The sequence below is a fragment of the Panthera leo genome, chromosome E3, assembly GCF_018350215.1.
Source record: "Panthera leo isolate Ple1 chromosome E3, P.leo_Ple1_pat1.1, whole genome shotgun sequence".
In the NCBI taxonomy this organism is placed as follows: domain Eukaryota; kingdom Metazoa; phylum Chordata; class Mammalia; order Carnivora; family Felidae; genus Panthera; species Panthera leo.
Genome location: NC_056694.1, coordinates 22,649,738 through 22,716,297, shown reverse-complemented (window position 1 = coordinate 22,716,297; position 66,560 = coordinate 22,649,738). Strand labels below are relative to the sequence as shown.

At 47.1% G+C, this 66,560-nt stretch overlaps 3 protein-coding genes across 6 annotated transcripts; 1 reads left to right on the top strand and 2 right to left on the bottom strand.

Annotated features, from left to right (window-relative positions):
- Nucleotides 1-10,005: 10,005 nt before the first annotated feature.
- On the bottom strand, nt 10,006-30,618 carry EARS2 (glutamyl-tRNA synthetase 2, mitochondrial). The gene is made up of 9 exons (XM_042921547.1): nt 30,439-30,618; nt 27,973-28,128; nt 24,633-24,822; nt 20,825-21,297; nt 19,327-19,435; nt 17,553-17,706; nt 17,328-17,458; nt 10,883-11,018; nt 10,006-10,423 (listed from the first exon to the last, which is right to left on the bottom strand). The coding sequence occupies exons 1-9, from the start codon at nt 30,575-30,577 to the stop codon at nt 10,340-10,342; spliced, it is 1,572 nt and encodes a 523-aa protein (XP_042777481.1). The 5' UTR covers nt 30,578-30,618; the 3' UTR covers nt 10,006-10,339.
- Nucleotides 30,619-30,709: 91 nt separating this feature from the next.
- Nucleotides 30,710-45,842, top strand: UBFD1 (ubiquitin family domain containing 1). Of its 4 annotated transcripts, none has more exons than XM_042921550.1 (8): nt 30,710-31,003; nt 31,186-31,518; nt 32,432-32,640; nt 35,425-35,490; nt 35,649-35,754; nt 37,026-37,096; nt 39,643-39,725; nt 44,393-45,842. In XM_042921550.1, exons 1-7 carry the CDS (start codon nt 30,979-30,981, stop codon nt 39,721-39,723), a joined length of 891 nt encoding a protein of 296 aa, XP_042777484.1. In that variant the 5' UTR covers nt 30,710-30,978; the 3' UTR covers nt 39,724-39,725; nt 44,393-45,842. The 4 variants fall into 4 exon arrangements, with proteins under 4 accessions (XP_042777484.1, XP_042777483.1, XP_042777485.1 ...); XM_042921549.1 differs by lacking the exon at nt 44,393-45,842 and adding an exon at nt 42,104-42,191 and having other exon boundaries at nt 30,711-31,003; XM_042921551.1 differs by lacking the exon at nt 37,026-37,096 and having other exon boundaries at nt 30,712-31,003.
- Nucleotides 45,843-52,011: 6,169 nt separating this feature from the next.
- Nucleotides 52,012-61,350, bottom strand: NDUFAB1 (NADH:ubiquinone oxidoreductase subunit AB1). The gene is made up of 5 exons (XM_042922475.1): nt 61,168-61,350; nt 55,278-55,394; nt 54,018-54,105; nt 52,964-53,063; nt 52,012-52,170 (listed from the first exon to the last, which is right to left on the bottom strand). Exons 1-4 carry the CDS (start codon nt 61,333-61,335, stop codon nt 52,972-52,974), a joined length of 465 nt encoding a protein of 154 aa, XP_042778409.1. The 5' UTR covers nt 61,336-61,350; the 3' UTR covers nt 52,012-52,170; nt 52,964-52,971.
- Nucleotides 61,351-66,560: the final 5,210 nt, after the last annotated feature.

Sequence of the window (66,560 nt, the reverse complement as noted above, 5' to 3'; positions counted from 1 at the left end):
TCTTGCGCCACACCACCTTCTCTGAAATGACACGCCCGCTCTCCTCTATACTCCCTTATTTTCTCCATCATACATTACACCATAGATATACTACAGGTTTGCTTATTTTGCTAAAGGATAATTTTTCCCGAAAAAGTCATGATTCTCACACATATTGAAATGAGCACGTATTAAATATTTTAACTAATTAGAAGGGCAGCAAGCAGATGCTATAATCCATTCAAAAGAGAAAAAAGGTTGGGGCGTCTGCTGGCTCAGTTGCTAAGGATGAGAGTCGGTTTTGTGGTTGATAAGTTCAAGCCCTACATTGGGTGTAGAGATTACTTAAAAATAAAATGTTAACCAAAAAAGCTTAAAAAGGTAAATTTATACAGAATAACGGAATGTTGGAACACATGGACAAAGGGACACAAAACCAGCTTTTCCATCAGCAGTGAGGGTTGTCTGTCCAGCCCGCTGAATAACTTGCATTACTATCATTCATCTATGAGTAACCGCCTTGTGAGATGTCTGTGCCACGAAGAAAGGCAATGCAGAATTTTCCTTCCAAGCACAAATTGTCGATACTCCATTGTCTGTTTCGCCCCACTAATAAAAGCAAAAACTTTGTATGCTTCTATAACCCCAGGTGCCAATAAATATTTGTTGAATGGCCAGATGAACCCTAGAAGCAGTAAGAGGTAGTTGTGGGGCTTTGTCCCCTCTCTGAAAGAGTACATCAACCTTTCTAATTTTGACCTCAAACTGTCTCATTGATCAAGCTCTTAACAGACAAAAAGCCTCAGTGAGGAAAGCATCCCGTGATGGGAAACAAAACTACCCCCTCAAGCAAGAAGGACCACCCTGAGCCAGCAAGACCCGTCCTGCCTGACCCTAAGACAATCGTGACCTGATCTTCAGTGCCCACTTGCACGTACCCACCGACCTTTGTCCCACATTTTCCTTACATAAACCTGGAAGTGCTTTTGGCACTTTGGAGACAGTCTTTGAGATGTTACATGGCTCCCTTCTCCATGTTGTTCTCACAGAAATAAATCCCTTTCTTGTTTCACTCTCCCCCTACCCCCCTTGGCTCTCTGCTTTTGGATTTTGTCAGCAGTGAATGGCCAGACCTGGTCTGTTTGGGACCTCCAGAGCTAGGTGCTTGCTCTTGGCACCCTTTCGGCCCAGTGATATCCCTACCCCAAATAAATACACAATCTAAGTGAGGTACAACCGTTGTGCTGTTTCAGAATAAGCCTAGCCACACACATCTCCTGCTGGCAGATTGCTGCCCATAGCACCCTTCTATATGGAAACTGTCACAAAAGGGCTCTGCAGGACAAAGAAATGACATGTTTACTGTATGCCTGCTTCTACGCTACCTTTTTTTTTCTTTAACGTTTATTTATTTTTGAGATAGAGAGAAACAGAGCGTGAGCAGGGGAAGGGCAGAGAAAGGGGGAGACACAGAATCTGAAGCAGGCTCCAGGCTCTGAGCTGTCAGCACAGAGCTCGATGCGGGGCTCAAACCCATGAACTGTGAGATCATGACCTGAGCCGAAGTCGGATGCTTAACCAAGTGAGCCACCCAGGTGCCCCTATGCTAAACCTTTTACCTGTCTTAGTAAACAAGTTGCTATAGCACAATATCCCAGACAGGGTGGCCTAAACACAGACATTTCTCACAGGTCTGGAGGCTGGGAAGTCCAAAGGTGCTGCAGATTGGGTCCCTGGTAAGGCCTCACTTCCTGGTCTGCAGAGGGCTGTCTTCATGCTGTGTGCTCACAAAGTGGGGGGGAGAGGAGGCAGCGGAGGGAGGTGGGAAGAGAGGGAAGAGGGAGAAAGCATGCCCGTGGTCTCGTTCTCTTATAAAGACACTAATCCCTTCATGAGCACCCCACCCTTGTGACCACATCTAAACCTAATTAACTCCCAAAGCCAACCCGGTCCAAATACCATCACATTGGGAGTTAGAGCTTCAACAAGAATTTTAGGAGACACCTTCCAACTAGAACATTATTCATATAGGAGACATTTTGTATTTCAATGAAAACTGCATTGTCTATAGCACATCCTTCTGTTATCTTTTTTCTGGTTCTTTGGGAATTATGTTACACCTCTGAAAGCTGTAGGTTAAATAAAAGCAATGAAAAGTTACTGTTTATAGGCATGCAAATGAATTCTGTCCCAGGAAGATACAACCCTCTCCATGTGGAAAAACCAGTTTGTCTCCATCTGCACGTTCATTTCGATATTCCTGAGCTATAAATGTGTCTGTACTTTGGATTCTCCTTTGAACTGGCTATAACATCTCATCAGTGTCTTCATTAAAGAGTCAAATAAGATCTTTTTTTTTTAATGCTTATTTATTTTTGAGAGAGGGAGAGACAGAGTGCAAGCTGGGGAGGGGCAGAGAAAGAGGGAGACACAGAATCCAAAGCAGGCTCCAGGCTCCGAGCTGTCTGCACAGAGCCCGACGTGGGGCTCGAACTCACGAACCATTGAGATCATGGCCTGAGCCGAAGTCGGACGCTCAACCGACTGAGCCACCCAGGCGCCCCTGGAGTCAAATAAAATCTTTAACACATGCCCATCTCTTAAAAATTCTAAACACCTGGCAACACTACAGCTGGGCTTCCTCACTGCAACAAATGTCTGGCGATGACTAGAGACTGGGCCCTGTAGAGGGGCAGGAGTTCGTATGCCAGGAACATCCATCACTTCCTAAATATTTCTTACACCCGGTTCCTGATTTTAAGCAACTCCACTCATTTAATATTTTGACATGTAGATCAGTAGTTTTCCAACTGGTATTTGCATCACTTGAAGGGCTTATTAAAACACATAACACAGGGCCTGACCCACACAGTTTCTAATTCAGTGGGTCTGGGGTGAGGCCCAAGAATCTTTCTAACTAGTCCCCAGGCGATGCTGATGCCGATCACTGGTCTAGGGACCACAACCGAAAGGTAAAAGGGTAAGTGGGCAGTAAGGAAGTGTATTGGGAGTTCAGAGTAGTGGTTGGGTTCATAGATCACTGAACTTCTGGCACTTTATAGATGCAAAATAATTATTGGCGGAGCCGGAATCCTCTGGCTCTCCCTAGCTAGCTCTCAGCACCAGATGGGGCTAATTGTACCTTGAGTCCTTTCTTTTGCTTGTCCTGTTCCCTCAGCCTGGAACAATCTCAACATCCTGTCAAACTACCTCAGCATTGGGCTGCCAGATTTAGCCAATAAAAATAGAGGAAGCCCAGCTAAATCTGAATTTCAGACAAACAATTTTTTAGCACGAGTATGTCCTAAACATTGCATGGGACTTACTTATACTAAAAAAAATTATTCATGGGGCACCTGGGTGGCTCAGTCAGTTGAGCATCCGACTTTGGCTCAGGTCATGATGTCACGGTTTGTGAGTTCGAGCACTGCGTCAGGCTCTGTGCTGACAGCTCAGAGCCTGGAGCCTGCTTCAGATTCTGTGTCTCCCTCTCTCTCTGCTCCTCCCCTGTTTGCACTCCCTCTCTCTCAAAAATAAATAAACATTAAAAAAAAATATTCACTATTTATCTGAAATCAAAATTAAAAGGCAAAAACCCAACTCCTTCTAAAGAAAGCGTTCCCCACTGGCTTCCTCCGCCTACCCCAGGATATCCATATCCCTCTACCACTTTGATGGCCTCTCCACCATCACCTCCACACTTACATTATCGTAATTGTTAGTCTCACATGAGACTCTCATCTCTTTGAGGTGGGGACCTTCTCTTTCGTTCTCTGTTCTTTTCAAACTTAACAAATAAATGTAAATACACACATACACATATAAGTATATAAATAATTGGGGGTAAGAAATACCTGTGGACTGAGCATCTGTAATTAATGAGCCCTTATTATTCCTCTCCACATTTCCAGGCCTAACAGGGCCTGGCACACAATAGGTATTCGTCAAGTGAATGAATAAAGACAGGATTAAATGGATTCAGTTTAGAGGGGTTCTCCAGGTAAAGAAGGCCTCCCTTCCTTGGCTGGGCTGTCCTACTGCAATCAGGATTGGGGGAGGGGTGGTAGTGGGCAGAGCTGAGGGGACTCCAGCCCAGAAGGAAAGGCCGTGGCCCTAACATTTGGCCCAGCTATGCAGGATAAGCTGGAGATCCCCAGGGCATCATAATAAGCATGAATGCCAAGACAAACTTGAACTGACTTCTAAATAAAAAAAAAAAAAAAAAAAAAAAAAAAAAAAAATTCATTTCCTGTGATTCACTAATGAAAATAGCAGCCACAAGTGATGTGAAGTTCCTGCACACTGCAAGTCAGTATTCTAACTAAACATAGTGACTTTGGCAACGCCAGCGCCTTTGCACTTGACTGCTCACCCTGACCATCCAACTTAATCAGAGGCAGATCTGGCCTTTTACTCAATGGTATCTACTAAGCACCCACCAGTGAACCAGTGCCATTCTCAGCACTAGGGGTACAATGGTGAAGACAGAAGAGGCCCCTGTTCTGGTGGACTCTCCGGTCTGACACTAACAAATAAGTGCAGAATTGCTTACATACACAATTAGTTACGCAATCGATTCCAATTGTGTGCTTTGGAAAAGAATAGGGTGCTGATGATTAATGACAACAGGAAGACCTTCTGGGAGGAAGTCAAAGGTCTCCCTGAGGTGATAGCCGGGCTGGGATCTGAAGGCTAAGAAAAAGGTGACCAGGCAAAGCCAGAGAAGAGCGGGTTGGACTCGCCTTCCAGTCACAGAGAACAGTAGTTAGCACGAAGGCAGGAAGGAGACATGCCTAGGGCCCTCGGGAGGGCATATGTGGCTGGAGGCCAGACAAGAGGGCACGTGAGGGGCAGTAACGGATGAGGCTGTGATAAGGATGCATGGCTTCATCATGACAACAGCTCTCCTCATGCCTCATTTTCTAATCCTCTCCCACCAGGTCTGGTTCTGCTCAAATCTCTGCAGCAAAGCTGCCAAAACGATCTTTCCAATAACCCACGGACCTGATCGTGTCCCTTCCCTGCTCAAAACATTTCAATGGCTCCTCACCTTCCACCTCCCAAAGACTTAATTCATGTCTTCACTAACTGAACCCCCACTTTGTTCAGGTGCCCACTGTTCCCCAACCCCGCCATGTACCTCAGGGAAGAGCTGGCCCTGCCCCCAGCTCTGGGTCTGACTGATCTATGAGGATGTCTCTCCTACTTCCCCAGAAGTTCAAGAATGGGGAAGTAGAGCCATGAGGGGTGCTTGGAGAAGTTCCCTTACTTTTAGAGAGAGAGTCACAGAAAGCCACTATTGCTGACAAGACATGAAGGAGGAAGTGCAGAGAGGCCCAACCACTTAAGCCAGCCAATTAATTGCAAGCAGAGGCAATCAACCAGAGGCTATTGGCTGAGGCCAATATAGTAGAGATGGAAAGACCCTGGGTCCTTACTGATGTCCTGAACGTTTAATTAACCAACCCTAGAGCCTGCCTTACCCCTGAACTTCCTGTCACGTGAAATACTAAATCTTGTTTTAAGCTGGTTTGAATCTGGGTTTTTTGGTTTTGTGTTTGTTTTTTTGCATCAGACGGCATACTGATACCCTTAACCTGGCAAAGAAGGGCCATTTGGAATTTCCCTCTACCTGTTTTCTCAGCCACTTTGAGGCCCCCTCAACTCCTACCCTTAGTTCCAATCATGCCCACCTTTGTGAAGTTCCCCTTTCCTCCTTCTGCTTGGAATACCCTTCCAACCCTCACAGACCTGGGAAACTCCTACACATCCCTTAGGACCCAGTTCAAAGGTCAGTTTATCTGTAATGCCTTCTGGCACCTCTGAACAGATTAAAAGCCTCTCTCTCTGGACCCTGCTATCACTCAGAGGTCCTCACTTTCTAAGTACTCATCGCTCTAGTCCCTGGGAAGGTAGGAATTATGTCATAAGACAAATATATTAACTGATGAATATACCACATCCAATTTTAGTTCCCACTGCACATCCTTCTGTATTGAACTATTCCATTTGTCCCCATCCTTTACTTTAGAGTCTGTGTCAAGTCTATGTCTCACAGAGGGGTGCCTGGCTGCCTCAGTCGGTGCAACATGTGACCCTGGACTCTGGGGTTGTGGGTTTGGGTCCCATGTTGGGTGTAGAGATTACTTAAAAATAACATTTCTCTTTTAAAAAGTTAAATATATATATATATATATATATATATATATATATATATATATATATATACATATATATATTTTAAATGTTTTTATTTATTTTTGAAGGAGAGAGAGGGAGACAGAGCATGAGTGGGGGAGGAGCAGAGAGAGAGGGAGACACAGAATTCAAAGCAGGCTCCAGGCTCTGAGCTCTCAGCAGAGCCCAATGAGGGGCCCAAACCCACAAACTGTGAGATCATGACCTAAGCTGAAGTCAGATGCTTAACCAACTGAGCCACACAGGTGCCCCCAAAATAAAATATTTTTTAAGTCTATGTATCATAGATAGATGGATTCAAAGCAAATTACAGGCAGTGGACCAGACTGTTAACTACAATTGCATATCTTGCAGGAGAGAAGCTTGCAATGAAAGCAATGCTGGGAAACTATTAGAATTTGGCAGAGTTGGACTAGCTGATGACTGTCACTTCTGAACACACTAGTCTGACGGATGGGGCTCTTATTTTCTTCACAAGATCGTCACTTGATTCCCTACTACATGTCAGGCAATAGGCCAGGTACCAGTTATAACCAAGAATGAGACAAACTTCCTGCCAGTTCTAATCTCAGGTTCTTTAGAGTAAGCCAGGCAGTAAACATGTATAAGTACACTAGATAATTTCATATAGTAAGCCGGCCTGCAGAGGAAAGACAAGGGGAGCAGACACATTAGAAACTGCAGTCTCAGACGGACAAGAGTGGGTTTGGTGGGTTTGCAGATAGATTCCAAGCTCTTGTAAGTTTCAGCTGGAAGCCCTCCCCTTTGGATCTATGACAGCCTACCTCTTTCAACAAATTCCTTTTGTGGCTTAAATTAGTCTGAGTGTGTTTCTAGGTTTTGCAACCAAGATCGCCATTTCTAAGAATGAAATTACCAGTGGTGGTGACAATGGTAATCGATAACATTTAAGTGCCAGGCAGTTTTAAGAACTTTACATACATCATCTATTTTAATCCTTACCACTCTGAGACACGAACAATTGTCATCCCCATTTTACAGATGAGGAAACTGAGATAAAGCAGATATGGTAAGTAGGCAGTAGAACTGGGTTTTGAGTCTAGACAGTTGGCCTCTGTGGCCTTTACCACTTCACCGTGCTCTCAAAAGTGCTGGGGGATGGACTTGAGGTTATTTCAAATGTGTGACATCCCTTCACACACACCCACGGTCTTGAGCAAAACCCCCAGTCTGAAAACCCAGGCTTCCTCCAACTGAGGACGTGGCAGCAGCTTTATCAACTCACGAGCCAGAGTTCCTTGTAACCATCCTGTGTGTCATAGAAACAGAAGCTCTGATGTATCACTCAGTAAGGAGTTGACCTTGGGCTCTGGGTTGTCATAAGCCTGAGTTTAAATCCTTGCTTTGCCTCATACTATAACCTCAGAACAGTTCATCAACACTTCTGTGCCTCAGTTTCCCTACCTGTAACACAGATATGAGACTACCTTCCTCATGTGGTTCTGGAAATTGAATAAGGATGGACTACAATGTTTACCAGCATAATATGAGGCACAGCAGTGGTCGAGGCTCACATATGTGCACGATAAACCCTAGGTATTAGTATTCTGCATCTCCTTCTGTGGGAAATACCTGTTGTTTCTTCATTACCCCTTCTTCTGGAAAAAGCTTCCTACTTTTCCTTGGGGATGACTCTTCCTGCATTGGATATAATTCTTGAGGGACTACCTATTCCTGGCTAACAAATGGCAACACAATCACAGTTAGTTCTAACCACTGGTGTCTAAAAAGACATTCTCTCTTTATTTTTTTTACTTTATTTTTATTTATTTTGAAAGAAAAAGAGAACAAGCAAGGGAGAGACAGAGAAAAAGGGAGACAGAATCCCAAGCAGGCTCCGTGCTGTCAGAGCAGAGCCTGATGCGGGGCTCGAACTCCCGAACCGTGAGATCATGACCTGAGCTGAAATCAAGAGTCAGAGGCTTAACCGACTGAGCCACCTAGGCTCCCAAAGACACTATCTTTTTAGAATCTAAATCTTTTAGAGGCAGCTGGGTGGCTCAGTTAGAAGAGCATGCAATTCTTGATCTCCAGGTTGTGAGTTTGAGCCCCACCTTGGGTGTAGAGATTACTTAAAATAAATAAAATTAAAAAAAAAAATCAAAATCTTTAGATGAGTCATCCAGAACTAAAAGAGAAAACACAGTAGGGAAACAAACCACAGCAACAAAAAAACTAGCCGAGATTCAGACATCCCCACTGAAGAACAAGACTGGCCATTAGCTCCTGCTGCCTCGATAACCAGAGCGCCCTCGATTCCTGTCTTTTCCAAGCCCTGATTCTTTGGCTTTCTCATAGATTCCTTGACTCTCCCACGGACTTAAACTCTCCATAAACCCATAGTCTCCAATCAACTTATGTTTGGCAGAGTTGGTTTCTATTACTTGCAACCAAAGAACTTCATCTGATGTATTTTTTGAAGCGAAGACTAGGACTGCGCAAAGCGTAACAAACCCTGAATCCCCTTTCCCTACTCTCCTGGGCAAAAGGCTATCTATTGCTGGGTGACAAACTATCCCTAAACCAAGTGACTTGAGGCCATAAACGTTTATTATCTTATAACCTGTGTGTGTCCAAAACTCAGGAGCAACTTTGCTGAGTGGTTCTGGCTCAGGATCTTTCATGGAGGATGGTGTCTGAACACCTGACCGGGGCTTGGAAGACCTGCTTCCAAGATGACTCACTCACATGGCTGCGGGCAGGAAGTCTCAGTTCCCTGTCCCATGGATGTCTCCAGAGGGCTGCCCGAGTGTCTTTGTGATGTGGAAGTTGGCTTCCCACAAAGCAAGGGATCCAAGAGGATAAGACAGAAGCCACGAGGCATCACAAGTCGGCCCTACTCAATGTGACTTCTAGGACAGCGGAATGACTGGGGGACATTTTGGAGGCTGGCCGCCACACAGGAAAAACTTAGGAGCCCCAGCAGGGTCTTTTTCAAATTTTTATTTTATTTTTCCAGTACAGCTTTTATAGGCATACATGATCCTCCTTTCTCTTTAGCTATTCCTATTCACCCCAATGAAAACACCTATTTCAGGGGCACCTGGCTGGCTCAGTCGGAAGAGCATGTGACTCTTGATCTCGGGGTTGTGGGTTCAAGCCCCATGGTGGGTGCAGAGATTACTTAAATAAATAAAAGTTAAAAAAAAAAAAAAAAAAAGAACATCTTATTTCAGAAACACGCAGACAATGACTTACAAGAATGGGCAGAAGGAGGAGGTAGGTATGAAGAAAAAGGTGTAAAACAGAGGGGATGAAGGTCTCCAGTCCGAGGACCAGGTCTAGAGAACTAGAAAAGAGGAAAAAGGGCCTTTAGAGAAGGAGACACAGGCGCCCGAATACAAGGACAAAGCAGAGTGTTTAAGAGTGGCATAAAGCGTAGTGCTCACCCTCGGCAGACGGTCACTTCTTTTACAAGCCCCAGAGAGTCTGCCATCCAGTTCGGCCCTGCTGGTGTCATTCATCTTTTACTGCTTCACCTACAAGCGGGGCCTGAACACTGCGACCCGTGAGTCCAGGGAGATGCCAAGCTGTTAGGGGCTGCACTGCATCCCCTCAACACTCCTGTGCCGAAGCCCTAACCCCCAGGACCTGAGAATGTGACTGTGTGTGGAGACAGGACTTCTAAAGAGGTAAGTTAAAATTGGGCCATGAGGGTAGGCCTTAATCCAATCTGACCCGTGTCCTCATAAGAAGAGATCTGAACACCCAGAGAGACACCAAGAGCACACACTGAGGAAAGACCATGTGAGGACACAGAGAGAAGGTGGCCAATGGCAAGCCAAGGAGAGAGGCCTCTGGGAAGCCACATCTGCTGACACCTTGAACTTGGGACTTCCAGACTCCAGAACTGTGAGGAAGTAACTTTCTCTTGTTTAAGCCATTACGGGAGCCTGAGCTGAATATGACACAAGCCCTCGTGAACCAGCTCCTAACCTGTGCTGTGTAATGTGGTGTCAGAACCAAGCACAAGGTGAGAGGAAGCCATAAACGCACTGGGTGCACCCAGAGACCGTTTCCACTCGGGATTCCTTCTGTGAGCTTCCTGATGGACCCCAGGCCCCTTCTGCTTTGCTCTGAAGGCAATTTCCATGCACGTCCAGGTTCCTAGGGCTGCCTCTTCCTCTGTCTTATCTTCTCTCTAGCTGGAAAGCACCTTCTGTATCCGTTCCCGTACTTCCTTCGCTCCCAAGGACACCATCATCTCAGCTACCGGAGGTCCTTGCTAAGAACAAAAAGAGAAACTGCCTTATTGCCTTATACTGCCTAAAGAACTAAAGCTCAGCCCCAGTCTGCAGGCGCTACACGCCAGGCCAACCCCAGTGCCGCTGCCTGCGTCTGAAGGGGCACAGTTAGCATTGCGTTGTCTTTACTTTCCGTGGCCAAGGATGGGTCCCAGGAGCCTGTTTTCCCGTGGTGATATGTCTATTGGCCCCCCATCAACCGCCAGCTCCAGGCAGGCAGGGAGAGTGCATGTTTCATTCACTACTGTGCCCACTGCACCCAGAACGGTGCTTCTGCATAGTAGGTGCTTCCATAAATACTATCTGCTGAGAGACTGAAGGGAGTGATCGTGTTTCATTTGTCTTTGTACCCCCAAACCAGAGCATGACTGCCATTGAATGTCAGCTGAACGGATAAATGAGGGGCTCCAGGGAACAGTCCAGCCCATCTGCCCACTTACCCGCTGTCCACTGAGGGCCACTCGGAGGACTTGCATCACGTTGCTGTGTTTGGTCCCCTCCAGACCTTCTGATACCTTCTTCAGTTCTCCACTCAGCACGTCCTGAGTTAAGCTCATATCGGGTCCTTCTAAAAGCCTAGAAAAGAGGGGCGCCTGGCTGGCTCAGTGGGAAGAGCATGCAACTCTTCATCTAGGGGTTGTGAGTTTGAGCCCCATGTCAGGTGCAGAGATTACTAAAAGAAGGTAAATAAACTTAAATAAATAAATAAAAGCCTAGAAAAGAGCCAGTCTATGAGGGCCTGCATGGGCCAGTGGCAAGTAGATAAGAGGGAGGATTTCTGAAGATTAACATTCACAACCAGTGTTCAAGTCTGCTTGGGGGAGAAGGGAAGGAAGAAGATCCCCATCTCTTTCCAATTTGAGAAAAAAAACAAAACAAAAAAAACAACTAAGGAAGCAAATACATAGATAATCCAAGCACAATACAGGAAAACGCAGATGGTACCACAGTAAGAGGATTTACTAATTTCTACCTCAAGGTCATGTGATCGCTATGCCTCAGTTTTCTCATCTATAAAGTGGGGATAATAATAGTGTCTGTAACTCACAGGGCTATGGTGGGGCTGAGTTCAAACTTGTTAGGCACTAAGTACGTGGCTTGAATAGACAGTAACACTAGAAACTAGTGTTTCAGACTAGTGTTTCTAGTCTGAAACACTAGATCTTGTATTTCATTTAGAAATTAAACATTAGCGGGGTGCCTGGGTGGCTCAGTCAGCTGAGTGTCTGACTTTGGCTCAGGTCATGATCTCACGATTCATGTGTTCGAGCCCCAAATCAGGCTCTGTGCTGACAGCTCGGAGCCTGAAGCCTGCTTTGGATTCTATGTCTCCCTCTCTCTCTGACCCTCCCCCACTCACATTCTGTCTCTCTCTCTCTCAAAAAAATCAACAAACATTAAAAAAAATTTTTTTTTAAAGAAATTAAACATTAGCTAATATTTATTATATCCAAGAGCTCAGAAACATTGCAAGAGAATCTAAAAACAAACCCAGAACAGGTTAGACATAGGATGGAAGAATGAAGCCCTCTGTGAACTTACTTGAAACACAGCTTTAGGATTGGCAGAGGGGAGACTCTTTGGGCAGGGGAGAGGGCTTGTAGCACAGAAGGGCAGAAAGAAAGAGACTTCGGGAGACCCCGGCTCCAGTAACAGTACTGCCGCCAACCTGCTACAATCATTCTTTTATCTTATTTTAATTTTTTTAAATGTTTCTCTATTTTTGAGAGACAGAGAGAGAGAGAGAGAGAGAGAGAGAGAGAGATTCCGAAACAGGCTCCAGGCTCCAAGCTGTCAGTACAGAGCCCAATGTGGGGCTCCAACTCACAAACCGTGAGATCATGACCTGAGCTGAAGTTGGATGCCTAACCAGTTGAGCCACCCAGGTGCCCCTACAATCATTCTTTAAAAAAAATTTTTAGGGCAACAACCATGATCTTGAACTCCCCACCTGCCTGTATTCTGGGACACGACAAAATTTAGGTCTATCAGATCTGCCACATCCATGCTGGCCTTTATGAACTCCCCAATAAAGTCACAGATGCCACCTTCCCAGATGGGAAAAGAGTGGCCAGGAACAGCACCTTGCACAGCTGCATGAAGAAGTAGGTGACCCCAGCCTGTGTGCACTTCCAGAAGGGCTTGCACTCTGATAGGCCACTGCACCTGTAGGTGACAAAGTCAGGGACGTTGGCCAGCATGAAGCAGTTCTCAAAGTGGAACAGGGTTATGGTGCCGGCTGCCTGGGCCCACCAGAGCACAGGCTGCTGCATCAGCCAGCCTGGCAACCACCTCTTGCTACAAACATTCTTTGCCCACAAGTTGAAGCACTTAAGGATCTAAAATCCAGTAGGCCAGGGGCACCTGGGTGGCTCACTCAGATGAGTGTCCAACTCTAAATTTTGGCTCAGGTCATGATCTCATGGTTTGTGAGTTTGAGCCCCACATCGGGCTCCATGCTGGCAGTGCGGAGTCTGCTTGGGATTCTCTCTTTCCCCCTCTCTCCCTACCTCTCCCCAGCTTGCACTCTCTCTCTCAAAACAAATAAACTTAAAAACTTTTTTAGTTAAAAAGTTAAAGAAAGTTAAAAAAAGCTTAATGAGTTAAAAAAAAGCATAAATGTTTAGAAAATAATAATAAAATCCAATAGGCCAACAATCGCCCTCTGCTTTGCTGGTAGCCAGCTGAGATCCTCTCTCACCAGTGTGTTTTGAGTTTCAAGAGAGATTCCCCATTCAGTTAGAGCTTGACTTGCCAAAAAAAAAAAAAAAAAGAAAGAAATAAAATAAAATAAAAAATTTCTGAGTTGGAGCGGCACCTGGTGGCTCAGTTGGTTGGGTGTCCAACTTTGGCTCAGGTCATGATCTCATGGTTCATGAGCTCAAGCCCCACGTCGGGCTCTGTACTGACAGCTCAGAGCCTGGAGCCTGCTTTGGATTCTGTGTCTCCCTTTCTTTCTAACCCTCCCCTGCTCTCTCTCTCTCTCAAAAATAAATAATAAACATTTAAAAAAATTGTTAATCTCTGAGCTAGAGCAATGGACGGGAGCAGGGTGGGTGGGCCTGTATTTTACAGCACCTTCTCAGTCCCCCTCAGCTATTACAGAGATTCCAAAGTGGAAATACTGCAGAGGGCCTGGACAGTTCCACTGGTGCGGATGGTCCACAATGCCAACTGGGGTACTGCCCGTGCTCAATGGGGTCCAGACAGTCCCCTGCCACTGATAGGCTTCACGTGGAGGGTGATTGGCTGGGGGACCCATGCTCATAAGTAATGGGAAGAAACTGCCTCTTGGTACCGACAGATTCCCTTACTAACTCTGGATTCTGAGCCACTGAGTTTCAACAGGAGGCAAAAATAACCATGCTTATTGCATCATTAACTCGGCCACATGCTTATTATTATTCCTATATCCAAAACATAAAATACAGAAAATATAAAATTTAACACGGAGGGGCCCCTGGCTGGCTCAGTCAGTTGAGCATCTGACTCTTAATCTCAGCTCAGCTCATGATCTCACAGTTTAAGGGTTTGAGCCCCACTCTGGGCTCCTGGCTGACAGTGCGGAGCCTGTTTGGGATTCTCTGTCTCCCTCTCCCTCTCTCTCTCTCTCCCTCCCCAGTTCATGCTCTTTCTCTCCCAAAATAAATAAATAAACTTAAGAAAAAAAAATTTTAATGTGGAAAATGGGGTGCCCGGCTGGCTTGGTCAGTAGAGCATGCGACCCAGTCTCAGGGTCATGAGTTTAAGATCCATGTTGGGCATGAAACCTACTTAAAAAAAAGTTGTTAAAATTTACCATGGGAAAACATAGGAACTCTCCTCTATGCCACTGTGGGGAAGCAGGCTGCTAAGGAGCTGGTAGAAGAGGGACAGGCCACAGGCAATGGCAGCTCAGGACACATTAGAGCTGGCCCAGAGCTTGGCGTGGGTACAGAAGGGACTTCTAAGAAATCTGGCAGCTTCAGAACACTTGGGTGTCAGTTTTCCTGTCCTGAGTGGGAGCCCCAGTGTGTCTCTGAAATCTAACCCCATGGCAGGGATGTGGAGTTAAGGCAATGGTCCTGGTGAATTAGCACTAAGAGCTCCTATTGTGGAATGCCCTAAATTAAAGGAGTATTGTAATAATGACTCTTGGGAATTTATCCTAGAGATATAAATGCAAAACCAATTAATGATGTCTATATGTGGCTATTCACTATAGCATTGTTTATAACAGCAAAATTTGGAAGCAATCCAAATGTCCATCAATAGGAAATGAGTTAAATAAATTATCGTAAAGTGGTACAATAATGGCCTAAGTGTAGCTGTAGAAAATAATGAGGATTCTAAGGACTGGGTAGATCTACAGATATGTTAGGTGAAACAAACAAATCAAAAGACACAGAACAGTGTTACCGTATTTTTGTGTAAAAAAGAAGGATCGTTTAGATATAATTAAAAAGGGTAGAAATGCGCAGACAGTTCTGGAACTGAACAGATGGGGGACAAGGATAAAACTGGATTTCCCAATATCTACCTTTTTTATACTTTCTAGGTTTAAAAAAAAAATTTTTTTAACGTTTACTTATTTTTGAGACAGAGACAGAGCGTGAGCAGGGGAGGGGCAGAAAGAGGGAGACACAGAATCCAAAGTAGGCTCCAGGCTCTGAGATGTCAGCACAGAGCCCGATGCGGGACTCGAACTCATGAACTGCAAGTCCTGACCTGAGCTGAAGCCAGACGCTTAACCAACTGAGCCACCCAGGTGCCTCACACTTTCTAGCTTTTACACTCAGGTTTAAGAGGTCTGAATGGGGGCACACTCTCTCTGTCTCAAAAATAAATAAACATTATGGGGCGCCTGGGTGGCGCAGTCGGTTAAGCGTCCGACTTCAGCCAGGTCACGATCTCACGGTCTGTGAGTTCGAGCCCCGCGTCAGGCTCTGGGCTGATGGCTTGGAGCCTGGAGCCTGTTTCCGATTCTGTGTCTCCCTCTCTCTCTGCCCCTCCCCCGTTCATGCTCTGTCTCTCTCTGTCCCAAAAATAAATTAAAAAAAATAAATAAATAAATAAATAAATAAACATTAACATAAAAAAAGGTTTGAATGTTTTCATAATCAAAACATCAAATTTCAAATTTTAAAAAGACAAAAATGGAGTTACATATCCATATCACTGAATACTCAGACATTACATAAAGGAAACTGCTAAGTGCGGCTACATTTCTGTTGGGGGCTGCAGTAAGAGGGAACACATACTTTTTGCCCTAGACCTTCTTCTACTATTTGTATTATACTGTATTTTTTGCCACATGATTTTCTTATCATTTCCAGGTGTTTATTTATTATTACAATACACTGAGGGTTTCTAGATATCAGGCACTGTCCAAGCACTTTGGAGAGAAGCGTATGGCCTCTAGGCCCAACCTCGCCTGGGTTTGAATCCCTGCTCCTCCAACTTACTGTTATTTTAGGCAAGTTACTTAGCCTGTGTCTTGATTTGCTCATCTATAAAATGGGGATAACATTTTAACCAGATACTTTATTAGGTGGCTGTGAATTTCAGTGTATACATATATCCACACACACCCTGTGTACATACGTATACAGACCTAATGTATATAAATAGCAAGTTGTAAGCATGTGTAAGTAAACGCTTAAGACCTACTTTCATCTTCATGACAAAGGTGGGAGGAGGTAGGTAATATGGACACTGGGTTTTGCTGCCCAGCATCCACCTCCCTTTCTCCTGATACCCCAAATCTCCTTGAGGAATTACCTGGCTTCCATTCTCAGCTCATGTGCCCTGGCTGGGGGTCCATTTACGGCCCAGGAGTTGATGAGCTAACCTACGCCAACCGGCACATCACATTCCCCAGGCCTCGTGTGACTGGTTCGGAGAGAAAAATGTAGCTAATTGGGTTCCGTCAGAGTTCATCTTAAGACACAGCTGAGGCTTTGTGATGTTGGAGCTGTCTTACAAACAGGGCGCAGACATGAGAGAGGCTGCTCTCCTTTTTTTCCTTTCATATACAGTGATAAAATTTTTAGCCAGGCTCATGGCTGCCAAGTTAAAAAAAAAAAAAAAAGTTTTCCAGACTCCCTTTTGGCTTGGCATGGCCATAAGATAGGCATTCTGGCCAGCGAGATACAGGTGGAGACGAATGTGTAACTTTTAAGTCTGTTCCGTAAGGAGTAGGAGTGTCCCATCCCCTTCCCTTTTTCCTCCTTCCTCTTCTGGCTAAAGTATGGATGGTCTATGAGCCACCATGCACCGTGTGGACAAGAGCAGAATCTAGGGACATCAGGACCCTTGAGATATGGAAAAAGCTCTTTAGCCCTGGATCGCCACTTCCTCATGGGGTAAGCACTGTCATTTCTTTTGTCTGGTAGACAGCCCCACCCTCCATCTACTCGATACAGAGTCTCTGCAGAAAGAGTAGCCGGCATTGAGAAGTGTGGAACAGAAGGTCAAAGGGACAGAGAGAAAAATAAGGTCTTGGTGACATGTTTTTGGCCCCTGAATTAGGCTGGGCTTAAGCCAGCTTTGGTTGCATTTCTGTTCCTGTACAGTTAAGACTGTAGTAGCATCTGTACGTTAGGGGTGAGGAAATGGAAGCTCAAAGAGGTGCCATAGTGACGCCACCTGGGCAGGAGAAAGGACTGGGTAAGCGGCAACACTGGCAGGGAACCCAGGTGAACCCAACCCCAAACACACTGCCCTCTCTGGGGAGGGTCTGGCTCCTCTGGGAAAGCCCCCCTACCAGAGTAACCATCTTGCCAAGACCCTGTCACTAGCCATGCGTTGTGTGGCAGGCCCCGCAGCCAGTCCTGGAGGAAGGGGGCCCTGGGAGGGAGAGGGAACTCGGGGGCGGAGCCTTGAGCTTGGCCTGCAGCAACTCACCCCAGCACACGCTCGGCAATCAAGTCCACCTTCTCCGAGATGGCGCCCAGCTGCGCTCGGCCCACGGCAGGGCGAGTCCACAGGTAGGAATGTGCCGGGGAGACCAAATCCTGCAGGCGGCAAATGTGACCCTAGGGGAAGAGGCAGTCGCTGAAAACACTGCAGACAGGGAAGAAGGGGGGCGCCACCCATTCCCTCAGTCACCGGAGCTCCCTGACACCACACCTGTCTCAGCAGGATGATCCTCTCCACGTAGGCTGGGTCCAGGACATCCCTGTCTCGCAGCTGGCTGCCGAATGTCTCCTCCACCAGGGCCTGCAGCTTCCCCACCAGCTGGCGTCTCTGGGTCTCACTGCTCACCAACTGACGCAGGTGCAGCCTGTAAGAGAAACCAAGGGACCGTGCAGCCACTGGCATTCCCAGTCCCCTCCAAACCCTCTCCCTAAGGGAGCAGACAAGGTTTGAAGAATGACACGTTATATGAGCTGTCCCTCCCACAGCCCAGAAACAGATCATACAGGAAAGGGATCTGGCCAAGGTCTAAGTCAGCCTAAGAGCCCCAAGCAACTCAGGTATCCTGTTGTGTTTCTAAGATAGTAGCTAACATTTTAAACTAGGAAGAGATCACATAAAAACAGAGATTTCTGGCTTCTCTTGGGATATCAGAGAAGATCTGGCTGCAAAGGCCCCTCGTGCCCCACACTTCAATAGCGGGAGCAGAGTGGAGGCCGCCCGGCTTACAGGCACAGAGCACTCCAGTTTGCCAGGGCCTCTGCTCCCCAGTGCCTCTCCCCAGGCTTGCTACCTACCCCCGTGCTGGCTGCTGGTCTCGACAGGCACCTGACTTTACAAGGTACAATCTACAAGTGTCTGCCTCCTTGCATAGCTTAAAGCATGAGACTCCGGCACAAAAAGGCAGAGATCAAGAACACAGATTTATAGGATCTGAAGCTCAGAGTGCACAGCTGTTTGAATCCAGGGCTCATAATCAAGAAGTTCAGGTTTTCTTGTCAGTTCCAATGTTCTTCTTTCCAGAATTCTTCTAACTGCCTTGCTCCCTCTCTTCGGGAGCAGCAAAGCCTTAACCAGTCCTCAGTCCCCTCCCTAGGCTGCCCTGGCATGGAAGAAAGGCAGGCGGTAGGGTTCAAGTTGTATTCACTGGTGAATACCCCATTCAAGGGATGCCTGCCGTTTGCTGCGTGAACGGGCTGGTTATGGAACACTGCCCTATGTGTCGTTTCCTTCTATGCAAAAGAGAGCAAAGTCAGACAACTGATCTGATGTCTGATGGGAGATAAATGAAGTAACAACCTTCAATACCTGCAGTCAATGCGAATTCTCTGGGCTCATGCAAGTAAAGCACAGAGAGCCTGTCCTCAAACCAGTGCTCAAGAGACGGCATCCTTGAGTCCCTTGTCCCTTAAGTACACATCTATCCGCTGGCTTTACCACCAAGGCCCTTAGATGGATATGTCAACAGTGATCTGAACTGTAACTGGCTTTAGAGGTCTGAGTGAAGAGTTACATGAAATGTAAAATAGGTGTCATGAGACAGTGCTCAGTCACTGTGTTGGGGGGCGGGCAAGGGGTGATTCCAAGGCGAAGATGCCCCTTTTCTCTAGGCCATGGCTAACAGAATCCATGCAAAGGACGACCAGAAATAATGGTAATGACAGAGACAGTACCTACCATTTACAGAACACTTTTTATGTGCCAGGGGGTGTGTACAACACCTTGATGCAACGTTTAATTTAACTGAACTCCTACAACAATGGCAACAGGTAAGTACTGTTATTAGCCCCATTTTCGAGAGGAAGAAACAGAGGCTCCAGGAGGTTAGGAGGCTTACATGCTCTGTGTTCACGGAGCATCAGACACATGAGCCCACAGTAAAAATCAGGTCCATGTGACTCCAAAGCCCACTAGACCCTCTGCCATGGGTACCCTCATTAGCAAGAAAGCCTTTTTGTACCAGCGGCCTCCCTGCTTCACCACTCACCTGTTAAATTCCGGGAGCTTCTCCAGGTCCAACAGGGCTGAGTGGCAGGTGACCCGGGTCAGGTCAAACTGTGTTATCAACTCAGGCAGGGTCCTGCCCATCTGGTTCTCTGCAAGGAGGCAGGCCCAGCCTCAGCCCCCTCCCTCGCTTTTCAATCACAAGGGAGGCTAGGTGATCACGTTCTGGGTTTCCCATTCCATTCTGACCCAAGGGATTCAACTTCTAACTCTTTTATAGATCACGGGCCTTGAAGGAGCTTTCATTTGCAGAAAGGGTTCTGTCACTCAGGAAAAACAAGTTTGAAAACAATCAGACTAGGGGTGCCCGGGTAGCTTAGTCAGTTGAGCGTCCAACTTCGGCTCAGGATATGATCTCACGGTTCATGGGTTCGAGCCCCATGTTGGGCTCTGTGCTGCCAGCTCAGATCCAAAGCCTGCTGTGGATTCTGTGTGTGTGTGTCTCTCTCTCTCTGTCCCTCCTCCATTCATGCTAAGTAAATAAACATTAAAAAAATTTTTTTTAAATAATCAGGCTAAACCAACTCTCACTGCCCTCAAAGATGTGGGTTGCAGGAACAGATGCTCATTGACTGGCTGTGCCCCAGAGATTCTGACTCTGCTGGTTTGGGATGGCGTCTGAGCATCAGTATTCTTTCCAAGCTTCCCAGGTGGTTCCAAACCTCAGGCAGTGCGGAGAATCGCTGCATGGGGAGCTGCTTCTCCAGAGCTGCAGCCCCGTCCCATGCGGTCAGCAGGCATCGTGGCCAGGCCTAGGCCTACAGGGAGTCTCTGCCGGGTCCCTTACAGGCTGCATGGCTTTGCCAAGTCATCAAACCTGTCTGAGCCTCACAATTCTCTTATAAACAGCAAGGATAATTTAATCCTCTAAAGACTGTTTTAAGGAGTAAATGAGATAAGAGCAGAATAAACGGTAAGCAGACTACCAGTGCCACATTTCTAGAAATCCCCTCCACAAAGAGGTCATCCTAATTTGCTGCTTCTTTAAACCTTGGGCTCTAAGTCTTGGACCAAGGATAAGGGCTCAGTTTGGAATACACTAGGGTCATAGCAGTCTTAGTAATTCTGTTGGAACCCACACTTGCCATAGTGGGAGTAATATAATTATAATAACCATAAGATCTACAGTTTTTGGGCAGAGTGGCAGATACCTTACTGGGTGCCTCATACTCATGAGCTCAGTGAATCCTAACTTAACCCTATGAGGTAAACACTTATCCCCATTTCATAGAAAGGCAGGGAAGGCTCAAAGACCATAAGCTCCTTACAGGCAGGGGTTACATTAGGTAGTTCACTGTTGTAGCCCCAGCACTCAACACAGCGTCTGGCTCAATAAACATCTGTTGAGAAAAGAATGAATTTAGGCAAGAGCGTGCAGCTAGTATATGGCACAGCCTGGCCTGAAGACCAGGTGGGCCTGAACCAAAGCCCCAGCTCCTCACTGCTCTGGTCCCACTGCAAACTCCCAGGTGGGCAGGTACCTGCAAACCCGGAGCCACAGTTGGTGATGATGTCCAGCAAGGCATCTGGCAGGAAGTCGGCAGCAGCAAAATGCTCCAGGAAAATGTCTCCTTGCCTCTTGGACAGCTTGCTGCCATCCCTATTGAGGAGCAGGGGCAGGTGGGCAAAGCGAGGTGGTTGCCAGCCCAGGGCCTGGTACAGAAGTAGATGCTTGGAGGTGGAGACCAGCCACTCGGAGCCCCGCAGCACGTGGCTGATGCCCATGTGGTGGTCGTCCACCACGCATGCCAGGTGGTATGTGGGAAAGCCATCGCTCTTCAGGATGACCGGGTCCCCCTCCACACTAGCTACTTCATGCCGATTCCAGCCATACACCAGGTCCTGGAAGGCTGGTGCCTCCCCATCCAGGCGGAAGCGGATAGCAGGTCTAGGGCCTGTGGCTAGCTTCTGGGCCACCTGCCCCTGGCTCAGGTTCCGGCACCGATTGTCATACCTGTTAAAGCAGAGCGTCACAGAGGTTAGGATGACTACAGACAGACTGAATTCCGTCTTTGTCTCTGATAGTTGGCTGACCTTGGCAAGTCATCTACTTCTCCAGCTCTGTTTCCAGTCCTGGACAGGGAGCGGAGTGACGTCTGGGGAAGACAGTAATTGGTAACAGTGTGGCAGACACTTGCGCCTGCCTACCTGCCAGCCTCTCCCTCTTCTTCCTTGCTAATGAGGAAATAGCAAAATGCCTAGTCCTGGGGGTTGAATCACAGCTGGTGTGGCCAATCATGCAATCCCATTCCCATTTGCCAGCAACTGGTCCAGGCCAGACCACTCTAGTCCCTAAGACTCAAAGAAAAGTATGCCTGGAGGCAGGGGAGGCTTAGGCTCTGGGGAAAGATTGCCTCTCCAATTGAGAGCAAAAGAGCCACAAGAGGAAAATTCCTCTGCTTTCCCCCTGTGCCCTTCAGATGTTGTCCTGTGAGGGTAGAATGCCTGCAGCCTCCGCAGCCACTTGCAACTAGTGTAGGGGGTGGGGCAGGGGAGGTGGGGAGAAGCCACAACAGAGCGCTGATGTCTTGAAGCTGCTGGTTTTATCCTTGAGTCATCCACCTCCAGACTTCTGCAGAGTAAGTGACAAATGTCTATGTGGTTTATGCCCTGGCTACTCCAAGTATGGTTTGTGGATCCCTAGCAACAGCCTCACCTGGGAGCCGGTCAGAAATGCAGCATCTCGGGCCTCAGCCCAGACCTGGTGAATCTGAATCTGCATGTTAACTAGATCCCCAGGTAAGTCGTCTGCACATTAGAGCATGAGAAGCTCTGATTTGTCCCCCACTCTCTTTTAAATTCTTTATTATTATTATTGTTTTTAAATTTATTTTTGAGAGAAAGAGAGAGAGAGACAGTGAGCAAGCACTTGTGTGCAAGTGCTGGGAAGGGGCAGAAAGAGAAGGGGACAGAGGCTCCGAAGTAGGCTCTGCACTAACAGCAGAGAGCCCAATGCGGGGCTCGAACTCATGAACCGGAGATCATGACCTGAGCTGAAGTCGGCCGCTTAACCAACTGAGCCGCCCAGGCACCCCTATTCTTTATTTTTTTTTAAGTAAACCCTACCATCAATATGGGGCTTGAACTCATGACCCTAAGATCAAGAGTCGCGTGCTCCATCCGCTGAGCCAGCTGGACGCCCCTGGTTTGTCCCTTTTATTAATTTTTTTAAATTTTACCTATTTATTTTTTTAATTTACATCCAAGTTAGTTAGCATGGTTTGTCCCTTTTAAAAGGGGTGTTCCATTACTTAGTCCCCGAAGAATCCTGACACAGAAATGTAAAGCTTGAAGATATACTCCTTGACACAGAGCTAAGTGTTCAATTAATAAACGGCTGCATGGATTCCACAACAGAACTTGACTATAATTTTAAAAAATAACCTACCAATAGACAAGTAGACTATTTATGACAAAAAAGTAAAGCTGCAGTGAATATCATGACCTCATACAAATCCAGTGCTTGTCCAAACAGTTCATTTAAACTGGAACTCACTGGGGGATGCCCATGAGAGCTTGACTCTTGACTTTAAGGATGTGAGTTCAAGCCCCACATTGGGCATGAAGCCTATCTTAAAAAGGGGCGGGGCACTTGGCTGGCTCAGTCGCAAGAGCATGTGGCTCTTGATCTTGTGGTCATGAGTTTGGGCCCCACGTTGGGTGTAGAGATTCCTTAAATAAACTTAAAAAAACTTTGTTTTAATTTCTTTAAAAAATAAATAAGTAAATAAATAAACTGGAACTCAAGATGTCCTGATGCCACTGCTGATGGGAAGCAAGGTGGTCAAGGGCCACAGGCAGTGTCTATCAAAGCTCCAAACTGGCCCTGCAATTCCTCATCTGGGAGGGTCTCCAACAAACACCCTGCACACGTGCACAACAACATATGTCAACATGATCCATCTCAGCTCTTTCATTATAACTACAGATTAGAAATGGCATCAAGATTCATGAGTAAGAAACTGTTTAACGGATGTTACATCTGTACAATGGAATACCATGCAAGCATAAGAAAAATGTGTGGGCCTATATAGATTGGATAGCCTCAAAAAAGGTAAGTGGGAACGGTAAGTTGCACAATCCGTATATTGTGTGCTGCCATTGGAATGGCGAAGAGAAACAATACGTGTTCATCAGGGTACATGCGTTGAGTGTCTCTGGAGAAGACAGAAGAAAATTCTAGGGGCACCTGGGTGGCTCAGCCGGTTAAGCATCTGACTTCAGCTCAGATCATGATCTCACGTTTCATGAGTTCAAACCCCACACTGAGTTCTCTGCTGTAAACTCAGAGCCTGCTTTGGATCCTCTGTCCCCTTCTCTCTCTGCCACTCTCCAGCTCACATGTGCTCTCTCTCTCTCAAAAATAAATAAATATATGGGGTGCCTGGGTGACTCAGTTGGTGAGTGCTGTGCTGACAGCTGTCAGTGCTGTGCTGACAGCTCAGAGCCTGGAGCCTGCTTTGGATTCTGTGTCTCCCTCTCTCTGCCCCTTCCCGGCTTGTGCTCTGTCTCTCTCAAAAAATAAACATTAAAAAAAATTTAAAAATAAACGTTAAAAAAAAAGAAAGAAAATTCTAACTGCAGTTGTTTATAGAAAGGGAAATTGAGGGGCCAGAGTCAGGGTTAGGAGAGATCTTTGCATATACATCTCTCTGCCTCTGAAAAAAACTTTACTTACTCAGAATTACAAATAATTGAAGTTACTTTACGTGTTACTACTGCCTGAGAGCCAGTGTGGTCGGCAGCTCTGACATGGCCCCAGTGATGCCCACCTCCGGTGTTTCTGCCCTTGTGTCATCCCCTGCCTGGAGTGTGGGCTAGACCTAACAACTTTCTTTTTGGGAAGAGAATGCGGCACAAGTGACAAGATGTTGCTTCCTCTGTTCAGTTACAAACAGACTGGCTTCTGTCTTGCTCTCTTTTGCTTTCTGTCCACCTTGCCCACAGCGAGGCCAGCTGCTATGCTGCGAGCTACGCTGTGGACAGGCCCACATGGCAAGGAACTGGCATCTCCGCACAACAGCCAGTGCAGCCCACGGTCAGCCAGCAGCCTCATGAGAGAAATGGAAGCGGACCCTCTGCAAGGCCAGTCTTGAGGAAACCACAAACCTGGCCAAAACCTTGACTGCAGCTTTGAGAGAGACTCTGAGCCAAGGGAGCCAGCAGAGCTGCGCCCAGACTCCTGACCAATGAGGCCGTGCAGGGACCACAGTTTGGGGGGAATCTGTCATGCAGATGAGGGACACACGCAACTTTGGGGAAGCAGCCTCGACAGGCTGGGGCTCTCACCGGGGCGTCTGGTGATTCCTCAGGGCCTCCTTCTTCAGGAGCTCCAGGCGCTGTGGTGAGCAGAAGCAGGGGTAAGCAGCGCCGGACTCCAGCAACGCTTCTGTGGCCCGGGCGTAGAGCTCAAGTCGCTGGGATTGCTGGTACGGCCCCGCTGGACCTCCCCGGCGGGGGCTCTCGTCTGGGGGGATGCCTGTGGCACAGCAACAGAGAATGCTCACCAAATTCTAACAATGAAGATGCTGACAGCACCGGTTCAGCACTGTTCTGTGTGCCTTATGCATACAGTAAAGCTTTTAATCCTCACAACAACCCTCGAGGTCGTTACTGTCGCGATTTCCCTTTTATAGGTGACCAGTTGAAAGATAAGAGAGGGTAAGCGCTCAAGGTTGTGAGGCCTGAAAGATAAGGAGTCACAGGGGTGTGTCACCTCCATAGTCCACGCTCTCAACTGCCCTTCCTCTCCGTCTGTCCTTTCCCTGGGGAGGGGGAAAGCAGCCCAGGCCCGGAAGAGCTGGCTCCAAAGAACGAAGTATGGTTCAGGGCACAGCCCTGGCTGGACCCCTGGTTCTTGGCCAGAGAAGCTGTGACAAGGGATCCTGAAGACGGGTGAGGGCCGCAGTGCCAAGCACCTGCCAGGCTGCTCTTATGTCCCATGACTTCCATCAAGCCTCAGAACCACCCTACTAGGTAGACGCCATCGTGACCCCCATTCAGTACGGACGCTGAGGCACAGAGGGGCTCTGTTACATCACTTGGCCAACAGCAAGCGGTACAGATGCGTTCGAAGCCAGGCCAGGGGCCACAGAATCCACGCTTTTCACCCTGATTGTACTGCCTCAGCCTCCTTCCCCGCAAAGCGGAGCTATGCTCTAGCATGCGGGGCAGTGGCAAGAACGGGACGCACTGGTACTTTCAAAGCGCTCAGCCCGGTGCACACACGCAGAACCACTGCGATGGGTGCCGTTATATGAAATGCGATCTGTTGTAAGCCACAGCTCCAGCCCAAGGTCCGGTTTCCTCAGGTCACAAAGGACAGATTTAACCAATATACACTTCCTGCAGAGACAAAGGGGACACAAAAGAGCCGGATGGTGGTATTTCTTTTTTTTTTTTAATTTTTTTTTTTCAACTTTTTTTTTTTATTTATTTTTGGGACAGAGAGAGACAGAGCATGAACGGGGGAGGGGCAGAGAGAGAGAGGGAGACACAGAATCGGAAACAGGCTCCAGGCTCCGAGCCATCAGCCCAGAGCCTGACGCAGGGCTCGAACTCACGGACCGTGAGATCGTGACCTGGCTGAAGTCGGACGCTTAACCAACTGTGCCACCCAGGCGCCCCCGGATGGTGGTATTTCTACCCTAAACGGCTTTCAATAAAAACCACTGATTTGTAGACTTTGAAATAGTGACTTTCGTGTCAGGTAAATTATACGTCAATTACACACAAAAAGGGTGACTCCTAAATTAAGAAGCCACAGAAGTCAGCTCTGTCTCTCCACCACACTGGAGAGGAAGCTGTGCTGAGGGGTTGCAGGCATCATTTACACAATCGTGCTGCACCAGGGGCTTCAAGGGTAGGACTCTTTCACCCCTGGACCTCCTGTTCAGACAGTGGCTGACATATAGCAGACGCTCAGTGAAATCCAAGTTCTCATCCTGGCCTGCCTGGTACTGCAGGTTCAGTACCGGCCAACTTCTGTCCTCACATCTCTAGTCCCTCTGCTTGGTCACAGTCCTTGGGCCATGCTGGCCTCTTTGCTGCTCCTCTAATACACCCTATGCTTTCCTTCATCAGGGCCTTCACATCTGCCATTCCCTCTGCTTTTTAAATTAAAAAAAAAATAATTTTTTTCTAATCTTTATTTTTGAGAGAGAGAGAGACAGAGACAGAGAGACAGAGTGCAAGTGGGGGAGGAACAGAGAGAGAAGGAAACACAGAATCCGAAGGAAACACAGAATCTGTCAGCACAGAGCCCAACACAGGGCTCATACTTATGAACTGCAAAATCATGACCTGAGCCGAAATCGGATGCTTAATCAACTGAGCCACCCAGACGCCCTGCTTTAAAATTTTAAGTTTATTTATTTTGAGAGACAGACAGCACGAGTGGGGGAAGGGCAGAGAGAGAGAGGGAGAGAGAGAATCTCAAGCAGGCTGCCAGCGCAGAGCCTGATGTGGGGCTTGAACTCATGAAACCGTGAGATCATGACCTGAGCTAAAACCAAGAGTCGGGTGCTGAACCTACTGAGCCACCCAGGTGCCCTGCCTCTGCTTTGAACAGTCTTCGTGCAAGTAGCCACAGGGCTGGCCCCTCACTTTGTGTGATCTCTGCTTCAATGTCACCTCCTCAGAGAAGACCACCCTGTCTAAAACAGCATCCCTCCCTGTCAGTTCTCTAACCTGTTAACCTTTTCTCCATAGCACACATTAACACTTAACATCATGGTGAAAATGAATTAATTTATCTGTCTTCCAATTACTGACAACAGAGTCTCTGTTCAATGCTGGAACACGACCTAAATTACAATAAGTGATCTCCTTGAATGAATTCCTTTACTCAACTAATCTCAACTAAGCATCTGCCATAATGTTCTACAATAGAAGATAAAAATGAAATCAGTTTCTGCGCTTTGGGAACCCAAAGTCTAGTTAATAATTTACTGCAGATTAAAATACACATCCCATAAAAGTCTCGGTATTTTTGGTATTTTTCCTTGGAGAACTTAACTGGTTGTACCTGTCTTGACAGGTAAGCAATTGTTGACCCAGGGAACACAAACACACTCCTCCTTGTCTTCCTGGGGTTTAGCAGTCCTTCAGATTAAACTTCCCATAAGAAGACTGACTTTAGAAGCTGTACACATTTAGTTTGGCTCACACAGTGTGTTTAAAAAAAAAAAAAAAATCTGAGTTCAAGTTTAACAATGGCAAGTATTCATTAAAAAAAAAAACAAAACAGTAACGAAAACCTGGATTTCTGGCTCCTCTTGGAAGTCAGAAGGTTGGACAAGCTGGGCCAGCATTCCCACATGGGAACAAGGGGCTGGAGCCTTCTGCTCACTACACGCCTCGCCTCTCCAATTCCATCTTATGCTTGGCCTGTGTTTCCTGTCCGTTCCCAGTAGCACCTGACACTCTAAGAACAGGAACCTCAAAACAGCCTCAGAGTATTTCTTTAGCATCTTTTTTGGGGGGGACACGTGCCTCCTGAGGCAGCACAAATATACCTATCTCTCCAGGAACTCCTCATTGTCCAGCTTGGGCCCTGTGAGGCCTACTGGCTCCTTTCCCTGCTCCCACTTCCCCCTTGGAGAAGGGTTTTTTTCCCTGACCGCCTCACCTGCCCACTCCAGCATGTCTTCAATATTCTCTGCTGCCCCAGGCACAAGGCGGGTCTGATCCGTGTCTTCCAGCCTGAGGATGAAGCTCCCCTGGTGCTTCTTGGCAAAGATATAGTTGTATAAGGCAGTGCGTAGGCCACCCAGGTGCAAGAAGCCTAGTAGAAGAGAACACTCAGTCAAGACAGGGAAGATGAACTGACACACCTCAGCCAGACGCGAGTAAGCCCTGCTTGTACCAGGACGTCCCAGTGAATAGCGAAGCTCAAGGAACAGCTACCCCTGTCCCATCCTTCCAGTCAACACCGAGACAGACTGCCACAGGAGAGGGCAGGGGTGGTCAACCTCTTTAGCCCCTCATCCTGGAAATAGAAGACCACCCAAGTTTTAGAGCATGTAATTTTGTGGAAAAAAAAAAAAAAAAGACTCCAACTCTTCCTAACTGCACCCACTGTTCTACTTAGATTTGCTTCAAGGCCAAGTTTTACCCAAATAAGGACAGAGGATTATCCACTGAAGCCATTACCACACATCCATTTAACATGTACAAATTCAATGATGTGCTTGGGTGAAAAAAAAAAGCTAATATCTTATCTTCTTTGGTCCAGGCCATGGCTCTGACTCCATAACGAGCCTCTCTGCATCTACAGGTTCAGGAGGCAGCATGGGACCCATAAGGCTCTTCTGGCATCAGGCAAACTTCTTCAACACGGATTATGTGTGACCTTCTGCTAGTTATTACAAGGCAACCACAAAACCAGAGGTCCCAAGACAGAAGACAGGGGTCCAGTAGTTGAAAGCAAGACCGCTTAAACCAAATCAATCTGGATTTAAATTCTGCATCCACCATTTACCAATTGTTATCCCTTGGGCACTTTACTTCATGTGTATGAGCTTCAATCTCCTCATCCGCTAAGATTTAAAAAAAAGAAAAGAAAAAAGAAACTTTCCTTACAGGGCTGTTGTGACCTAAGCGCTGGTCAAAGTATACCCTTCAATTAATTTTAGCTATTAATGACCTATGTTGTTTCATAAATCTGTCTGTAGTCAGTATGTTTTATCTGTCTGTAGTCAGCAGCCTTTTCTGTATGGGCTTTTCCTGCAAATCAGAAAAAAAAGGAGAACTATAATCATAATAGAGAATATTGTTTATTAAGTGCTAAATACCAGACCTTGCTAAGTGCCTCAGTTGCATTAGCTCAAACCCACAAGACAGGAACTATTACTAGCCCTGTTTGGCAGAAGGTAAAACTCAGAAGCTCAGGAAGGTTATGCAATTTGCCCATGTCACACAGCTAACAAACGGCAAAGCTGGCAATTTGGACCCAGCCAATCTCAGACCTTGTGGCCCCCAACCACTACGTGAGTGCTGTGCAAAGCCAAGTACAGACACTTGCTGGTCTAGAAACTGCTGCCAGTTCATAACCAAGTAAGTACAGAAATTGAGAAAAAATATTTAGAAACAGCAATTTGACAGAGTAATTTTATATTTGGTGAATTCAATAGAAATAGGCTCATATTTTGTATGCTTTCAATATTTGTCCTTTTTAATAACTCATTTCTGTTGGTTATATAAAAATACTGATCCATAATCAATTAGAAATTAAAAACCAGTCCTGTCACTATGGTCTGAGAGGCCGGCTCTACACTCTGCTGCCTGCCAGGAAAGATCCTGTCACTCTGTGCAGGTGGGATCTTGACACAAAGGCTTACATGTGGACCCATAGGTTCTGAATAAGAGGAATGCTCAGTGTGGAGAGGGCAGAAGGAAGCCTCCGTGAGAAAAACAAACGGGGGGGGAAATGGTGGGGACACCCTGACAAGCTCTCCACTAGGGCATACAGTGAGCCTCTGCCTAATTCTTTTGGCTTGCTGAGTGGCAACATTAACCACAGGGCCTTTGTACCTGCAATTTCCTCTGCCTAAAGTCCCTCTTATGGACTTCATATAGACTTCACATACGTAGACTTCTTGTCTTTTGGTTCTCAATTCAAATGCTACATCCTCAACACGCCCTTCTTGAGCTTCCTATCTAACCCCCAGACGCCTACTCTGCTTCATTTCTCTTATGTCATCTGTAACTAAAACTACAGTTATTTTTTACACGTATTTGTCGCGGCTATAATATATACTATAGGATAGGCTTCTTGAGAACAAGAGCCAAAAACGTTCCTGGAGACCACGGCATCCCAACGCCTAAAACAATAGCTGGCACACTGTTGGTCCTCAATAAACATTTATTGAATACATGAAAAAGGGACCGAAAGTAATGGTACAGTTCGATAAACACAAAGAACTTCCTGGCAATGTGAATAAATTACGCTCGTGGGCCTACTTCTACGCCTGCAAAATAGGGTCGCGCTGCCCGCCCAGTCTGACTCGACCGGAAGGGATTCGTTCGGGAATATTCGGGGGGCGGACACGGTACGATGGACTTCGACCTACAGCGTCACGTCCGCCCAGGTTACCTGTGGGGCTGGGGGCGAACCGCACCCGCACTGCAGCCCCGGGATCAGTGCCCATGCTGGCCTCGCGCCGTCCTACGAGGCGGCCCAAGGCCGCGGGGGGCCTCGCCGACTGCAGCAGCCTCTTCAGAAGCACCGCCATGTGGGATGGAACCGCACACGTGGGCTTCTCGGTGCATCACTTCCGAGGACCCCTTCCAGCCAATCCGCGTCTGCCACAGAGGGCGCAGCCCCGCCCCTTAAAGGCGCAGGCCTCCTAGCCTGCAAGCCCACGCTCCCCAACGCCGCTCCGGCCCCACTAGGCCTCTAGGGGGCAGAGCCCATTGAGCGGGCGATTTCCCGGACCCGCCCCCCTCGGGTCCTGAAAGCTAAAGCGTGGCAGGGGCCGGGCAGGGGAAGCGGAGGAGGCGGGTCTCCATAGAAACGTCCACCTGTTTCCGGCCAGGCTGTGCGAGATTAGGGGCTGCTGCGGGGGCCAATCTCAGCTAGCTCGTCTTTTCCCGGCGGCCTCTGCGGGAGTGGTGGGTGTTGTACACAATCATCATGGCGGCAGCCGGAGCCCCGGATGGTGAGTGTGGCGGTGGTGGCGGGCCCCCGGAGTGGGCCCAGGTGAAGCGGGCCTCCGGGAGGGATGCGGTCCTGTCCGCTGGGGAGTAGTCTGGCTCGGGAGCGGAGGTCCGGCAGCACCCGAGGAGGGTTGGGTCCCAGGCCCAGCCTGCGGCGAGCGCCCACCCCCTAACCCCCTTGCAGGCATGGAGGAACCTGGCATGGACACGGAGGCCGAGACGGTGGCGACCGAGACCCCCGCGCGGCCCCTAAACTGCGTGGAGGCCGAAGTCGCGGCGGGGGCGGCGGCGGCCGAGGACTCCTGCGCCGCGCGAGGCAGCTTGCAGCCGGCCCCGGCCCAGCCCCCTGGGGACCCTGCGGCCCAGGCCTCGGTCAGCAACGGCGAGGACGCTGGCGGCGGCGCGGGCCAGGAGCTGGTGGACCTGAAGATCATCTGGAACAAGACTAAGCACGACGTGAAGTTCCCCCTGGATAGCACAGGCTCTGAGCTAAAACAGAAGATTCACTCGATTACAGGTAATCGTCGTGGCACTGTCAGCGACAGCCAGCCTTCCTCACCGCGCCTGCTGATTCCTAGTGCTTGCACTATGCTGAGCACAGGGCTGGCCACCCTCTTTGCATCTGCTCCGTCAATGCTTAGAATAGTTCTTCGGAGTAAGTACTAATATGCCCATCGTTCAGATGGGGAAAATGAGACCCAAAATCATAGAGCTAGAAAGTGGCTGAGCTGAGATTCAGGCCCAGGCCTGACCCTTAGGCCCCAGCTTCCAATCAGTGTTGCCAGAAACCTCTTTTATGAAAATCATCTGAGGTACATGTTAAATTTACAGCTCCTAGGCCCTTTCCCCTAGAGGGTTTGATTCAGTGTATCTGGAATGTGGCCAGAAATTTATTTTTAGCAAATATCTTGGGTAATTCTCATAAGGGAAATTTAGGAAACCGTTGCTGGCCCCTTCGTAGATTCTTATACTATTTAGTTTTCAGTTTTGTCTTGTTTACAGCACTTTGTCAACTGAAATGATTTTTTTTTTTTAAGTTTTCTCCACGAAGCCTGTAAGTTCTCTAAAAACAACTTTATCCTTACTGATTTCTGTATCTTTGAGGCCTGTGGTCTTTCACTTAGTATTTGCATGTTTAGAGGGTTGAGGAACAACTTGGAACGAATGATAGCTGAACTTAATTGAATAACTACTGAATACCGGGACACTGTACTAAATGTTCTGTTTCATGTCTAAATCCTTAAAACAAGTTTATGCAGAAGGAATTACTACCATCACAATTATAGAATTTCGGAAACAGAGAGAGGTTGTGAGTTGCCTGAGCACACAAGGTGGTGGAGGAGTATTCATTTCCAGGTCTGTTGCCACATGACTCTGGTCCAGGTGCATTTTTCATCCCTTCCTTTGACTTTCTCCTATCTTTTCCCAAGGTCTCCCTCCTGCCATGCAAAAAGTCATGTACAAGGGACTTGTCCCTGAGGATAAGACATTGAGAGAAATAAAAGTGACCAGCGGAGCCAAGATCATGGTGGTTGGCTCCACGATAAATGATGTTTTAGCCGTAAACACACCCAAAGATGCTGCCCAGCAGGACGCAAAGGCTGAAGAGAACAAGAAGGAACCGCTCTGCAGGCAGAAAGTGAGTCTGTCATGTGATTGCTAGTCCTGGGAAGTTTGAGGCTTTGTCCTCTGGAGCGTTGGCTGGTGATATTCTCCCTAGAATAAGCTCCTTTTTGGACAGGGCCCATGATGGAAATTTATGGCAGCAGTTGGGTGCGGCTGGCTGTTGAGTGGAGGTGACAACCACCTGAGATTTGCAACTTTGTCTCATCTGGCGGGTCAGTGTGTCTCAAGTCTACTTACTTTAGGATAAGGCCTTTGGAAAGGCAGGCTCCAGGTATTGAAAGGAATCAGTTGTGGATTTCCCTTCTCTATTCAGTGCCAGAGAAAAATGTGACTGTTAGAATTAACCCCCCGTTTTATACAAGTGCTTACGTTTGTTTTTTCGGTTTGTGGCTTCCCCCAAGTCAACAAGCCATTTCTGGATAGGCACAGACTCGGCAGAGAGAGGTTCCTCTAAAACTGACTTTTTCAGGAAGCCAAATGAAGCTGACTAGGAACATAACCACACCGGCATTGGGTTTTTTCCCTCCTGGTCCGTGAAATGGGCGCCTGATTTTTTACCTCCTCTGTTGCTCATGTTGGATAGGAGAGATCCAGCCTTGTCTTCTGCTCAGTGTAGCCATTAAAATTCTTTTCGTAATTAGGAAAAGTGAGAGTATTTCACCGTAGAGGGAGTTGGTTGAAAGAACCATCACTTGCAACCTTACTACTCAGCAAACCCCAGTCGTTGTCCTGGAGCCTCTCAGGCACTCTTAGTAGTGTCCTAGCAAAACAAATAGTCTCAACTTAACCTGTGTCCTGAGTAGAGTAGACTAATCTAAACCAAGATCAGTTTTAGTAATCATACGCACCAAGGCATGTGGCTCATAGCATGAGAAGATAGTTTTGTGTTACAGATCCCTATTCCTCTATATGTGCTTCCAAAATCTGACCAGGTATCAAAACGTAACCAGAATTACTGTGAATATTCATGTTTTGTTATAGAAATATTCATGTGTTCAGTGACAAGGTGCTGCCCCAGATTCTACAGAGGATAACGTGTAACATATTAAAAAAAAATTTTTTTTAATGTTTATTTAATTTTGAGAAAGAGAGAGAGACAGAGACAGAGCATGTCTCTTGGGAAGGGCAGAGAGAGAGGGAAACACAGAATTTGAAGCAGGCTCCAGGCTCCAAGCTGTGAGCACAGAGCCCAGCAAACTCAACGAACTGTGAGATTATGACCTGAGCTGAAAGCAAGAGTCAGTCAGACACGTAACCGACTGAGCCACCTAGGTGCCCCATGTATAACATATTTTTAAACTATATTGGCTTTTATAAAGTTTACTAGATTTTGGGGCTTTATAAAAATCTAAAACATCTGTCTGTGGAGTTTTAGCTAAGGAATCATAAATCTGTGTTAACACTTAAAAGGTGTTTGCTTGGACATTTTCACCCCCAAATATGAGATCAAAATGTAACCAATTGAGTTCTTTTCCATTTACTTATCTTCCTCTGCCGCATCTATGAAATTGTGAAATGTGAGCACGTCAGAAGTGAGTGTTCCCACTGGTCACACCCCTGGAGCATTATACGCTTCTTAAACATAGGTTTTGAGTTACTAATGGTAGCTTAACAGTCTTAAAACTGTTTTCCTCAACACAGGGAAAGTTTTTCCAAAAGGTGATTGTGAGGTATGAGTCGAATTAAGCTGTTAATCTCTGCTGCTTTGTTTCATTGATGCTAGTTATGAGGACTGACATGGCCTAATGAGAGGGACCCATTCTCCTGGCTTTTTATCAGCTTGTTGAGGAAGCTGGGGCTAATACGTGTAGGGACCCTCTGCTAGCAGTCTGGCACTGTTGAATTTATCCTTGCCAGAGGGTTTCTGCCGTGCCAAGGAGGCTTTGAAGTGGCCACCTGGTGCTTCACTTTGGTGGAATTGTTTCCCTTCACCCACTGGCTGCTCGGCTGTTTTTCAGCTTTTCCAAATAGGGAGCAAATAATGACCTAGAAAGCCACAGGTGGAGAGGAAACAAGCTTGGGCATTTGGGCTGGTTAAGAGCTGTTTTAGGGAGCCATGAGCCTAATGAGAACCCTTAGCAAGCTGCCTCAAAATCCCTGGGGGGCAGGGTCAGAGGCTTCTTAATGTCAGTCTAGAGAGCGATCAGCATTTCTCTTCGAAATGTGGCTCTCCAGGCTTTCTGTTTAGCTGGGGCTGAGGGTGGGGGAGCGGGGAAGACTTCTGCAGTAGGCTGAGTTTCCATTTGTTGGAGCAATGCCCCTTGTAGGCAGTTAGGCTGGTTACCAGCCTTGTGATCCGTTTCTTTGGGAGGTTAAGTTGACAGAAATGGCTGTCATTTTGTACCTAGCAGAAAACCACCCTTTGCGGTTCTCTTTAGCTTGATGTTTGTTCCTTTCAGTGGCAATTTTTTTGGTCAGAGGAGGGGAGTAGAGTTCATTTGAATTAGCAATCTGGAAACCTTCGTTGCTCCAGAACCCTGATGTGTAATACGGCAGCCGCATAAAATTGATTAAAATTGAGAATTCAGTTCTTTGGTTCTAGTAGCCACATGTCAAGTACTTAATAGCCCCAAATGTCTTGTGGCTGCTGTTTCAGACACTACGGATATAGGAGATTTCTATCAGAGACATTCTTGCCCCTGCTCTTTAATGTCAAAAGACCCATAATCTGTACATGTTAAAAGCTTTTGAGCCAAAACATCAAGGCTTTCTTTCTCTTTTTCAGAAAGGTAGTAAGTAATATGACTAAAATGGAGTCAGCCATTTCATTTATTATTTCTTCTGACTTATGTTATAGCAACACAGGAAAGTGTTGGATAAAGGAAAACCTGAAGATGTGATGCCATCTGTTAAGGGTGCCCAGGTAAGCCAGACTCCTTTGTGAGCGTTCTGAAAACGAACCAGACCCGCCTTCTGACTTCCTGAGGTTCCTGTGATCACGTCCTCACATCCTGTCCTTTGTCCTTCTCTGTCATGCCATTTTTCTAGTCCCTATCTCTCACTGTGCTCCTATGCCTCTAGGAGCGCCTGCCCACGGTACCCTTATCCGGCATGTACAATAAGTCCGGAGGCAAAGTGAGACTCACCTTCAAGCTAGAACAAGACCAGCTGTGGATTGGCACTAAAGGTAGGTTCCTGCTCTTGCCTCCTCCCGGCTCGCCGCTGCGGGCCCTCAGTCTTGGGTGCGACTGTGCTCCTCCTGAGATTTCTCTCTTCACTGTGCTTTGCGTGCCCCTGGCTTTTGTCTTTGCTTTTAGATGCTCACCTTCTGTTTGGACCTTTTTCCCTCATTCTTTTCAGTCTTCTGTCAGGGCCAGTCCTTCAACAGTGGCTCTTCACTTGTGCCCAAAACCAGAGGTCCCAAATGCGTGGCCTGAGGGCCAGGTCTGATCCACAGACCAGGGTTTTTTGGGTTTACACACTTTCTGTAAAAATCAAGAGATTTCACTTGATCTCGTGTGGGGGTTTTTGGGCTTCTCTTGAAAAAAATAAAAAAATCAAAAGATGTAGCTATTCTGGACCTGCATTCTCACATGGCAGCCATCGGCTGGAGCCCAGTGGTAGTTTCAGATGAGCCGCAGTCCTCACTGCCCTGTTTGCCTCCTGTGGAGCCAGCTTTGTTCGTGTATGTCACCTGCCTGGCCCCCGGATGTCAGCGTTTGTCCCCGTACCAGGTGCATTCCTAGTACTGTGGACCTGTCCCCACCCCCCTTACCTGTTTGTGCTCTGCCTGCCTCCACCTACCCCTGCCTGTGCCCACTGGGGCAGGCTGCTGCTTGCTGTTGGCTGGGAATTGTCTCTGACTATCCTCACCTTGCGTTCCCCCAGATGGTTCAAAGTCGTGTCAGTTATGCTCCAGAATTATCTGTTTCCCCCCGCCCTTTTTTTTTTTTTGCCACTCTATTTTGCCAGTTAAGACTCCTAGCATCTTTAAACTTGGTTTGTTAAAGCAAGTTAACCTATTTCCCTGCCCGGTCTGTGTTCTGTTCTGTCCCGCCCATCTCCCTCACTGGCGCTCAAAAACCTTTGGCTCCTTCGGACCAAGTTCACATGCCTAACACATAGTGTCCAGTGTTGTCAAATTTTGGATCTAGGCTTCGGCCCTGCTTTCCCTGTTAATACGCTGTGGGTTTCATCTGCATCAGCCTGCACTTTCCACCACGCTCTGCACAGCCCTGTGTATTTGCTCCTGCTGGGCTTTTACCTGGAATGCTTACTTCCCATTCTTTGTTATTAATAACATCTTCTGAGGCCCTACTCAAATGTCCTCTCCTATTGAAGCCTTCCCCGGTGCCTCTCCCACCCTCCACATGAGTTGCTGCCGCTTCTGTTCATAGAGCACTCCGTTTACATCCCCAGAGCACTCATTACTCTCTGACTTGTCTGTCCCCCTGTTAGATTCCTGGAGGGAACCGAACATGCCTAATTCACCTGTTTGTGGCCAGCACTGTAGGTGTTCAGTGTTCGAGGTAAATGCTAAAGAGAAGTCTAGGGGGTTCCATCACGTGAGGTTACCTGGTTTCAGGGACAGGCCATTTAATGTGACTGCTTAACATGGGACCACAGTTTAATGGAAAATAATAATCAGAGGGGCAGTGGGGAGTGAGGTATCTTCTCCTTGAGAATGTCAAAACATGTTTTCTTGTTTGTAAGTCTGTCCTGGTTCTTAAGGTGAACAAAGAGCAAAATGCCAAAAACGCTTGAGTTTTCTAACAGTTTTATGATAACTTGCTGTATATTCTTCGTTTCACATTCACCTCTAACTGCATGGTCAAAAAGCAGGTTTTGCAGAATACATAAGGGCTTCCCTAGTTTTCCCAAGGGTCTCTGGACCCTCTTTAGTAGATCCTTCCCTTCCTGCAGAGCCTGTCACAGCATTGGTTTTCTTTCATTGTGAGCTTCCCTGCCTCTGTCAGATCCTTACTTGTTCACGACTTTGCAGTTGGTTTTGCTTAGTTCTCCATCATTGCGTTGACTTGCCCAAATCCTGCCTCTTCCTCAATTTTTACTTTCTCTTCCGGGTAGTCCGATTGAAGCAGTTGCTAAGGCTGATGCAAAAGGTCCCTGACGGCTAGGAGGACAGGTGCAGGCTGGGGAGGCTGGATGATGACTAAGTCTGCAGGTGCCCGTTGGTGCCTCGGGGAACATTTCCATGTGAGGTGGTTGTGTAGGAAGGCCATTCTACCTGTGGCCCTAAGCAGAACCCCCTGTACCTGTGTTGGAGGTTTTATATCAGCTTGTAGGAGCAGCTGCTTTCCTGTTTTGGCATGAAGGCAGCACTCTAGAAGAATCTTGGTATGTGGGGGTTTCAGAGCTATCGGAAGCCTCCTTACTCACCAGCCTGATTAAAGGAGCATGGCCAAGACCTCTGTTTTCATGGTTGACCAAGACTGAGGTTTTCACTCTCGCCCAGACTACTGTATCGATATATGTTGGGCAGTGTCCTCACTTGCCCAGGAGTCTTGTCATCTGAGTGTCATAAGCAGCCTCCCAGCAGGACAGCTTGTTCTGGGAGTTGGCTACCAGCCACTGGTTTCATCTTTCCACTGGCGAGGAGCTGCTGTGGAATGACCATCCCGGCAGCTGGTTGGCCTCTTTGTCGATGGAGTTCGTTCCAGAGTGACGCTCAGGGGCCCTACATGCAGCTTAAACTCTCTCTGGGGTAGCCCATGTAGCAGGCAGTCCTCCCAGCCTCAGGCCCAGCTGCGGGAAGGACGAGCTTCAGGCAGGAGACGTGGGTGGTCGAAGCCGCCAGGGGGAGCCTGTGCCCTGGCCGTAGGGGGGGGTCCAGTGGGATCAAGCTCATTGCTGTCACTAGGAATGTGGGCCCAGGATCGACTTTTCAAGAGAAGCCAGAAATTTATCTTTTTGTGTGAAATCTCTGGACATTTCAAGGTGGCTGGCGTTTAAAAGTGTTTCAGTCTTGAAGACGGCTGCTGGTTCGGTCCTGCCCGTGGGTCACTGTTTTAGAGCCACTGAAAGTGAAAACCTGAATGGATGTCTTCACGTCCGTTCTCCCCACCCCCCCATTTTTCAGACCCCAAGGCCCACAGAATGGAAATAAAATTTGTCCAGTCAACCAGCCAGATTAGAACCCAGGTCTCTAAATTCTAGATCTGTTTCATCAACTCATCTATTTTCAGATTCTGCCTTTTCCAGTTTTTTCTTTCTGCAAAGGCTGTAGTGAGTTTTTTCCAACTTGATTTAACTTTGCTGAGAACCTCCCTGTCCCCCGCTGTGTCTGCTGCTCTTAGGGGGTGGGTTCTTGTGCAGGAACTCCGCCCCTCCTGCCTCCATGCCCCATCCTGCGCCACTTGGCTCACTTCCTGCAGGCTCCTCTCACTCCTGGCATCCCTCACTGCCTCCTCTTTCTTACCTGCCACCCTTAAACTTGCTGCAAAATGTCTCCTGAGCCTCCTGGGATAAGTGATATCTCGAGGGTTAATCACAAGGTGTTGTAAATGTTTCAGGAGAACTTCTTCAGGTGTGTGTATATGGAGGGTTGGGGGGGCTGGGAGAGGGAACGGGGAAGTGGGAGGGCAAGTGAGGAGGAGAATGGGACAGAAACTAGTGTGAAACCCCCAAGCACTCCTTGTCTGTGTGAGCCACAGGGGCACGTTGTTGCCTCTGTTCTTGGTCCTCTTGATTGTCCCTCCCCCAGGTGCCAAAGACCTTAGCCATTGCTGGGCTCGGGCAAGAACATTGCAGTGGAAATCCTTGGGTGTTTATAAATTGCCAGACTTTAAAAATAACACCGGGAAAGCACTGTCTCTGCTCCCAGAGACCTTTAATATGTCATTGCGAGTCCTGTTCCCCGTTTGCTCCCGAGAAGTTTCCAACTGCCAAGCAAATCTCTGGGAGTGCTGGTCAGAAGACTCTGTCCCATCATCCCTAGAGCACATGGGAGACTTGAGATTCCAGTAGATCCCAAAGCCACCATCCTGATGAGGGACTGCTGAGTCACAGGAATGGACAGGAGGGCCTTTGAGTAATCACTGTAATCCCTCTCAACTAGAGCGGACTGAGAAATTGCCCATGGGCTCCATTAAAAATGTGGTCAGTGAACCTATCGAAGGACACGAAGACTACCACATGATGGTAAGTAACCCGGCGTGGGTTAGCCTCTCACTGCACTTCTGCTCATCTAGCAGGGAATGGAGCTCTAACTGAGCTTTTTTAACTGAAGAATCAAACTCAGTGTTCAGAAGACGCGCAGTTTAAGACCCTCACGTTTTCTTGATCTACCTAGAACTTTATCTGTGACCTATTCCTCAGTTTATTTTACATCCTCTCCCCACCAGTGTAAAGGGGACATGTTCAATACCTTTATCTTCCTCTTGTTTGTAATATTTTGTCTTTAGACCAGGAAAATAAATACAGAGAGGAGGATTGGCTCGCGGGTTTTCATTTTAACTTTTGTCCTACGTAGAAGACAAAATCTCCCACTAACCTGGGCGTTGGTGAAGATGCCGGGCAGTCCCCTTCTGTGATGGTGTTGCTCTTCTCAGGCAGCAGCCATCAGGTGGCTGAGGACTCTGTGGATAAGATGGGGTCTGTGGTCATCATTCTGCATGGAAGTTTCCTCTAAAGAGAGCAGGCTCTTCTCTCGCGGGATGACGTTTGGAGGCATTCCCCAAGTTTATGCAGAGCAAAGCCAAGAATCCAGTGATGCAGTGAACGGAGCAGCTCAGGCAAACCCCTGAATTCTCCCAGCACTATTAAGAGGGGCCACTTTAGAAGTGAAGTTTGGTTACCAGAACTTTTAAGTTACTATGCCAGGGGCCTGACCTGAGCCATTACTAGGTGGTGCAGATGTTTTAGCTTTAGCCGACAGCATTGTAGCTGTGTCAGCCCTGTCACGGAGATGAGGAACGGCTGTGGCTCGACCTGCGCAGTGGTGTTTACAGAAGTCCTCTGCAGAGGGAGGTGTTGGAAGATCCCAGGAAAAAGGGGTTCTGGTGTTAGAGAAGTTCTCTCTGGGCAGATGGCAAGTCTCCTGGCTCCGGGGGAATGTCAGCCCCGTCCCCTCTCTTGGCCTGTTGGGGTCTGTCCGCTCCGAGGCACTGAAGCCAGGCCATGGTTGGGGTTGCGGTCCCTGGGCCACAGGGCTTTTGGGTGACCTGGGAGTGTCACTGTCAGGCCCTCCAGCCTTAAAGGATTGCAGACGTATTTGTTCTGCTTACTCAGCTGTTTTTTCCATTTATGAAGTCGGATTCTGGGTGTTTTCAGCTGGGCCCCCATTTTGCCCGGTAGCATTTGCAGCCCCGGTTTTCAAGCAGCCTGGTGAGAGGGATTTCAGACAAGTTGAATGGACCTTTCAGAAGTTGGTTTGGATGGTCAATGCCTTCTTACTCGGTTTAAGTGCTTGTTTCTCTCTCAGGTCCTCTCCAGCAGAGAGTAGCGCTCCTAGCCCCTTCTCGTCACTAAACACCATTAAGTGGCATCCTTACCTGTAAGCGAAAGGACTTCCCTTGTTTTTTAGATGCCATATCAGTCACTAGATTAACAGTATCATAGTTCACATCAGAGAAGGATGGCTGTGCTTTTCGTTCTCAGAGAAATGTTTTAAAAGGCAGAAAAGAACAGAGTAACAAACCCGTATATCCGTCACAAAGAAATGATCATTGGAAATATTTTATGAATTGCTTTAAACCTTTTTTTTTTTTTAAATAAAAGAAAACCTACCAACAGTGAACACGTCCCCAGTGTCTCCCCCTCCCCCATGACCATGAGCATGATTTATCATGTGGATCCTTCCCAGCTCTCTACACTTTTACGTTACTATAAATCCATGGACGAGATACAGTACTGTTTTGTGTTTTTTCAGTTTTCATAAACGGTCTCATGGTATGTATCGTTCTGCAGCTTGCTGTTTTTGGTTTGACGTCGTGATCTGTCTGTATTAACTATAGATCCAGTTCGTACCTTTTGAAAAGTAATCCCGCATTCATACGAGCAGGCCACCATGTCACTTTTAATTTTGCGTTCCCTTACCGACGGACATGTAGGTTTTTCCGGGTTGTCCCCAGTTCTGACAGCGCTGCTTTGAACGTTCAGACCTGTCTCCTTGTGCATGTGTGACAGTTTCTCTAGGGCAGTGGTTGTCAGACTGGTCTCTGGATCAGTAGTATGACATCACCTGGGAACTTGTTAGAAATGCAGATTCTCAGGCCCCAGACCTCCCTGAATCAGAAAGTCGAGGGGGTGGAGCCCACCAGTCTGTTCTAACAAGCCTTCCAGATGGTTCTGATGCACACTCAAGTTTGGGAGCCACTGCTTTAGGATTGGCTATGCTTAACTTGCCCACCACCTTTTGGTTTTTTGTTTTGTTTTTGGACAGGAGAATGCTCCCTGTGTGCACAGTTTTCCCCTTCCTGTAAAGAATTCACTTCTCAGCCCTCCCCCGTGTGTGTCGTGCTGCCTGCTTAGTCTCCCGACCTCTGAAGTACCGCTTGGTTTTCCTTTTTCCCTTCCAGGCGTTTCAGTTGGGCCCCACGGAAGCCTCTTACTACTGGGTGTACTGGGTCCCAACTCAATATGTGGATGCAATCAAAGACACTGTGCTGGGGAAGTGGCAGTATTTTTGAAAGCACTTTCACCTCTGGCCCAGGAGACTGACCCAAAGTGAAGGACATTGCTGGGAGAGGCCTGCAGCATCCCTGGATTTCAGAGTTCTGGGACTTTGTTCAAAAACAAAAAGCTATATCCAATCTAAGGTGATGTGGTGACTGAAGCCAGAGGTGATGTACTTTCACCATTAGCTTAATTTTAACTTAAAATCACCAGTTCCCTTTTCTTGCAGTCAGCTTCATATCATTTTTAAAGTTGATACGGTGGAAATCAATAAATCTGAATTCCGAACATGTTGTGTGGAATACTCTTAAGTGCGTTTGAGAGTAGATCTACCAATTTTGTTTAGAAAAGAATGATCAAAAGCTTGCTGGTTTCTTTTTTTTTTTTTTTTAAGTGACTTCAACTGAAATATTTTCATAAGTCTTTGGTTGCAAACATTTGGACTGCGTTGTGATGAGTTGGGTTTTTTCTTTTTCATATAAAATTGTATGCAAAACGAGGGGGGGGTTAGTAAGCCATATTTTTCTGTCTATCGATTCAGATTTAATTCTTTTCCCTTTTTTATGTTCTCACTTCTTAGATCTGAGTTTTTGTTTTAAAAACCCAAAGATGTCAGTTCCTGTTTTTGTACCTCATCAATGCTTCCTCTCCTGGCCTCCCTCCCACCGTGCTGCTGCTTGAGAATGTGCGGCGGGAGAGGAAGAGCTGTTTGGTCTAGGGAAGGGAGCTCTTGCACTGGGCCCTGATCTCCGGGGAGTTCCACTGCTGGTGCCATGGTTGTCTGGCGGCGTCACCGATTGGGCCTCACGGCCCAGCCTGGCGTGAGTGCCCTGGGGATGCGCTGCTCAAAAGCCACAGCTCCCAGGCCAACTAAAGCCTCTCTGAGGAGGAGCTGGGTGGAAGACAGTTTCTCCAGCCATACAGCCACAGGCCCAGATCCTTCTTTCTTTTGGAATTCTGAGAAATTCTTAAGCAGTCCAACAATTATTTCAGTTATGCTTCTCCATTTGGTCCTTCTGCTCATGCGTTATGTTCAAGTGTCCTTCATCCCAGGTCCAGAGATGCTGCCTTTCTCAAAAGACTTGTTGACCTAGTGGGTTGGCCGATGTATTTAAACATCGAAAATGGGATAAGTTACTTTCATGAATTAGCTCACCTTCTTCTGGTTTTAGCCCTTCTGTTCTTGGTACATGTGAGCTTCTGTTGTCTCCTTATGGCTTGATGGACTCTGACACGAGGGCGAGTCTCTTGGTGAATGATCCCCTCTGTGCTCTTTGCTGTTCCTCTGCTGGCTGTCTTTGCCACTCTCCTCTCCCTGGCTGCAGGCTCTCATAGTAAGGTTTGGCGAGAGATTTTCCAAACTTCACATTTTGGATTCTAGGCTGTTCCCCCTCATTCTGTGAAATGTAATTAGCATGTGTTCGCCTAAGATGACTATTCCTTGTGAGCCAGTTAATGATGATACTCTATGCCCTTCCCTTCCAAGCTGTAGTTCAGGCATCCAGCCCATGTAGACAGACTCGTGCTTCTCACGGTATAGCCTGTGCCCGGTTATGCATCTGAGCAGGGAAATCTACTCTTGCTTTTTTGGGGGGCATACGTACATTAAGTGAAGTGTCGCATCCAAGAAACCACGTGTTTGTCATCTCTCGAAGAAGGAGCAGTCGCTGCAGTGTTTCTGTCCTTGTTGGCCTGCGGAGCCTGGAGAAAAGGGCTCCTTTGCTACTTGTCAGAGCCTCCCTCTGCGGTGGACGGGTCTGCAGAGGAAATGATCACGTAGCAAGTGGAAGGTCCTCTCGGTGTGAATACTGCCCTCTTCGTTGGCCAGCGTCCCTGTCCTGGAGACGTGTCCTGACAGGGCCACACGCCCACTTTTGTTCCCACAGAGCCGGTGTCTCCGTCCCCAGACTGGCCTCACAGTGCTGCTCTCCGAGGCCCTTCCCGCCAGGTCTCCTGTGTGCCCTGTTCAGTGGCTGCACATGCCGTCTGCCCTCCTTCCTTCCCAGTGAGAGCGTGTGTCCCTTTGTCTCCCTGCTCCCCAAGGGCCAAACCGCTTCTCACTCAGGCTGCTGTCATTTCTAGGCAGGACCAAAGCCTGCGTGAGCCTTTTTGTTTTACGTAAAATGGTGCTTTTTTCCTTACTTCGAGATACTATATATAAATAATAATGTCAACGACGTCTTTTCATACAGAGCCGTTGGAGTATTGCTTTATGGAGCTCAGTAAATTTGCTAGAATGATCTTGAGCTCTGGCTCCTGACCCTGTCTGCATGGAGACCTTGCTGGGAGCACTCGGGAGAGCAGAGGTGGACAGCTCCAGAAGCCGCTGGGAGAAGTATTTGATTTAGATCCATGTCTGGGTCACAGCAGTATTCACGGGTTTGTCACTCAGTCCCGTGAGCGGTCTCTTCCTAACCTTGTTTACGGTCCAGAGTATACTGACTAAATCTGTGTTAGCAAAATGAAGTACTCGTCCCCCTAGGTGGCATCACAGTGTTAATTTTTCCTCAGGATTTATTCCTGTGCAGCTCCTTCCCTGTTGGAGGGGAGCGGCTCCTTCCCCGGGGTCATGCCCTGCCTCCCTGTGGCAGAGGACTCGCAGGCGGGTGGCCTCAGGAGGACAGACGTCAGGCCTCTCTTCCCTCCCTGAGCCCTCTTGGCCAAGTAGTGACAAGGTCACTCGTGCCAGGGCTCCGGCCCTCGCAGCTCTGCTTCTGTCAGTCTGGTCAGAGAACTTAGAAAAGCAGATTTGCGAGTTGCTGGAAGTCTCTGGTGTGAAGTATTTTAATTGAAGCTGGGCCTTTTGCAAGTGGCGTTAGCTCTTTGCAGATGGGATTGAACTAAGGATGCCCTCGCGGACACGGTGGGGCCACTGAGGCCTCAGTAGGTTCCTTAGCGGCTGCTCTACCTGACAAGGGCCAAAGAGACCAACTCTGTCACTTTGCCACATCTCAGAAAAGTTGCCATATTTCATCCGGAAGGGACTCGCTTTCCTCTTCTTCTTCCTTTAACCACGTGCCTGGAGGAGCCGTCCTGGGCTCTCGCACTTGGCCCACCCTTGCTTTGCTGGGGCTGAGAAGGGGAAGGGATGGACTCCACGTGCCAGGGCCGTGTGAGGGCAGGCCTGCTTTCCACCCCATCTTCTGAGGGAGACCTCTCTCTTGCTCCTTGCTGCTGTGTTCATGCCTGTTGTCTTGGAAAAAGGATGGTCCCTTTGTCTTAAGGCTCTGCGAGGAAGTCCTCTCCAGTTAGGAGAGGACTGTTTCCTTCCTAGTAGGGCCGGATGGCCTCTCTGAAGTTACAGGTGGTCGGGAGCCCTCCAGAGTGCAGAAATCTGGCACATCTCCCTGCCAGGCTGGGTGGTTCTACTGCTTTCTAAATTTCTAAAAACCTCTTTCCTTTTCTTTCTTAAAGAGTTCTGCAGAATTATTTGACAATATACGTAAGTACCATGTTTCCTTGTGGTGTGCGCTCTGTTCTGGTTTCTGTTTTTAAATCAAATGCCTGTTTGGGAGGAGATGAACGTATTTAGTCTATTAGATTTGCGCTGCTGGATTTTTTTTAAAGTGTAACCTTGACTAGCTGTCTTATTGTTTATCCTGTAAGATTAGTCTATCAATTAAAGTTTGATAATTAATTGCGTCTCCTTTTCCTTCCAATTTTTCACGCGCCTAATTCATACTGGGGATTGACCAACATTTGGGACTGGGCCCGGGGCCATTTTTTTTTGCCAGCTGTGGTCTGTCATAGTACTCTTATTTATTTGGCTTTAAGTATATCCAAATTTGTTCCTGTGAAAAACAGTTGATACAGAGATTTTGGTCTATTTACCATGTTAGCCAAAATGACCTACTTATCAGACACGCTTGGGGTAGGACGGCCCGCCTTCCATGCTCTGGCCTCTAGGTGTCAGAGGGAGGCTGTCTCCCTGTCCGTATGCCTTCTGACTTGTGCCTCGTGTGACTTCACCTGGCCATTCAGCCTTTGAGGGCATGTTTAATAAAACACTGAGATGGAGCTACAGGGGGGAGTTGGGGTGGGAGAGAAGACCTATTTCCAAAAACAGGACAAAAACAGTCCTCGGCATGAATGAAGAGTCATGATAGTTTGTCAGAACTGGTTTTGATCCAGTACCACCCATGGGACCCTCGCTCCTTCTCTGCGCACTTTGTAAATGTTCCGGAAGGTTCTGGTCTCATTGCTCTCCCCCCCTGCCCCAACTTTTTCCCCCTTATTTTCCCAGTATCTCAATCCTGAAGCAGTGCTGCCAGATTCTTAAGGATCTGTTGTATGGGAAAGAGGGGTGGTCTGGGACTGGGCCACGTGCTGTACCTTGGCTGATTCGCACCTGGAGAATCTGTACAGAGGATGCTTCTGGATTCTATCCCAGTTTTGAAGTTATTCCAGGCACCTTCAAACTAATAGGACGAGCAACTGTCCTCAGATGGAGAATGAGATAAACTCCATCCTGAATATCCTCCCGTACCTTCTGGGGTGATGTCTGGCATTTTCTCAACAGTAGTAACCGACAGAACCCTTACTACAGTCAGGGTCCCATGAACCAGTCATTAGGGCAAGAGGCAAGGACTTCTTCCTACTCTTGCTCAAGAGGCACTCTGCTTAGCCCAGCCATCCTGCAGGAATTTGAGATCAGTCCCACCCATGAGCTCTCTGCTAACACCACTTGGCTACTTTGAGCCAGATTAACCCCTCCAGCTTTCCCTTGTTTGTCAAGGCTGGTTTTGATCTGAAGCTTTCAATAGCCTATCTTACTCCCCAGATAGAACTTTTCCTACTGTTCACCCCATTTTATATAACTCCTAATTCTTGAGTTTCTTCTGTTTTATTCCTCTCCCCTTTATCTAATGTTAATCCCTTGCTGTTTTCCCCTTTTTTGTTTTGGAAAATTTCAAACCTACAGAAAGCTGCAATCTGCTACAGTGACCACCTCATACTTTCACCAAGGTTCACCAGTTGTTAAAATATCAACAACATGTGTTTGCTTTCTTCTCCAGACACACATGCACTTTATTTTGCTGGAACATTGGACAGACATACAGAAATAGTGACACTGAGCACTCACCTCCTAGAATGACACTGCTGTACCTTAGCACAACACCATTGTCTCATCCAAGAAAATTCATATCAATTCAACAATATCTGTTTTACAGACTGAAAAACTTCTAGAGCTTATTTTTCCAACTCCTAATCCTTACGTTTTTGAATCTTTACCCCGGTCTTGTGTTTTTTCAGTACCCACTTAGCCTTTCTGCTGTTGCTAACCTTGGTTTTTCTCTCCCACCTTAATTTCCCCCATATATTTCTTTCATCTTAATTTTCAGTGTGACCCCAGATCTCTTCCTTTCTTGTCCTGAGCCTTGCACTACTTTATGTCGTGGGCTTGTCGCAGTTGGCCACAGCTGGGGTTCTGGAGGAGGTGTGCTCAGGGAACTGGCACGTCACAGAACAGAGTCCTCTCAGCCACCATTCCAGCTCCCTTCTCCATCTGAGTCTAAGTCTTAAATACTCCAGGGGTCCAGGCATCAGAACTCTTGGTTTTTGGTGACAAACCTGATTCGCATGACGTAGGCACTGATTCAGCTCCTGTAAGTGGAAAACCAAGGGTCTCACACCTATAGCCCGATAACAGGCACTCAAGTCAGGCTGTCGGGCATCTGACCCACTAACCCCCAACTCTGCTTTGCCAGATAGTGCTCTTACTGGGGGCTCGTTGCCCTTGCCCTCCACAAACACATGAACATGGTAACCTCAGCATGGTAATCTGGGCACATACTAGTAGTTGACTTCCATTCATTGTGAGTCTGGGGCTTTCAAATACTCCAACCTGTAGAAAACAGCAGCTTTGGCAGACCATCAAGCAAGGTTTTGACCTCTTGCTCTATGCCAGGCCAGTGCTACTTGGAAAGGGACTTGCTCCAAACACTGCCTTCCGGTCCTGTGACTTCGACTTCTTCGAGTCTTACCATATGCCAGGCACTGGGTCAGATTATGTATGTGCGTTAAGTTATATTGTCAACACGTCACCACATCCCTCGTCTCCCCCACTTAACCCAGTAAACAGGTGCAGACAAGCGAAGTGGCTGAGCCAAGGGTGTGTGGAGGCTACCATCCAGAACCCAGTTTTGCCTGATGCCAAAGTCTGAGTTCTAGATACACACTTTATTGTTGAGAACCTAGGCAAGTCCTTGGCTACTTTGTTTTCTTTCACAGATTTTCTTCTTTCCCTGGTTTAGCTAGATGTCTTAAGGGCACTAACTTGAGTTTGTAAATTGTATTTTTAAACTTTGAACCCTGACATTTGTTTTTTAATTGGCTACCATGTTAAAAATCAGAACAGTAGGTAATCCAGTACTTGATAAAATTTCAACTGGTAGGTAATTTCTCACTCAGTTCTCAGCTCTGATCCATCCTTCACTTTAGGCTTACACATGTAAGGATCCATCCTGGGAACTGAAAGTCAGGAGTTAAGGCTGGGGGCTTAACTCCATGGGGGACTTCACAGCTGAGGGAACCAGCACGGTGTGGGGGTGGGGGACAGGGGGGGAGCACTTCACAAACTCACCCTCCAGCCCCGTGACTCCAGTCCGGAGTTTTTCTTGAGCTCTTGCTGGTTATCAGTTATTTGCTTGGGCTAACCCACAAACAAATCCAGCACGGTCCTCAACCTCAACCGAAATTCTATCCTCCAATCTAATCCTCCTCCATTCCCTATTTGAGGCAGCAGCTCAAGCAGCACTCAAGCCAGACACTTGAGACAGACCGTAGGCTCGCTGCCTTCTTCGTCTGACCAAGTGTGGCCATTTTTATTCCCACGGTATCTTTCCAGTCTGTCCCTCTTTATCCCAACCCCCAAATCTGCATTTTTCTCATGGGCTCTTCCAGTAACTACCACGCCCATCCCCTCAGCGTGCCCTCTGCATAGCTGCCAGCGTCTGAGGCCAAGTGTATCTGAGTCTCCCCTGCAGAAGATCCTATCAGCACCCTCTGCCAACGAGTTCCTTAACCAGGCTAAGGCCCTCCTTTGGGACACAATCCCAGCCAGAGTCAAGAGCCATAGGCGGCCCCACCCAGGAGCCCATGCTGTAGCAATGTCCCAGACTGAGCAAACTGACTTCCCACCTCCTGCCGTGGTACGCGATGCTCGCCTGCCTGCCTGCCCGCCTGGCCGGCTCCTGCAGAACCTTAGAAACTGCTCGGGCTTCATTGCCCACCAGTGCTTTTCCCAAGTATCGGTGCCCCTGCTTCTGTTCCACTCCTCCCAGTTTCCACATACTTTTAAGTGTCACTTTTATATTTTTCATTTATTACACAATACATGGTATTTATAATTAAAGAAATACTGATCGGCAGAATTAAGCCAATGTATTCCTACTACATCATGGTGATCATTATTAACATTTCGGTAGGTGTTTTATAGAAACGGGATCATGCTAAACATCGATCTTTCCACGTCATTGTGTAAAATTATTTCTATTTAACCAATCTCGTATGGTTGGACATCTATCCATATGCTGTCAGTGTACCCTTCGTTACATGTACGCGAATTTTTTCCTTTTTTAGTTTGGCAAATTTCAAACTGAACAGCGGGAAGAACAGTACAGTGAACACACATGTGCATGCACACGCCTGTCAACTGGCCACCAGTTGTAAACGTGCTGTGTCATTATTCTTTTTTCTTCTCTTGTGCTGACCATCTAAAAGTTAGCTGGGGACATCTTGATGCTTTACTCCCAAGTGTAAGTCTCTGTCCCCTAAGAATAAGTTCAGTCTATGTAAGGCTGTTATTAGACCCAACAAATTGAACATTGTTTTGTCACCTATACCCAGCCCAGTTGTCCACTGAACATCTTGATCTTTTTCCCCAATCCTTTCAAGCTTCACAGTCCATGAGGTTGACATATCTCTGGTCTCCTTTAATTTAGGATAGTTGCCCTTTTTCCCCAGGGCACTGATTTTTTTTAAAGTCCCACCTTCTCGATTGATTTCCTGGTGATTAGGTTCAGGTTAATGATTCCAGCAAAACCCGAAGGTGACGTCTCTCTCGGTTCATCAGATTGGGAGCAGTGGTGCTTGTTGGGACACTGCTGATTCTGAATAGAACGTATCACACGGATTCTGACCATCTCTTCTATGAGATGGGGAGCTGAGGACGGAGACGCGTGCTCAGACCCCACCTGGCGAAGCGTGCCCCATCCATGGCAGGGGTGTCATTGCTTCACTGGGTGAGTGAGTGCACTTGGCTGTTTGGAGGACACGGAAGAGTGAAGAGCAACGTGGCAGAACTGGAGATGGGACAGGAAGCATGTCAAGACCGGCTCCACACCACCCTCTCATCAAGGGGAACTGCCCGCAGCAGATGCACAGATCCCCAAAGACATTTGTAGGAGGCCACTAAAACCAAATGCACGCAATCCCATTGATTCTGTTTTAATTCACACACTTTGGAATACTACATTTGGTCTGCCTGTGGTGGCACACGAGTCTGCCAAAGAATTTTCCAACAAGTTCTTAGAGCAGAAATATCTTTGCTGTTAACACCCAGATCCTAAAATAGCATTACCAAGGAATTATCTGTGCGTGACTCAGTGAGTTTTTTCCCTTATTCTGGCTCTTTGGAAACTTCCCAAGGACGTGAATGGGCATTGCATTGGCAGTGTGTGGTTAAGACGGTAGCAAAGCATTCACTGCCAGCACTGACGCGCACAGACTTTGTGACCTCAGGCAGAAACAACCACTGATGGGTTTTTTGGCGGAATGTGCAGCTGCCGAGGGTTGAAATAACCAGAAGAACAGTTTACCCCGGATGTTAAACTGTGGTTCATCCCAAAGCAGCTGCCTGCAGCTTATTTTCTTCCCTGTTGGCTCTCCAGCGCCCAGTAAGCACGCAGGCTATTCCCTGATTAAATGCTGCTGTTAAGAGAGGATGCTCTTTGTGCTCCAATCCAGCATTTTCCCCAAGAACTCGTAGTATTAAAACATACGTATACGGCACAACGTAACGATGAACACCTGCCTCCTGTTACTGGAAAAGCAGGTATGTCTGCCGTCTGCCAAATGTATGAGAGCGGCAGCACAGAAGGCACTGGTGGCACCGGGTGCCCCCAGGAAGGAACCCAGGCCCAGAAGGGACTCAAGCCACCTCCTCTCTCGGCCATAAGATCCTCTCCCAGCTGAGGGTCAGTCAGCCCCTGCGCTTCTGGAACAACCTCCTATTTGCCACAAGCCCTCGCTTCCCCTGCCTACGAACAAGACGTTTTGGTAAAAGTGGAGTAATTATTTTGGCAGGTCTCACACGGAACCTCATCAAGAGCGAGGCGGCTGCCTGCCTCAACCCCGAGGACCTCACACCGTGCCCGTAAGAATAAAAAGAGAAGCGCTAGTACTTTCTGATGTGTGACTTACAGACTGACTTACGTGTCAATCTGACCTTCCAGTAGCAAAGAGAACTTTCTGTCCTCCCAAAGTATTAAATTCTATCCCTTTGGAAAGAGATCCACAGGACAGGGAGAAAAAAAAATCGTCGCACATGCTGGTGTCAGCTGATACATCTGATAATCAAACTAATGGAGCCCCCCCAAATTTTTTTCTAAGGCAAAAAATCCTTTTATCACGAACACTCATTCCTTACATTAGAAGTAATGGGAGAGAAACTTATTTCAAGTACACTGCTAGAAAAGTTTTTTTTTAACGCATGAATCCCAAGGACTAGCCAAACCTTTAAAAATATTAAGCAAATTCAATATACACAAGTACTTCACAGACACTGAAAAACTGAAGACTGAGAAAAATGTTGGTTTTATAGATTTATTTTCAAAGGGCAAAACAGACAATTTAAATACAAGTCTAAACAGAATTACTCTGTCAAAGGCAGCAATAATGCCAAAACGCGTTCTCACTTCCAGACACTTGCCAGCATCTTCTGAGTCTTCTCTCAGTGAAAAAAAGGGGTCTGGCAAAAACAAAGTAAATTCAGTGTTTCTCTCTGGTGCACTGACTTTTAGGGACTTGGAGGTGCTCAATCCAGGGTAACTAAAGTTATAGATACTTGATACAATGTTTTATTTAAAAAGTCAATCACTTGATTATCTTAGAGTCTAAATAACAATAGCTAATGTCTACTGACAGGCTTCTTTACCATCAAGCATGGTTGTAAGTGATCTGCATACACTACCAACTTTCTCCACCACAAAATTCCCAGGTAGGTCCTGTCATCATCCCCATTTTACATATGAGGAAGCAGGTTTAGAGGCTAGACAGCCTGCCCAAGGTCACCAGACTTACAGACCCGGACAGAGCTGAGAATCAAGTCCAGTGTCTGACTCCAGAGTCCATCCTCTTACCCAGGAGGCCTCTCCTGCCTGATTAAGCTTCAGGCCATCTCACAACTTCTGGGACATCAGGCTGGGCTGGCTTCGGGTGGGTAACTGAGGGCAGTAGAGGGCTCCGCTTCTGGGTTACCTTGCTCAGTGTTTTGTACAAGACTGCTTTTATGAGGAGGGCTGACAATCAAGGAAGTCCTGTCCAAGAATGAATTGTTCACGGCCCGTCTCAAGGATAAAGATGATCACTAAGGCCGGCCCCCTTTGAGTGGCAGATAACCAGAAGGGACCTGCATTTCATAACCAGTGAAAATCTGTCAAGCGTTTCCAATTTTTCCATTTTTCCCAAGTCTTACTTTACTGAAGAACTACAGAGAGATTAATTCTATGGGAGAACAGCATTCTGTAAGTCAAATTATTTACCTGATATTTTATTCATAAACATCCTTCTTATCTGCAATGTAATCTACAATTTCTTGTGGACACATTAACTTCTCAGCATCTGTATCAGGGATTTCAAACCCTGCAAAGAAAATGTATAATGCATGAGTGTAGAAAAAATCCTTTAAAATTAAAAGCATCTAATGCTTCCTTACCACCCACAAGTGCATCAAAATTCTCCAGCAACCCCGAATCCCATTTAAGTTATGGGCCAGTTATGTTCTAGACAATAGTCACATAATGTGTATAACAGCTCGTTCTTTTTTTAAAAGATACAATTCATATGATAGAAAACCCACCACCTAAAGTGTAAAATTCAGTGGTTTTTTAGTATATTGGCAAGGTTGTACAACCATCACCATTATCTAATTCTAGAACATTTCCATTACCATGTTCCCATCCTACCCCTAACTGATGCAATCGCACTGGTGAGCATAATCTCTGAGGAATTGTAACTAAGTTCTGTTCTGTAGGGTGGCACAGAAGCCCCTTGGCTTTCATTCAGGCAACTTACCCAAAAACTGCTGTGGAGCCTTAAAGAGGTCTCCTGTGCACAACTGTCTGAGAAAGCCACGTAACCTGGGAGTGTGCATGGGAGGCTCTGCAGGAAGCCAGGCCTGTACGTGTGTGTGTTCTGGGCACACCCAGTTACTTCTCTGGGCACACCCAGTTACTTCTCTGGGCACGGTCACTTTGGCCTAGCTACGAGAGGTGCTGAGGTGTGGTCAGCGTCTCCAAAGGTGAGGTTCTGCTTGAGGTGGAGCCCCCACCTCAAGCATCTAAGTCCATCCTCCCCCAGGCCTTTCCTGGTCACTCAGCCCTTGGCACCACAGCGGGCACCCTACTGGCCCTGTACCAAGTGGGTTCTAATTGAAGGCACCATCCCTAGCGTTGACTTCACCTGATGCTAAGTAAGCAGGCGTGTATGTGGCGGGGGTGCTGTTTCTATTTCTATATTTGATTCAAATCCCAATTCTGACTCCCAGCATTTCATACGCCTAATTACACTGTGCAGACCCGAGACTTAGCCTTTTACCAAATTCGTCCTCCATGGCCATGATAATCTCCACTTGGTCCAAACTGTCTAAGCCCAGGTCTTTCATAAAGTGGGAATTTACCGAGAGCTGCAAGAAAGGAATGCCAAATGCAAAATTCAGTCCGTGATGACATTTGTTTCTCAAAGTAACAGGGAGGTACAATGTCAATTAATCATTAGGTAGAAGAGGTTTCTTAAAGAGGCCATATTTTAAATAGCGATAACCAGCAGTTTATGTTTAACCCGTGCCAGCATTATATCTTAACTTATTCAACCTTGTTTTGAAATGGTTAACAATATATACAAGGCTTAGCAATGGATTTCACTTTATGTATTTCACTAAGATCTTTGATTTTTGCTCTGAAAAACTATCCTGGAGATGTAATGTACAACACGGTGATTACAATAACACTGCATTGCATATCTGGAAGTTGCTAGGAGAGCAGATCTTAAAAACTATCATTATAAGAGGGTGCCCGAGTGGCTCAGTCAGTTAAGCACCTGACTTCAGCTCAGGTCATGATCTCACGGTTTGTGAGTTTGAGCCCCGTGTCGGGCTCTGTGCTGACAGCTCAGAGCCTGGAGTCTGCTTCAGATTCTGTGTCTCCCTCTCTCTCTGCCCCTCCCCCACTTGTGCTCTGTCTCTATCAAAAATAAATAAATGTATAAAAATTTTTTAAAAATGTCATTATAAGAAAAAAGTTTCTGTAACTATGTGTGGTTATAGATATTAACCAGACTTAACTGTGATCAATTCAAAATATTATATAAATATCATGATGTTGTATACCTGAAACTAACATAATGTTATTGCCAATCAGACCTCAATAATAAAAACCCCACTATCCTACCTATACAGTACATTCAGTTATTAAAGAGGGAATTTATGTACCACTGTGAGAAAAATACTAGCGGATAAATTAAAAAGCAACATCCAGAACAGTGTTTACAGTATTCTACCACTTGCGTTTTAAAAAGGGTAGGCGATAAGGATCACATAGTACATAAAGTATACATACATGTACAAACGTGTATACTTCCTTGCGTATGTACACTTCCTTGCGTATGTACACTTCCTTGCGTATGTACTATCTCTGGAAAGATACACAAGAACCTGGTTCCACTGGCTGCCTCCCAGAAAGGGAACCATGTGGCTAGGACTCAGGGAGACTTTTTACTGAATATCCCTTTGAACCCTCTGAATTCTGTACCATTGATTAAATGCTAATTTAAAGAAAAACATTAAGCCACGTCAGTTACCTTTTCAGGGTCGATCTTGTCATAGAGTTTCAAGACATAAAGAACACGGTCCTTGATTCCCTCTAACGTCAAAGGGGGCGCATCACTATACTGGCGGCACAACTGCGTTACTGGAACCTAAAGCAAGGAAGGGCAGGAACGAAGCGGTGTTGAACCTAACATGCCTCTAGGTCAATGCACTAGCCCACAGATGCCTTCCACGGGGCTTTTGGCACTTCAGAGAACCCACATCCTCTGATTCTACTCTGGCCATTAGGCCACCCGGGGTCACAACGCTGGGGTGTTTCAGAAGCCCTAGCGGTTCAGCAGCATAAAAATGGGCCTCCTTTCCCCTCAGAGCCAGGACTGCCCCGTCTGGCCCAGGCAGACTTTCTGCCACTAAAACCAGATAGGGTCTGCAGATAAGTGGAAGTCTTCCTGTGGCACCTTCTGCAGCACTCCTGCCACTCTGAGGCACTGCCACCGTTAACAGGCATGCCTGAGTCAAAGTAACCCACCTGGAAAGAGCTGTCACGGTAAATGGAGAGGCAGCTCACCCTGAGGGCCACACCGCAGGTCTAAAATGGCCCCAGCAGTGATTACACTGACCTTGGCCAGGGAAAATGAGCCAACTACCAGCCCGAAGGAGATGAGGGAGCCTGACAGTCCTTATGGTCCAATTTGTTTCCCTTCAGGGTAGGCTTGCCTTACCGCCACCAGCAAAACCATGAGGCTTTCTGGGTTTTACCATGATGGCAGTGGTATCTCAAATGTCTCTGGTACTAGCCTACTTGATATTTAGCTAGGTATTAGAGTCTTGGATGGATTCTTTCACCAAATCTGAAAAGAAGTCCAACTCACAGCTCAGCAGGCTTAACGTTGTGGAAGGGACAATGCAGAACAAGAGAAACAAAACAGCTGTCTGATACTTTTGCTCACAATGAAGTCCCTAATCTGAACCGGTGTGTTTACCTTTTAAAGTTGATTTTAAACCTGCAGTTTTGAGTTCTTAGGGCAATTTCCCATAGAAAGTGGGTTTGTGTGTTGGGGCTCAGGTCCCTGAGACTGACAGAGGTCTATGAAAATCATAATTAAAAATGCTGCTCAATGAACCAAACCTGTATATACCTCTATATAAGAAATATTTATCTTGCAAAAAAAAAAAAAAAAAAAATCACATACTGAAATCAGGTTTAATCAGCAAGCTATAAAGAGATTAGATGAAGAGCTTTATGGCTATTCTAAGGTATTTCTGAGTACTTTCAGAGTTTAAGAGCACTTATTATTTTTGGCTAAATGTGTAGTGTCCTTTCCTTTCCGACTGCAGTGTGAGTTAAGGAGACTGCTGCTCTGGGACCATCTCTGGGCCTACTTAACCACAATCACTAGAAGTCTCCACAAGCCACAAGTAAAATGAAGCAGCAGAAGGGACCAAAGAGAGGAGAAAGGAGTTAATAGTGGTGATGACAGGAAAGAACTTTGAGGGGGAAGGATCTGGCAGAGGCCTTGTCTGTGCACATCAAGAAGAGGTATGAGGGGGAATTCCTGCTGAGGAGGAAGGGAAAACGGGAGGCTGTGCTGCAGAGCCCACGAGGGAGGAGGCCGGTGAAGGCACATCTGCACACAACTACCCAAGTGGCCCACTAGGTGTCAGCACCGTCCCCAGCAGCACTGGCAGGTGCACGCACTTGGGTCAGGTGGGCACCACATGATAGTGATGAAAATAAAAGGGTCTCCACCTGGAGAGCACATGCCAGTCCAAAATGGGGGGCTACCGTGGGCTCGGCATAGGGCAGGCAGGTGCAGTGGGGGACGGTTCAGACTCTGGAATAAGACTGCCTATGTTTGTACCCTGGCACTAGCTCTTTCTTACTAGCTGTGTGGCCCTGGGCAAGTTACTTAATCCTTCTATGTCTCAGTTTCCCTATCTGTAGAATGAGGACAATCAGCAGTACAAAGCTCACAGCACTGCTTGAGGCATCACCGAGAGAGCGTGCAGGGCTCAGAACCGCCCGGCTCATCCACAGTGAGTGCTCTGGAGGCCTGCCTAGGAGGATCAGTGTAATGACCTGCCAATCTGAGGCTCTGGTGGTAATGTGGCCCCTAAGTACTTGATCCCACTCGTTCCCTCTCATGCCCCCCCCCCACCTTCTGGTCTCTTTATGGACTTCTTACCCTAGGCTGGACTATGGCACTGCGCTAGGCACTTTACAACCATCATCTTCATTCTGACAATAGTCCCATTTTATGACAGGAAACTGAGACAAAGAAAAGTTAGGAATCCAGCCCCAGGTCTCCCAGCTTGGCCTCTCGGGAGGGTCTTATTGCCTCCTTCCTGCTGGACTCAGCTATTTAAAAAAAGAGAGAGAGAGTGCTCGCTTCGGCAGCACATATACTAAAAAAAGAGAGAGAGAGAGAGAGGGAGGCACACAGAATGGGAACGGACACCCCTGCAGTGTCCCCAACAATCAACAATGTTTTTGGTGTTGTTTTCCCCAAGATCTACACTAAACAATTCTATGTGACATAAGTCACCTCCTACAGCCATCAGAGAAGGCATTGTATGCAGGCAAAGAGTAACTACCCTCTAGACCAGTAGAGACAAATTACCTGGTTCATTTCCCTCAACATCCATCCATCTCTACTCAGGCGCATCTCTGACTAAGGGAAACCGAGGAACCTCAGTTTAAAGCTAAGGAGACAGCTTCAAAGGCCATCTCTATCAACTGCCCCCCCCCCCCCAAACAGCTCCACCCGGGTCGCAGACATTTTGACATCGGTTTGGAAATCCTTACGTGTCCCCAGAACACCTGCTCGCAGACCTCTATTCCTTATTTGCCCCCTGGTGCTCTGGCCAGAGACCAACGTCCACCCTTCCCAGTGTCTCACCATCATGTTTACTGGGTCACCCAGCCTGGCTGACTGGGAGGAAAGATCTCCCTTATTCAACGAACCTTGTTTCACATTTACTCCCTGCAACCTACACAGAACACCCACATTCCTTAGCGCCCTTCACAACATGCCTACATCTACCTCAACTCGGGTCTCCCCTCCATTCCACTGGCACCCGAGGGTCAACCATAAGAGTGCCAGGTTCCTCCTGGTCTTTGCACGTGCTGTCACACCCTGGCCTGAGTGCGTGAGAAACTGCCGCCTTTGAGACTCTGCTCACCGGAGGCACTAGGTAGGTCCCTCTTCTGTGCTGTACACGCACCCTGTTCTCACACATGGCTATGTCTCAGCAGCCCGTGAGCTGTACCTCCTGTGCCTAGCACTGTGCTGTAGGCTGGAACTACAAAGATAAATAAAATATGACCGCTACCCTCAGAGGAGCTTTTATGGCATAATGGGAAAGACCAATCCAAAGAGATTATTTCAGTTGTAATAAAAACGTAGCAAGAGCCATGACAGATGTATGTGTAGGCTGCTTCAGGAACAAAGTCGTCATTCAGTCCTTGACAGGCAAGGAAGAAACAGATACCAAACCTGGAGTTAGCCCTGAAAGGACAGGGTCATTCAAGGAGGGAAGGTCAGGCCAAGAAAGAGAACTGAGGCCTGAAAGTGTAGCCGGTGTGTGTGGTAAGGAGACTGAAGGGTAAGGTGGTTCACAGACAGGCTCTGAGGCTGAAGAGGCAGGGCCCAGGGCTGCAGAGACCTGAGTAAGACAAAACAGCTGGGCTTTCCCTGCACAAGCATTCTGCCTTCATCTGGGTACCGTGCCCCATAGAACACTTTAGAAGTCTTCTTTGTGCTTTGCCTTTGACACAGTTCAGATTTGGGGCCTGCCTGGGTCAAGAATAAGACATCCAAGTTCCATTTTAGGCCACCACCCTTGTTTTTCTTACCTTCGATTTTATACTGCCATATTTTTACATCCAGGAGACCTGCTTCATAGCTCCTTTTAGGGGGCAGGGATCAGTCAGAATATAAATGAATAACTAGTTGCCCTGGAGTCAGCATAGTGGATAGATTTGAGGAGAAAAAAATCTAATGGAAAAGAATGGGTGGAATAAGCAATAGTCCAGATGAAATGAGCGAGGGCTGGAGGTGGAAGTTTGGGGTAACTGGGAGACAGGCAGTAACAAACCAAGAGAGTGAAGAGACAGACCAGGAAGAGAGTGTGGTAAGAGATCTTTGGAACTTACCAACATTTAAGGGTTAGAAAGTGTCCCAACAGGGTAGGAGCAGAGACAGGGGAAAAGGAACCACAACGAACCACAACAAACAGTGTAGAACAATCTAGAGAACACCAGCAGGGAATGAGCTGGCAAGTTTAACACGAGGCCACAGAATGTCCAATGAGTTATTAACCAGTGTCCTTCCTTTGTATCTCTCTACCTTCAACAGCTAGAATAAGGTCTGGCCCATAGCTGTCCTGTTCCTTTGAAAGAACAAGTGTTTACTCACTCTCTCTTCAATCAGCAAAGGATGTAAGGTGGTTAAATGGGAGCACTTCGTCAAAATCACTTTGTAAATATAAATAAAATAGTTTTTCTGCTGTATACATGAACCAAGCAGAGGTAGTGGAACATCTCTGAGCACCCTTCCATTCAAGGTGTGGTCCAAGGACCAGTGGCACCAGGATCTTCTGGGAGCCTACTATAAATGAAGACTCTTGGGCCCTTTCCCAGACACTGTATTTTAGCCCAAGTGATCTGTAACAATCAAGTCTGAGAATCAGTGCTCTATGAATAGGGACAATCATTTTGCATTTTAACCTACAATGGAAATCCCTCTCAGGAAGAAAACACTCAACAACTCTACATACTGCCCTTTACCTCTTAACTTCAAGGTGACACTTTCAACCTTTTGATTCAGGCAATGGGACCAATGCCCTATGAATTAATCCATCACATGGTCATCTCAACCCTAGCCACAGAAAAGAATCACTTGGTGACTTTTAAAAACAGACACCCAGGCCCCAACTCTAGAAATAATGATTGACTTGGCCTGGGCATCCTTATTGTTATATTCTAATATGTTGTCAATACTGAAATATTGAAACCACTATTAAGTCCACTGGTTTGGGGGTGTTCTCAACTTGACCCCGAGAGTCTATTCTACCTTAGGGCAGTAGTTCTTGATCTTGGCCCAACCCTTTAGTCACCTGGGGAACATAAATGAAAATTCATGCCAGGGCCTCATCTCTGATAAGTAAATCAAAATGCACAGTGGTGGGGAGGAGGGGGTAAGGGATTTCTTCCCCCTTCTTTTAAGCTGCTCAGGTGATCTGAATGTACAGCAAGGGTTGAGGGTGGAAAATGACTGCCCTAAAGACAATTTCTGCCTCACAAAGGTTTCATCCGACAGAAAGGCTAAATACTGCTTTTTTTCCTGTCTTTCCTTCAGGAAGCAAGTGAACAGGCAAAAGGCATTACAGGGAGAAATCCCGAACGAGAAATGCTCTGGAGAAGGTTATAGGCCAGTGTGGCTTCCTTTTTGCACCTTGTCATTAGTTTCCCCCTAGAAAGCTATCACGGTATTTGTCATTATAACTACAACTAACGGAAACCAGTATTTTGAGAGCTTGCCAAGCACCGCAACTAGGTGCTCTACCTACAACATCCTCTCAAAATCTCGTTGCAACTCCATAGAGACTAGTACCCCAACTTTATCAGCCGTTCAGACTGATATTAGGAAGGTAATGGACTTGCTCAAAGTTTCGGAAAGTGGGAGCCAGCATTTACACCGAGGGGTGTCTGGAGGGTCTTATGCTCCGGCTCTTAAGCACTAGGACACCCGAGCTCCCAGCAGGGGTCAACCAAGCACCATGAGGTAGTGGGACAGGCATTGAGCCAGATGTCCCCTGGCCACCCCCGCCGCGGCTGGCGTGGCCCCGCTGTCTGACCCCTCCCCCCCCACCCCGATCCCTGACCCCTGCCAAGCCCGCAGCAAAGTCACCGCGAGTCACCTGCGCGAGCACCGAGGCAGGATGCGGAACCCCAGGCCTCGTCCGGGCCCCCGCGGGGCAGAGGGTGTTGCTGAGCGGCCGGACTGCGGCCAGCGTGGGGACCCGGGGCAGCGGCGCGAAGGCCGCAGGCAGTCGGCGGACACAAGCGGAAAGGACACGAGCCGCCATGGCTACGCTGACCCAGGATGCACTGCGCCGCGCCCGCCGGCCCAGTTTCCTCTCTGCTCCGCGCAGGGGACGCACAGAGCGGCGCAGCCTGTCGCCACTGGCCGTAGCGTCCCCTGGCGGCTCCTGGTGGCACTGTGTCCTCCTGGAGTGCGGTCCAGCCCTCCAGGGCAAGAGGCGACCCGCCGCTAGCGCCAGAACTAGAACCTCGTGCTTAGTGTCTTTCCCTAAACACTAATATGTGACATAGGAAAGGAACTTAGTTTTATTTATTCTCCGAAAGTTGTGAAATACATTTGTTTAAAAGGGTTTTTTTTTTAAATGTTTATTTTATTTATTTTGAGAGAGAGAGAGAGCGCAAGTAGGGACGAGGCAGAGAGAGAGAGGGAAAGAGAAACCTGAGCAGGCTGTCCGCTGTCAGGCTGTCAGCGCGGAGCTGCAGGCAGGGGGGCTCGAACCCACCAACTGTGAGATCACCACCGGAGCAGAAATCAAGAGTCCGATGCTTAACTGACTGAGCCACCCAGCGCCCCGTTTAAAAGTTTGATGCTGCAGTTATTCCACAGGTATCAAAATTACTTAATATTAATATTAATCAAAAGTATTTAATATAATCAAAATAATTATAAGCAATATAAATGTGAAAAAATCAGAATCCATTTAAATACATGTTGGCTAATAAATGTGGGGACTACAAGAAAACAATGTACAACTTTTAAAACTTAATAGTTCACAAAAATGGAGTAAGTGAGAGAAATTTAAACTGCTAATCTCATACTTTCTTAGCCAGTAAATTGAAATGACTCCAAACTCGGAAAATTGCCTGGATGAACAGTCCAATAATGCTTTCAGTCTTCTGTCTAGTTTTTTTTTTTAAGTTTTTATTTTTATTTATTTTGACAGAGACAGTGGGGGAGGGGCAGAGAGAGGGAAAGAGAGAATCTCAAACAGGCTCCTTGAATGTCAGCACAGAGCCCCACGTAGGGTTCACACCCACGAACCGTGAGATCATGACCTGAGCCAAAACTAAGAGTTGGACACTGAACTGACTGAGCCACCAGGGCACCCCTCTGTTTCTTTTTACTTTTGTTAAATTCAAATATACAGTAGAGCTAGGCAGTAATTCCAGTTCGGTAATGAATGAACAAACACTGAGCACATACTTGATGTAGTAGGCATGCAGAGTATTGCTGTGAGGCCCCTGCCCTTCAGAGGTACACAGGCTAATGAGGGGGACTGTGACATTAAGCAATACATTAAATGCCGTGTCTTAAATTTAGAGCGTATGTTCAGAGTGCTCAGAGGGTGGGCAGTTAGCACAACACGGGGGAGTTCCAGAAATGCTCCGTGGAAGATGACAAATTAGCAGGGGAAGTAGATCAAAGCAGAGGCAAAGTCTCTTCCAGGCAGAAAAGACAGTTTGGCATGAACTACAAACAGCTCGTTATGGCAAGAGTATTGATTATGTGGGGAATGGAGTCAGGAAGCTAGAAAGGTGTCCAGGGAGCTTGTGATGCATGTTGGCAAACCTGAACTTTATTGTTCAATTGAAGGGTTTGACCAGGGGAGTGATAAGGTCCCACTCTAGCAACAGAATCTGTGGATTTATGAAGGACAGGGGTGGGGGTGTGAAGGTGGCCAGAAGGGCCTGACCTGTGGCAGGGGCCATGGGAATGAAAGACCTGAACTGGAAAGAGATTTAGGAGGGAAAAGAAAGCAGCAGGGCTAAGTGAATGCATGATTAGATAGGAGAGGAAGGAATCTCAGGTTTTTGGCTTAGTGGGTAATGGTGTCAGCAGTTGAAACAGAACACACAAGGGGGAAGATAGCTCATTCTAGTGCTTCTAGATCATCTGGTAACAGTCAGTTGGATATAGGACTGGGAAGCTCAGAGAAGAGACTAGGGCTGGATGCAGGTGGGGATGAAAACCTCTGCAATACATCCATTCTGAAAACGTAGGGTTTTGGGGGCACCTGGGTGGCTCAGTTGGTTAAGCATCCGACTCTTGATTTGGGTTCAAGTCATGATCTCACGGTTCGTGAGGGTGCATACTGCTCATGTGCACTCTCTCTCAAAATAAATAAAATAGGGGCACCCGGTTGGCTCAGTCGGTTAGGCGTCCGACTTCGGCTCAGGTCATGATCTCACGGCTCGGCTCGTTGAGTTCGAGCCCCGCATGGGGCTTTGTGCTGACAGCTCGGAGTCTGGAGCCCGCTTCAGATTCTTTGTCTCCCTCTCTCTCTGCCCCTCCCCCGCTCACACTCTGTCTCTGTCTCTGTCTCTGTCTCTGTCTCTGTCTCTCTCTCCCAAAAATAAACATTAAAACTTTTTTTTAAATAAATAAATAAAGGCTGAAAGTGTAGATTATTTTTTCAAAAAGCTTGACTAGGAAGAAAGGAGTGTAATATTAGGGGTATATGAGAGGACAGTGGAGGAGGCCTCTGGCCTTGTTTTTAGACTAGGAGAAACTTTGGCATGTTTATGGGCTTAAGAAGAAAGCAGGAAGTTGAAGACATAGGGCAGAAGAGAGAAGTGGCAGTCAGTACAGGTCCCTGGGAACAGGAGAGGATGAGACAATAGTGTAAATGGGCTTGAAGGAAGGAGGGACAGCTGGTGGGTTGGGGGGTGATGTATGGAGGAAGCTGACAGTTGATGTTTATACATCCTTTGATGGGGGTGCTACTGGAAAGCACCAGTGCCCTCTCTGAAATCTTCCCAGCTCCTGAGGATTTGATCCCAATCTTAATATTCAGCCTTTCACCCTACAAACCATGGAGACTGACATTTTCTCTCTAGGTGTTTGCTGAAGGAAAAAGTAGGTCTCTTAAAGTGTATCATTTAAATAAGAGGTGATTTATTATTTTTGACCAAAAGGACAAAATGTAACACAGAAATAGACAGGTCGTGGGAAGAGAGGGTTCCAATTGTGGGCTTAGCAGGTTATCAGGCTCTTCCTGAGTGCCACCCCCCCTTATGTTAATGCTGCACGGTCACATCACAGGTCTGTCCTGGAGTGTCACCAGAAAGGAGTAATCAGTCTGGTCTGTCACTGGTGGCTTAAGCAGATTTAATGGGCCCTGCTCCTCAGACTCCAATGAGATTTTCTGGTCCAGTTTTCTGCGGAAATAGAAGGCTGCCTAATAAGCAATGCAATGATGGCGATGGAATCAGGATGCTGGAGAAGCCTGGTGTCCACTGCCTGCACTGCCACGGAGTCTGGTTGGCATCACCAGCAGCAGGATGATTCCTGAGGCTCTGTTTTCCCTCCCCAAGACTGGAAAGCCTCAGCTCAGGTATCACCTCCTAAGAAAGGCCTTCAGGGACCACCCTATCTAAAATAACAGATCTGCAGGGGGCGCCTGGGTGGCTCAATTGGTTGAGCAACAGACTCCTGATTTCGGCTCAGGTCATGATCCCAGGGTAGTGGGTTTGAGCGCTGTGTCAGGCTCCACGCTGAGACTGGAGCCTAATTAAGTCCCTCTCTCTGTCTCTCTGTGCCCCTCCCCTGCTTGCTCTCTAAACAAATATATCTGTAAAAATAAGATAACATACCTCCTATACTCCCTCGCTATCCCTCCCCCTACTTTATTGTTCTTCATTGTACTTATCTCACTGCTTCCCAGCTTTTTTTGTCTGTTGGTGGGGGGAGATGTTTATTTTTATTTTCTGTCTTCCCACTAGAACATAAACTCCACGAGAACAGACTGCCTGGCTTGCTCACTACTGTAGCAACTAGCACATAACTAGCATATAACAGATACTCAATATCTTAATGAACATACAAATTTCACAACAGTGGGATGGTACTCCACAGTCTCTTTTATTTTTATTTACTTATTTTCTGAAGTTTATTTATTTATTTAGTAATCTTTACACCCACCATGGGGCTGGAACTCAGGACCCAGAGGTCAAGAGTTGCATGTTCTTCCAACTGAGCCCCTATGCAGTCTATTTTAAATTAAAGGCACTACATGTTATTATATTTGGATTTAACACAAGAAAAGAAACAGAGGGGCGCCTGGGTGGCTCAGTCGGTTGAGTGTCCCACTCTTGGTTTCGGCTCAGGTCATGATCTCACGGTTCGTGGGTTTGAGCCCTACGTGGGGCTCTGTGCTGACATTCAAGGAGCCTGTTTGAGATTCTCTCTTTCCCTCTCTCTGCCCCTCCCCCACTGTCTCTGTCTAAATAAATAAAAATAAAAACTTAAAAACTAGACAGAAGACGGAAAGCACTATTGGACTGTTCATCCAGGCAATTTTCCGAGTTTGGAGTCATTTCAATTTACTGGCTAAGAAAGTATGAGATTAGCACGTTTTGTCATCTTCCACGGAGATTTCTGGAACTCCCCCATGTTGTGCTAACTGCCTACCCTCTGAGCACTCTGAACATACGCTCTAAATTTAAGACACGGTATTTAATGTATTGCTTAGTGTCACAGTCCCCCTCATTAGCCTGTGTACCTCTGAAGGGCAGGGGCCTCACTCTTCATGCCTGCTACATCCAGGCAAAACATCAAGGGGCAATACTCTTCATGCCTGCTACATCATGTGCTCAGTGTTTGTTCAGTCATTACCGAACTGGAATTACTGCCTAGCTCTACTGTTTTCTTGACTCTTAAATCTTGGAGACAGTACGTTTCTCGGGATTCCTGAGTAAATTAAATCTTTGTGAAAAGCCCTTTATTATCTTTATGTGCTAGCAAATAAAAGTATCTCATTCATGCCAGAGATAGTGGGAACAGAATGAGTGTAAAAAAGTTAAATCTTTTATGCAAGTGTATCAAGGGGAAATTATGAAGTTGCCAAAAACCACTCGAGTAAACACCATAAAAAGGTATTTTTAAAAGAGAAGTAATTGGGGCACGTGGGTGGCTCAGTCGGTTAAGTGTCTGACTTTCGCTCAGAGCATGATCTTGTGGTTCACGAGTCTGAGCCCCACGTTGGCCTCTCTGTACTGAGAGCTCAGAACCTGGAGCCTGCTTTGGATTCTGTGTCTCCCTCTCTCTCTGCCCCTCTCTCTGCTCACATTCTGTCTCTCTCAAAAATAAACATTAAAAAAAAAAAGTAGTACAAATAGGTTATATGGATCATGAATATATACTCTCAGTAAGAATGTTGAGAAAATAAATACTTATCATATGGGACAAAATTTCCAATGATACCACCAGATTGGGACTGTAAACATCTGTCTCTCAAAGTCACACAGGCAAAGGTAAAGATGATGGGCT

Excerpts from the sequence above, each read along its gene's own strand:
- EARS2 (XM_042921547.1), bottom strand. The coding sequence starts at position 30,577 with ATGGCGGTGCTTCTGAAGAGGCTGCTGCAGTCGGCGAGGCCCCCCGCG. Across the intron at positions 17,707-19,326 it reads AAGCTCCCGGAATTTAACAG|GCTGCACCTGCGTCAGTTGG; the intron begins GTGAGTGGTGAA and ends TTTCTCTTACAG. Across the intron at positions 11,019-17,327 it reads ATTGCCGAGCGTGTGCTGGG|GCTTTTAGAAGGACCCGATA; the intron begins GTGAGTTGCTGC and ends CCTCTTTTCTAG.
- UBFD1 (XM_042921548.1), top strand. The coding sequence starts at position 30,979 with ATGGCGGCAGCCGGAGCCCCGGATG. Across the intron at positions 31,519-32,431 it reads GAAGATTCACTCGATTACAG|GTCTCCCTCCTGCCATGCAA; the intron begins GTAATCGTCGTG and ends TCTTTTCCCAAG. Across the intron at positions 35,755-39,642 it reads GCTGTGGATTGGCACTAAAG|AGCGGACTGAGAAATTGCCC; the intron begins GTAGGTTCCTGC and ends CCTCTCAACTAG.
- NDUFAB1 (XM_042922475.1), bottom strand. The coding sequence starts at position 61,335 with ATGGCGGCTCGTGTCCTTTCCGCTTGTGTCCGCCGACTGCCTGCGGCC. Across the intron at positions 55,395-61,167 it reads CTGCCTCGGTGCTCGCGCAG|GTTCCAGTAACGCAGTTGTG; the intron begins GTGACTCGCGGT and ends TCCTTGCTTTAG. Across the intron at positions 54,106-55,277 it reads ACAAGATCGACCCTGAAAAG|CTCTCGGTAAATTCCCACTT; the intron begins GTAACTGACGTG and ends CCTTTCTTGCAG.